We start from the raw sequence: 66,530 nt of genomic DNA, 5'->3' as shown, positions 1-66,530 counted from the left end.
TTCTATGTCTAACTGGTTCATGTCAAACACTTTGAGAATTTTGATTCCTGAGATTATCAGCAGTCTGATAAAGCTTACCACAGTTTTGGGCTTGCCATTATGCTCAAGTACTATCAAGAAATACGGCAAATAACAGCAAATTTGCCCAGCCTAAAGAATTCATGTCCTTGAAGCTGTTATTGTAGATACATGTGCAAACATGCATCTGAAAACTTACTACAACATAAGCTTATAATTATCGCCAAACATTACATCTCTTTCAAACTGCAAATTTAAATCTAATATTCTATTAATAAAGATGAAAAAAATCATCTATTTGGGCAAGTTAAATTATGTATATTCTTCTCTGTTTCACCTCAATTTATTTATGCCACAAGATTGCTGCAGGTGCATTTAACGTGACCACAGGAGTCAAAGGCAGGAAAGGCCTACCAGTTCCTTCCTTCTGCTCTTTGGTATCATGCTGTTCATCGCAGGAGTAAAGCTCAAATTAAAGCCTTTCACGAGATCCACAAAAAGACTATTCCACCCTCCATCAAGTTTCAGACAGGAAAACTCATCTGCCGTTCAGCATTTGCCTTAAATTCTTCTCTTCGTAGACCACCTTCTTCCCCCTTAGGTTTCATATTTTAACATATACACAGGATTGCCTTTGCAGATGGATGCACTCCACACCCCAATTAATTCAGTCCCTCTTCACATTCCATCCCAGGCTTCGTTGCCCAGTCGAGGCTTCCACTTCTCAGTTTCCAGGAGCCGCAACAGTGAAATGTTCTCCCTGCTTCCTCTAGCAGTCCTCTCTCTCTCCAGAATTGTCCTGGTTTCAGCCAGGATAGAGCTGGTTTTCTTCACAGAAGCTGGTGTGAGACTGTGTTTTGGATTTGGGATGAGAAACTGCTGATAATGTGCTGATGTTTTGGGTTGTTGCTGAGCAGTCAAGGACAGTCCAGCTTCTTGTGCTGGCCTGCCAGCAAGCAGGCTGGGGGTGCACGGGGAGTTGAGAGGGGACACAGCCGGGACAGCTGACCCAGACTGGCCAAAGGGATATTCCCTACCATACGACGTCATGCCCAGTACATAAACTGGAGTTGGCCGGGGGGCGGAAATCGCTGCTCGGGGACGGGCTGTTGATCACTGGGTGGTGAGCAATTTCTGTATTGGGCATCACTTGTTCTTGTACATTCCTTTGTTGGTATTATCATTGCTGTTCCCTTCTCTCTTTCTGTCCTATTAAACTGTGTTTATCTCAACCCACGAGGCTTTTTTTTCTAATTCTCTCCCCCGTCCCACTGCGGGAGGGGGAGTGAGTGAGCGGCTGCGTGGTGCTTAGTTGTCGGCTGGGGCTAAACCACGACAGTCCTTTTTGGTGCCCAACGTGGGACACGACGCTTGAGATAATAACGGTTGCAGGTCACAATATCAGTTTATTTGATTTGCATGATGCTCTCGTCTTTGTTGTACCTGTTAAGGATCGGTGTTGGTCTCTGCAGGCTGCTGTACTCTGCAATGATTAGTAATGTCTCGCCTGCGAGATTTGTTTTTAGAACACTGACCTTGAGCTCAATGTGGTATCATCTGAGCTCTGTACTAAAGCCGTTACTGTATTTTGGCTACTATCTTGTGGAGACAATTAGCAATTATATTTCTGCCTCTGAAAGGCTTTTTATGGAGGAAATGCAGAATGATACCTTTGCTACCCTCTATCATAACGTTTCCTCCGTCATCACAATAATTTTTCAGTATTTTGAACACCCTTGGGTAGTTGTAATACCTCTATTGCTACTTCTGGGGAACATTGTTTTGGTTTGTTTTGGTCTAAGGTTAGCAAGCAATTTAAGAATATCACCCAGAGATCTACCCCAAGGCTGGATAGTTTTGAATGGCAGGGCGTGTGGAACAGCATGGGCAAATGCCTGGGGCGGTGGGCACCTCCGGTGTTTTGGAACTTCACTCCTGAACAAGTGCAGAATCCTGATACACTAGCAGAATATTTGGAAGAAGTATGCTGTCAGCCTGGCAGTTCCAAGGAGGCACAAATCATTGCAATGTGCTGGGGCCTGGCCCATGCCTGTCGAGCTCTATTTAACACTATGCAAAAGGGAGAGAGGCTCTCTGGGTCTGATGGCAATGTGGCAGGCACTGTGACTACTCCAACCCCCACGGCGGGCACTGCCACTACTCCAACCCCGACGGCAGGCACTGTAGCTACTCATACTGTTGCAGCTGAACCAGAGAACTAGCCCATCCCGGAATCAGTTGCCCCTATACAAAAGAAGAAATCTTGGAAGAGGAAGTCAGCTCGTTTAGTATGGGACGAGGAAGATTCTTCTAAGAAGGAGCCAGAGGAAGAGAGTGAGGAGGCAGAGTGCTCTGAAGCAGGGCCATCACGAGGACTGAAGAGGGAAGAGAGCGAGTCATTGCTTGAAGAGGAGGAAGAGGAAGAACTCATAAAAGAGACGGTAACTACCCCATCTCTATCCCTAAGTGAATTGCGAGATATGTGAAAGGATTTCAGCCGTCGTCCAGGTGAGCACATTGTCACCTGGCTGCTCCGATGCTGGGATAATGGGGCCAGTAGCCTGGAATTAGAGGGTAGGGAAGCCAAGCAGCTGGGATCCCTTTCTAGGGAAGGGGGCATTGACAAAGCAATTGGAAAAGGTGCACGAGTCCTCAGCCTCTGGAGACAACTCCTGTCGGGTGTGAAGGAAAGGTATCCCTTCAAGGAAGATGTGCTATGTCACCCAGGCAAGCGGACCACCATGGAGAAAGGTATCCAGTACCTGAGGGAGCTAGCTGTGCTGGAAGTGATTTATGGTGACTTGGACAATGGACAATCATCCAAAGATCCAGATGAAGTCAATTGCACGTGACCTATGTGGCGGAAGTTTGTACGGAGCGCACCATCATCATATGCCAACTCATTAGCAGTAATGGCCTGGAAAGACGGAGAGAGACCAACGGTGGATGAATTGGCTGGCCAACTCCGGCAATACGAAGAAAGTCTCTCTTCCTCCCTACGGGCCTGCGTCTCTGCTGTAGAGAAACTGTCCCAGGAGTTCCGGCAATTCAAAGAGGATATGCCCTACCCTCCACCCGTACGGACCAGTGTCTCAGCCATTAGGAGTAAGCGCTCTTCTGTTCAAGAGAGAAGATACAGAGGATACACACCGCAAGCCACCCTGTGGTTTCAATTGCGTGACTACGGAGAGGACATGAGGAGGTGGGATGGAAAACCTACCTCGATCCTAGAGGCACGAGTACGCGAGCTGCAAGGAAAAACAATTACAAAGGGGGGTTCAGGTTCCTCCAGAAAAATCATCGCTCCACTTTCCAGTGGGCAGTTTCCCAGAAAGAACAGAAGAGCTGATCTCACCTCTGATCCTCTTGAAAGGACTTCTGATTCATATTTACAAGAAGTGGGTAACGAGTACTACGACCAGGACTAGAGGGGCCCTGCCTCCAGCCAGGCGGAGGAGAGGGACAACCGAGTTTATTGGACTGTGTGGATTAGATGGCCTGGCACACCAGACCCACAGGAATATAAGGCTTTAGTGGACACTGGTGCACAATGTACCTTAATGCCATCAAGCCATATAGGGGCAGAACCCATCTATATTTCTGGAGTGACAGGGGGATCCCAACAGCTGACTGTACTGGAGGCTGAAGTGAGCCTAACTGGGAATGAGTGGCAGAAGCACCCAACTGTGACTGGCCCAGAGGCTCTGTGCATCCTGGGCATAGACTACCTCAGGAGAGGGTATTTTAAGGACTCAAAAGGGTACCGGTGGGCTTTTGGTATAGCTGCCTTGGAGACGGAAGAAATTAAACAGCTGTCCACCTTGCCTGGTCTCTCAGAGGACCCTTCTGTGGTGGGGTTGCTGAGGGTTGAAGAACAACAGGTGCCGATCGCTACCACAACAGTGCACCGGCGGCAATATCGCACCAACAGAGACTCCCTGATCCCCATCCATGAGCTGATTCGTTGGCTGGAGAGCCAAGGAGTGATCAGAAAGACTCAGTCACCCTTTAACAGCCCCATATGGCCAGTGCAAAAGTCTAATGGAGAGTGGAGACTGACAGTAGACTATCGTGGCCTGAATGAAGTCACGCCGCCACTGAGTGCTGCTGTGCCGGACATGCTAGAACTTCAGTATGAACTGGAGTCAAAGGCAGCCAAGTGGTACGCCACCATTGATATTGCTAACGCGTTTTTCTCAATCCCTTTGGCGGCAGAGTGCAGGCCACAGTTTGCTTTCACTTGGAGGGGTGTCCAATACACCTGGAATCGACTGCCCCAGGGGTGGAAACACAGCCCTACCATTTGCCATGGGCTGATACAAACTGCACTGGAACAGGGTGAAGCTCCAGAGCAACTGGTAATGCAGAGGCAAGCCCATCTGGGCTGCTGAATTGTGGCAAGATATTGCTGCCCGACTAGAGAATCTAGTCATAAAAGTACGCCATGTAGATGCTCATGAGACCCAAGAGTTGGGCCACTGAAGAACATCAAAACAACCATCAGGTGGATCAGGCTGCTAAGATTGAAGTGGCTCAGGTGGACCTGGACTGGCAACATAAGGGTGAATTATTTATAGCTCAGTGGGCCCATGATACCTCAGGCCATCAGGGAAGAGATGCAACATATAGATGGGCTTGGGATCGAGGGGTGGACCTGACCATGGACACTATTGCACAGGTTATCCATGAATGTGAGACGTGTGCTGCGATCAAACAAGCCAAGCGCTTAAAGCCTCTCTGGTATGAAGGACGATGGTTGAAATATAAATACGGGGAGGCCTGGCAGATTGACTATATCACACTTCCACAAACTCGCCAAGGCAAGCGCTATGTGCTTACCACGGTGGAAGCAGCAACCACCGGATGGCTGAAAACATATCCTGTGCCCCATGCCACCGCCCAGAACACTATCCTGGGCCTTGAAAAGCAAGTCTTATGGTGACATGGCACCCCCAAAAGAAATGAGTCAGACAATGGGACTCATTTCCGAAACAACCTCATAGACACCTGGGCCAAAGAGCACGGCATTGAGTGCGTATATCACATCCCCTATCATGCACCAGCTTCCAGAAAAATTGAACGATACAACGGACTGTTAAAGACTACACTGAGAGCAATGGGTGACAGGACATTCAAACATTGGGATACACATTTAGCAAAAGCCACCTGGTTAGTCAACACTAGGGGATCTACTAATAGAGCCGGCCCTGCCCAATGAAAACTTTTACGTACTGTGGAAGGGGATAAAGTCCCTGTGGTGCATGTGAGAAATATGCTGGGGAAGACAGTCTGGGTTACTCCTGCCTTAGGCAAAGGCAAACCCATTCGTGGGATTGCCTTTGCCCAGGGACCTGGGTGCACTTGGTGAGTAATGCGGAAGGATGGGGAAGTCCGATGTGTACCTCAAGGAGACTTGATTTTGGGTGAAAACAGTCAATGATTTGAATTGTATTATGTTAATTGTTACACAATACAGTATGACATTACTACTATGGTTGCTATCTACCATATCAATGGTATTACAGTAAGGATTACCCAAACTGACGGAGAATGAGCTTCACTGAAACCAAGCACCGTGCAGCAGTGATGGAACCAGAACTGGCTTCAGCAGCTTGCGCCCAACAATTCCCTTGAGATCGACATCTTCGACCTGCAGATCAGGGACATGGACCGTGCCAGACGACAATCCAACACCACATACCATCTCCCCTGCCCGGAGAGATTGCTATGATGGATGAAGCCCAGAGTCATGGACTGAATGAACTCCACAGACATTTTAAAGTGATGGCCCAGAGACTAAGAAAGTGGTATCTGTTTGTATATATTAAAAGACAACAAGAGTAATAATGAATAATTGGAATGTATTGAAAAGTATAGGACCCAGGCATGACGTAAATGGTATGGAATAAGGGGTGGACACTGCCCTGGTTTCAGCCAAGATAGAGCTGGTTTTCTTCACAGAAGCTGGTGCGAGACTGTGCTTTGGTTTTGGGATGAGAAACTGCTGATAATGTGCTGATGTTTTGGGTTGTTGCTGAGCAGTCAAGGACTGCCAGCAAGGAGGCTGGGGGTGCACGGGGAGCTGGGAGGGGACACAGCCAGGACAGTTGACCCAGGCTGGCCAAAGGGATATTCCCTACCACACGACATCATGCCCAGTACATAAACTGGAGTTGGCTGGGTGGCGGAAATCACTGCTCGGGGACGGGCTGTCGATCGCCGGGTGGTGAGCAATCGCTGTATTGGGCATCACTTGTTCTTGTACATTCCTTTGTTGGTATTATCATTGCTGTTCCCTTCTCTCTTTCTGTCCTATTAAACTGTGTTTATCTCAACCCACGAGGCTTTTTTTTCTAATTCTCTCCCCCGTCCCACTGCGGGAGGGAGAGTGAGCGAGCGGCTGCGTGGTGCTTAGTTGCCAGCTGGGGCTAAACCACAGCAAGAACCCACACCAAGACACGCTTCCGTGAAGCCCTTTGTACCACACGTGCACAAAACACCCATGCTTTACCTTTTGGCCTCCCGGAAACCGCGGCACGGGTCAGCGCTCAGGGCCACCTGCTCCAAGCAGGACGCTCCTTTAACTTTACAGCCTCTGACGCCAAAAGACGCCTGTATTCACGTCGCTACACCAAAGTGTCTCAGGATGCGGCAGCAGCAGGGGAAAGCTCTTAAATCACCACTGGCCAGCTGGGGCACAGCCCAGGCCTTCCAGAACATTCCCATCAGGCGACAGGGTGCTGTCAGGTGCTTACACCCGCCTGGACCGCGTCACGTCGTTTATTCACGTCGAGGTAAAGGGGATGCCCTGCATGAGCAGCTCCCACAGGCCGGCGCTACCCCGAGCCCCCCAACCTGGCGACCGCTCCCTGGCCCCGCCGCCCGCTCTCCGAGGGGGTGGTGCGTGACGCCACAACCGCGCCCAGCCCAGGCTCCGCCTCTCCCCCGCCTCAAAGGACGGGCTAGCGCGGCCCCGCCTACCGGCGGAGGTGACGGCAGCCAGATCCGGGAGGAGACGGCCACGCTGAATGGCTGCCGCGCGGGAAGAGGCGGGGCTGGAGGAGCGCGAGCCGGGCGTTTGGCGGGGGCGGGGCCGGCAGCCGTTGGCGCGCGGGTTGAAAATGGCCGGGGCGGGCGGCGGCGACAGCTGGGCCTGTTTGTCCCTGCCGGCTGAGGTGGAAGCCGTGGCCGCGGGCTGGATGCTGGAGTTCGCCTGCTGCTGCCTGTGCCGGCACTTCAGGGAGGGGTGCGCGGCGGAGTTCCGGCGGTGGCGGGACGTGGCGCAGGGTGAGGGCTGGCAGCCATGGTCGGGGTCCCGCGGGTGCGCGCTCTCATGGCTCTCAAGCAGCGGCGGCCGCTCTGAAGGCAGCACGTACTGCGGTGTGAGGGGCAGCTTTCTGCATGACACTGGAGAGTGTGGTAGAGCACTAACAGTGCTTCTGCACTTCTTGTTCCATCTAAGCGTGTTTTGTACGCGTGCGTTTGTCACAGAATCATAGGACAGTTTGGGCTGGAAGGGACCTTTTAAGGTCATCTAGTCCGACCCCCCTGCAGTGAGCAGGGACATCTTCAACTCGATCAGGTTGCTCAGAGCCCCGTCCAACCTGAGCTGGAATGTTTCCAGGGATGGGGCATCTACCACCTCTCTGGGCAACCTGTGCCAGTGCTTCACCACCCTCATCGTGATGCAATGCACATTGCGTTTACCCTGCTAACGGTCGTGGGTGGAGCGTGGAACGCATTTCTGAGAAGGCAATCTTAGGGTAATTTGTTGAGGTGATTTAAGAGTATCAACAGCATTTGCACATGGTGGAAATAAAACAGTGCAGGCTGATTTTTTTTTTTGTTTCTTTGTTTAATCTGCCGGCGTTTGAGTTTAGCAGCTCTGCTGGAGTATTGTAAGATAATCACAGTTTTGAGGAATTTTAATGTTTTGGCTGAATATGACCAGGGAGGGAAGCAAAATGAACTATTCCAGTAAAACAGTGGTTACTGGAGGATCAGGAGGCTGCGGTCTTTCAGGTTAACACCAGTGCTTGTAGTCATCTAATCATCTGTCATCTTGAATGAAGCTTGAATGTATAATATGGTTGCCTGTATACCACCAGCAGTTACTGAAGCTGAGGCCTCAGATGATGAGAGTTCAAGGCTGCTGAAAACTTCAAAAGGATTTAGTGAAGAGATGCAAGGTAAAACCCAGTGTAGAATAATTTAAATACACTGAGTTCCTTGGGTTTATATTCAGGGTTATGGTAGAATACTAGAAGTATTTAAAGGAACTATAGTCTTGTAGGTGAGGGTGGAATGTAGTCTAGTGGCTGGATTTTGAATGGAAAAACATGTATTTAAAATGAGAAGTATTTAAGAGCAAGAGTAGTTAAGAGCTGGAAGCAAATGTCTAGGTCTCAGATAAATTTGATGGATTTATGGTGGTTTTTCTGTTAGAAATAATTTTCCTGAAGATACCAGTTTAGACCTCGTGGGGATTTTGTGTGTGTGCTTGACTCAAGTAAATGTGATAGTATGACTTGTATTCAGTTCTTCACAAAACTTTAAACAATGGCATGCAGAATGATTAGTAGGGAGATTGATATGAGCAATTGTAAGAGGCAAGAAATCTGAAGATAACATAATGAAGTACATCGAACGGGTGCTGATAAATTAAATTATTAATGATGTCTCTGTATTTGGCCTTGGGGCTGTGCCTCAGTGAGAGAATCGTACTGAACTTTCATGAAGACGTAGATGGGAAGCAGAGATGCTGTCAGCACAGAAGATTGGAATATTTCCTGAGAAGAACAGGAAGACTTGAGGACTGTATTAGTGGAAACAATTAATTAAATTGTACAGAATGCAAGATCACATGGAACTGAACTAATAACAAATTTGGAATGTGTTCCTGCTCTGTTCAGCAACAGAGGAAAGAGTTTTGTGTACTGAAGCTGTAAGATTACAAAGTCAGAAGTGTCTATGGAAGATGATAATTGTAGGCATAAGATTGCATTAGAAAAGTGGGTGTGTGTCTTTCATAGAAATAAAGAACTATTGTTCTTGCATATGTCAAAGTGAGACCCTACTGAAATAATGGTTGGCTGTCAACATGAAGGTCAATTCAAACTGAAGCAAGTGCAGAAATGTAGAAAGACTAGGGGAACAAGATCAGCTATTTTATTAGGAGATTGTCCTGGTTTCAGCCAGGATAGAGCTGGTTTTCCTCACAGAAGCTAGTGTGAGACTGTGTTTTGGATTTGGGATGAGGAACTGTTGATAATGTGCTGATGTTTTGGGTTGTTGCTGAGCCGTCAAGGACAGTCCAGCTTCTTGTGCTGGCCTGCCAGCGAGCAGGCTGGGGGTGCACGGGGAGCTGGGAGGGGACACAGCCGGGACAGCTGACCCAGACTGGCCAAAGAGATATTCCCTACCATACGACGTCATGCCCAGTACATAAACTGGAGTTGGCCGGGGGGGCGGAAATCGCTGCTCGGGGACGGGCTGTCGATCACGGGGTGGTGAGCAATTTCTGTATTGGGCATCACTTGTTCTTATACATTCCTTTGTTGGTATTATCATTATTGTTCCCTTCTTTCTTTCTGTCCTATTAAACCGTGTTTATCTCAACCCACGAGGTTTTTCCTAATTCTCTCCCCCGTCCCGCTGTGGGAGGGAGAGTGAGCGAGCGGCTGCGTGGTGCTTAGCTGCCGGCTGGGGCTAAACCACGACAGAGATAAATAATATTTCTGTACAGTTCAGTATACTGCCAAGTAGAAATAGCTAGGTTACCTAGGATTAGAGATTTAAAGACAGCATGGCAAGGTTACATACTTTGCCTACCCTATCCTGCCTTGATATAGTGAGTAATTGCTGCTGAGGGCCTGGTGTCCACATAATAAACATTTCAAGGTTTCTTTTTCTTTGTAATAGCTCTAAAGGAATTCAGTTGTGGACTCAAGACAGCTCCATTGTACAAACCAAGCACAGGAAGTTTTCTTTAAAATGCACCCCTGCTCTGAATTAAGGCACTAATATAGGTGCAGGTTAAGAACAGAGAAAGCTGAAAGATCTAAAGCTACTTGCCAAGATGACCCCTTTTGTTCTGTGGAATCGTTCAGCTACAGTATTCTACCTACTTCCAAAATTTCCAAGCTCTGGCTCCATCTTCAGGGCATGATGATGGTGCTTATCTCTATCATTGAATTCATCCAAGATCTGTCTGAAATTGAACTCTGTCTGCTGTGAAAGATGTATGAATTTGTGATTATGATGAGTGGCACTTTACTGCTGTTCTAAACAATGTTCTTTTTTTACTTCCTATTTTGGCTATGGGAATTAAAAGCTCTTGTATCACCTGTCCTCTCTGAAGCAATTGCAAAAGTGTTCTTCCAAGTTCCAACACCTGCTTGATGTTAGGTTAGGTAATCATTTGGGCCTATTTAATTACTTTGTAATTTCGTGTTTATCCATTGTTCCTAGGAGATGATCATACATTAGTAAGCGAGTAGGCTGAATACTTCCAAGTAAAACAATGTGTGATGTGCTCTAGTTGTGTCATTGCAAAACTTGGGGGTCCCATGCTCCAGAATCCTGGCTTTTGCTAGGCTGACAACTGAAATGTGTACATAAACGCTTCCTGAACTAGGATGTTCAGTCTGCATCTTGGACAAGTCGCTTGACACATCCTTCACTTTGCATTCTGAATGCTTCTGTGTTATGCTGTGAAGACAAATTACTATATCCACCACATTAAAATATGAAGTTCACAGTAACCAGCATGATGGAAATAATCTCACGATAGCTCCCATTCTAAAATATGTAATAGTCCTTGTGACCTTCCAACCTTGTGAGGAGGATTTGTCTTGTAGATTCACATTTCTGACTAAACTCTCCTTTACAGCTTTTGGTCTGTTGGTTGCTGTAGCAACCTGTTAGGAGCCTGCATGTGGCTCATGTTTTGTGGCCATTTCACAGAAATGTTCTCTGGACAGTTGTCTTTCATAGTAAGATACTGAGCAAAACAAAACTTAATTTATTTATGTAAGGTACTGTGGTCTACTAATTCAATGAGTATAAGCTTGTGATGCATCTTGCTGCTTCTAAGTTACTGTTGTGAACTGCAAGAGGAATAGGTTTTTCTGGTCAAATTCTAAAATACGATTTAAGTTCTTTTAACACGGAAGAATATTAACTAATAATCTACTAAATTTCTAATTCATTAAGATGATAATACAGTGTGTTTAGTATATTTCTAGCCACACTGTGGCAGTGCTGGAGCAAGACTGACTTAACTTTTCTCTTCTTTTTCAGCTCTTATTAACAGCCTCTCCAAAATACCTACACATCAGAAAAAAACAGCGTATCTCTGTCAGTTTTTGATAAGAATTGAAAGAGGAAAAAACCTTGGTAAATACTTTTTTTTCCTCCGCTTGTTGTTTAAGTAGATTTGCATGAACTTGCACAGAGGTTAGGTATGTTTTCACATAGCCTTTACTGTACACATATATATGTGTCCTGTATGCAGAACCAGTACTATGCTGTCCTGACTAATTTAGCTGCTTTGAATGACTACATCTACATGCTTCTTAAATTATAGAGTGTTCTTGTCAGAGTAGCATCAACAAAAGAAATGTGCTGGAAAATATTGACTAGCTCTTAGTGAGCATTAATTGCAAGTTTAAGGTGCAGAATGTGTGCTTCTTTCTGCACATATAACTAGAGGTTAAAGTAGGACAGACAGTAGGAATAAGAATATGGATAAAAAGGATGACTGGCCTTCTTTCTTACAGAAAGCTGTAAGACTTTCAGCTGGCAGCAGGTCCTTGGGACTCTTATTCATGACCATGTCTCCCATGTGGCTGTATTTACCATTTACTGGTTTTGCCAAGCTGACTTTGCTTCCATGCTCAAGTTTCTGGAAGATTTAACTTTTCTGCTGCAAGTTTTGACTGTTTGATAAAACTCAGTGAGATTTAAGGACTTCAAAAGCAGCTTGCCACCATGAGCGGGGAAGAAAACAGTGTCTTCTAGCTTAGCAGCGCCACAAAGGCTTGTTATTATAAAGTGAAATTTCTTATTTTGCTTTTCAGGTAGTAACACTCTTCTTGATCTAGTTCAACTTGAGAATCAAATTCTAATAGTTTATCATATACAAATTATGAAATTTCTCTGATAATGCTTTAAAACTATTATTATTGTATATAGCACTTGGGAATATTACTTCAATGTGTGTTTTTATGTATCACAGTGTGGAGAATGACCTGTGTGGGGAGGAAGATTGCATGCACTTAGTAGGTATTACATTAAATGTAGTTGCACAATGCACATGGCAAGCTAATATGTTGTATCGTAGCTTTCCTAATTCTTCTCCAGTTATCAAATATATAATCTGTACTGAGCCTTAAAAGAGTAGGTTGTTTCAGATGCTAGCTCTTTGAGTTAAACACTTTTTTACAATATTAAAATAAACTAAATATGATGTATCATATTACTTGATTGAAACAATAATTAGAAAAACCCAGAAATGTTTTTTTAATGTGCTACATATAATGCTATGTAAATTTTCAGTGTTTGTCTTTTACTGTAGCTGGTATCAAATATTTTTGGCTTTTTTCTTGGTATTGCTTAGATTGTTTGCCTTCTGTCTGAAAAATACTTATGGTAAGGAATAAGATGAGATTGATAGATTCTACTATGATGTCATATAAAATGAAGGAATAAGTGAGGCTGTAGCTCAATGAACATCTTGAGCTAAGCTGGCATTACCATGGGAAAAAGTCTTGTGTACCTGCCAGCTCCTACTGCATCTGTTACATTGGCACTCTTACTGGTGCAGGTGCAATGACCAGACTGGGAAACTGTTCTAGAGTGTTGAGGGGATGGTTATTTGGCAGGGCTAGATCTCTGCCAGAACTGGTCACTGATCCTGCTTGTTGGGAGTTTACACCAACCTTGGTGTTGGCACAGTGGTACAATGATATCAGAGGTTGCTTCTGCTTTTTCAGTGACACTCCTGTGTTAATCTGTTTGAGTTTCGATTTAACTGCTTCAAATATAACAAAATGCTAAGACATGGAAATAGAGAGAGACTCAGGAAAAAAAACTTATGATAGTAGTTATATTAAAAAATTAACAGTATCGATACTAAATGTTTTGATATCTTGTGCCAAGCTTATTGTAAGAGTATTATTAATGCCAGCCCAAATACATGATGCTAAACTTAGCACTACTGCAAGTGGCATTTTAAGTGAACAATAATTAGCAGGTGCATAATCTCACTTAAAGTCACAGTAATGTCATTAGCAAGGGTAGGAAGAACCAGTCTCTCTAAGTCAGTTACTTCATGTCTTAAACACACCTGAAGAGTGGGAGACTAAAAACTATTTGAGGAAAAAAGAATTGAAAATATGTATAGTATATATTACTTTCTTGTGAATAAATAATGTAATATATTTAAGTTTTTTAAATACCTTTTTCTTTTTTTTTTCTTTTTTTCCCTAAGAATGCCATTTTGAAAATGATCAAAGAATTTCACCTTTGGAATCTGCTCTGTCTTTCTGGAACTTGCTTGAAAGGGAAGACATTAAACTGGAAAAGCTTCATGAAGATATTCGTCGCCTGATTCAAATTCAGGTATGTGTGACTTACTCAGAAAGCTTCAGGATGTTACCTATTCATTCTGATAAAAGAGTTCCTTTTACAAAAAGCTTGGATTATTAGCAGGCTGAACTGAATTTTCTAAGTTTGGTGTATTCTCAAGTACAGGGTAAATAGGTCTGTACGGTGGACCTTTCACTATCTAAATTGGTTCCTGTTTGTCCTAGTTCAAAATTGTTTAAAAAGCTGCCAAGATGAAAAAAATGAGCTATCAATTGAGAGATCAATTTCAAAACAATAGTACCTTGAACTTTAAAATGTATTATGAACAGCTTGCTCTTTTTGCTTAAAAATAATTTTTTGTATTAGAAAACTTTTGATTTCAAAGAGAAACAAGTAAAAATAACCTGTTGCTGGTAGAGATTTTCTGTTGTTGAGAAATGGGTTGTAAGATTAAAATATCTAAAAAAATTCTTGGCATGCTCTGAACTTTTAAAATCTAAAGCTATCCCTTGATGAGACTGATAGATGTTAAAGTGTTTCTGAACAGCTCCATCTTGCTGTTCTTCCCTAAGATGCAATAAAATTGAGTCTGGACATGCTGTTGAACAGAAGTTTAGATAAGATAGGAGAGTTCATATTTAGATTTTTAAAACAAGTGTTTTATTTTGCGATGGTTACAAATTACCTGTGCTTAAATAAAGGTTGATTGCCAACTGATTTTTTTTTTTAACCATCGTTTAAATTTTACATGCTTATCACAGATGTGCCTCAGTGCATTACTGAACTGGACATGTACTCTTTTTAACAACATTTACTGTGGTTACTAAATGTTTTTATTACTGCAAAATGAGAGCATGCTATTTGGTTGCACTCAAGGGAACGTTGACAGCTACTGGGACTGTGAAAGTCTTTCAGGGAAAGATGAAAGCAATACTTAGTAGGTAAGTATGGGACATTTTGCACCAAGTGAGGGTCCTTTTAAATGCCTGATGGAGGGGTGTTAGGCCTTTGTACATGAGGTTTAATATTACTTCAGAACTAACTGTTATAACTAGATAACTGTTGGTAACCCTTATAAATATGTAATCTGCTGGGTTTTGGAAGTCTTACAAAACTGTGAAAATGTGACTTCTCTTGTTTTTTCTGAATCTTGGGTGAAATATATTTCAGCATATCTTGTAAATGTAATTGTATTTGTTGTAGATTGTAGCAGTGTTTATGGAAAAAGGATATTTCAAGGAGGCTGCTGAAGTTCTTGAAAGGCTGTTTACAGACTCGGAATCAGATAAGGTAGTAACTTGCTTAACTTGCGTTAAGCTCTCTTCAGAGAAGGGGGGAACAGGTTTCCAAAGCTAGCAGATACTGCCTGTATAGCTGTGTCCTAATTACTGCCCATGCAGTCACTTACACACCTGTGGCACTTCTAAATACAGAAGGAAATTTGTGCTAGGGAATTGATAGAAATAATGAGTGATTTGGGGGAGTAAAATGCTTCTAGCAGCAGTTGTTCTTCGCTGTGGGCAGCATCAGTCCAAACTTCATCTCCTTTCCCGCTTTATATGAGGAGTGAGGTGTCACTACAGATGCTGGGAATTTGATACTGCTGTTTTCTAAGAGTAAAGACAGTACAGACATGCTGGTAGAGACATAGTGACTCCCTAATAATCTCACTGCTGACTTTTCTGAACCATTGCTGTGTGCTCCATTTGTTGTCTCTGTTGATTAGTGATCTATAGACTAAAACATCACAGAGAAGGAAAGCTCATTAGCATCTGTAGTATAGGTGGATATTATTATGCCTCTATCTGGAAAAGATAACATATGTGGGTCAGGCCATCTCCTGGTTTGATGTTGATTGCATCATTCAGAAAGATGCAAGTTTGAGTGTGTATCTCTTCAAAATCACAGCTAGTATGCACAAACGAATTTGCTGGGGTGGAGAAAAGAGCAAAGGAACTGCAGGCAAAATGAAAAAAGGCACAAATGCTGTCCTAACGTACCAGAGGAAGATATAGGCACAGGTTCTATGCAAATAGTAGCATGTCTATAACTTATTGTTCAGATACACTCTTCATTCAGAGGATTGAGATGTTCAGGAAGTGTAGGCTGTGGTAATAGCATTCAAATTCATAAATAAGAATGTGACCTGTACACAGTTAATTCTTGCCTATGTTGAGTCTTAGAATTGTTTAGCTTGAAAAAGTCCTTTAAGAGCATCAAGTCCACCCATTAACCTAGCACTGCAAAGCCCACCACTAAACCATGTCCCTAAGCACCACATCTACATGGCTTTTAAGTACCTCCAGGGATGGTGACTCAACCACTTCTCTGGGCAGCCTGTACCAATGCTTGACAAACATCTTGGTGAAGAAATTTTTCATAATTTCCAATCTAAATGTCCTCTGGTGCAACCTGAGGCCCTTTCCCCTTGTCCTATCACTTGCTATTTGGGAGAAGAGACCAACACCCACCTCACTACAACCTCCTTCCAGGTCATTGTGGAGAGCGATAAGGTGTCCCCCTCAGCCTCCTCTTCTCCAGAATAAACAACCCCAGTTCCCTCAGCCGCTCCTCATAAGACTTGTGCTCCCGACCCTTCACCAGCTTTGCTCTTTGGACACGCTCCAACATCTCAGTGTCCTTCTTGTAGTGAGGGGCCCAAAACTGAACACAATATTCAAGGTGCGGCCTCACCAGTGCCGAGTACAGGGGCACAATCACTTCCCTACTCCTGCTGGCCACACTGTTTCTGATTCAAGCCAGGTCTGTCTGTAAGATTGAGTGGTTCGTAGACAAAACATGTAGTTGTGATTATTGGTATCGATGTGTCCTTAATGCTAGTGTACCAAGTAGTCCTTTTCCCAAACAGTAAACCCCTTTCAATGGCAATCTTTTTGAGGCAGTAAGTGAGAAAAGAGAACCTAGTAGTGAGTGGCCTTTTCTGAGTATTTTTGCTCCATTGACCACATTGCTTTCAGTGTTACTCATAAAGGGAATGAAAATGGGGATCTCTGGCAAGTTACACTTACCGATTACTGAGCACATAAAGTAAACTCCTGGTGTTATTCCTGGTTAGCTTCAGAGCCCTTTCATACTGTAGCATGAAGTTGGATAGGCATATTCATAAAACTATTTAATTGTCTTATTTAGATTTGTGTATGTCCTTTTTAGTGTGTCAAGTTTACTGCAAGATGTATCTTTATGTGGTATAAAGCTGTGCTTTTTTTTTTAGCCTTTAAGGGTGAAGCTGGCAACCGTAATTAAAAGCAAGGATCCATATGTTCCCCTTCTCCAAAGCTTCAGTTACAGTCTTTTGATAAGTAAAATCAAGTCTTACGTTGAACTTTTCATGAAAGAAAATGAAACTAACTTCTTAATACAGGTATGTCAAAATTATTTTCAAAAGTTATTTTAAAAGAGGTACCTGTTAAGATTAAGTAGATTTATACTTTTAAGGGAGTTGTTTAGACAATATTCAGTTATTGTATTAGATGAAGAGGAAGGTTTACCTTCTTCTGAATTGTCTTATATTCAACCTTTTTTAATTAATATGTTTAGGAGAAAGTAGGAGTAAGACTCCTCTAAAATATCTTTTGTGAACTTTTTTACACAACTGTTTTGATTAGAAAAATAGTTAAGGAAAAAAGCATAATTAAAACAAGGTCTGTCATCAGTGTATATTTAAGAAAAGCAGTTCTGATCTGAGACTCCCTAAAAGATAATGTAACTATATACTTAATGTTTATTTTGTTTAAGTCTATATGACTCCTTACACTAAAACTAAAAGATCAGACCTGTTAATTTGGCTAAAAGCTTTAGGAATGTCAGAGGAGTTAAGAGATGGAAAACTGTTATTGCTTTTTTCCTGTAAATAAAAAAGCTTCTTACAAACCATCTTACTCAAAAGTGATTTAAAATTGTAGAGAGCAACATTCCTCCTGCAGTTCATCTTCAGGAGGATTGTAAAGAATTTCTCTTATGTTTACTTCCTATAAAAGAATATTGAATTACTCAATTACAAAAGCACAAACATCTAAAGGTAATAAGAAGCAAAATTTAAATAAACAAACCTGAAGTTCCTCTGGGGTTTTCATTTCTTAGCAGAGGGAGGACTTACTAAATGTATTCGAAGTATAATACAAGGAATACCTTTTAACGGTCTCACTCAGCTGTCAGTTTTCAAGTTTATTTTTCAAGGCTGTTTCTTTGAGTCTAAGAGACAGAGGTTTGGAGGTGGCAGAGAAGACCTGGAACTCCATACTAGGACACCTAGGCCCTCTGTGTTGCACCCCCACTGCCTGGACATCCTTCCTACTGTCTGCACCAATGTTGCAAATCTTACTTCTGAAATCTTTTTACTTTGGACTGAGTTAGTCAGTGACATGGAGGAGACCACTTTGTGAAAAGTTTCCACTTCTGCTTTGCAATACCCATAACTGTTTCCCAACAGCATAGCCTGTGTTCTTTACAGAAACACACCCTTGCTTTAACTGTTAATGTCTCTCCTCTTTCTTCTGGTGCTGTATGTTGTATAAGGTGGTCTAGACTGTTTTGTAGGCTGCTTTTCCTAGGTTATTGTCAAATTTGGAATCTACAAGATTGCAGCTCCTACTGTTGATGAAGTTCTTGTGCTTCAAGAAACTCCTACAGGTTAGCTGCCCTAAGAACAGTCTGCAGATAATGCAATGCAAAGAAAAAGGACCTATACCAAGAAAGCATTGATCTGAATTCTCAGGGAGTCTTCTTAATTTTCCCTTAGCTTTCATTTCTCTTTCAAAAGAATTATTTTTAGGGACAAGTGCAGTTTTAACAGTAGCATTACAAATGCGATATAATGGATTTTATTTTTTTAACTAAATCCTTTCTACCCATTTATCTGTATGGAAACACGTCCTCACTTTCACCCATGTTTTGCTACGATCAACCACTGTAAGAAAGTCACTGTTTTGAAAACTTCGAGCTGAAAGATGTGGTAGGTTGGATAGTTATGAAATTTCTGACAGTGAAACTCTTCTGTGATTGAAGTATTCTGTGACGAGAATACTTTCCAGTATTTTCATGGATGAATGAGTGAAATAGAGAATGTTTTATATTATCTCTCTCTTAAATGCTGAGAGATTCTGCAAGCTACTGCAAAGAACAGCTTAAGATTTCAAGAAGACTGGAAATTGGATGGATGACAGAAAATTAGGAGGAGGCAAAAACAAGCCCTGGAAGAAGAAATAGATGAAAAGTGGAAGCAACTGGCTAAGCAGAAAAATAATTAATATTGGGCCCAGAGTGAATTTGTCAACTGAATCATTTTGATATTTGAGTCTTGCAAAACAGATCACCTTTTGGGATGTATAGACAGTGTTGGATGGAAGACGGTTGGCTCTACTTAGTAATTACGGTGCACAAGTGGAATTTTTTTATGGTTTGGGCAGTAAGTATAGCTTATAAGATGCTAGGAGGTTGATAGCAAATTGGCAAGGATGACCTCATGTGGACTAAGTGTGGGGTTTTTTGGTTGCTTAGTTTGTTTGAAGGTGTCATTTATTATAGCGAGTAGGTGGGGGGAATCTGGGGAAAAGTACAGATCTTACAATCCTCTAGACATTCTATAAAGAGTAATGAACTATTCCTTGCTCCTCTTGGGAATGAAGGAGAAATAATATTTGTGGCTAAAAGTTTAGGTAGGATGTTAAAAAATTCTTTTGCTAATACAGCAAAGGTTACATTACAGGCCTGAAGTCTCATTAGACATGTGGCTTTTGAAAGTGTTGTGGGTATGCTTGATCCTGGCATGTGCTACAGAACTAGATGAACTTCTGAGGCCTGTCAGTTTTCAGTTTCTAATCTAGTTATAAAAAACAGACTTTGGAGTACATTGATAGTATTTGCAGTCTTAGTTAATCTCTGCAATATATTTCACACATCTGTATGTTCACTTACTTTGCAAGTATTCATTGTATTTCTGTGTGTCCATATAAATATCACTTCCAGCTGTGACTAAAATTTCTCTGTTATTAGCTGATGAAGATCTTGATGGATCTTTGTGTAAACTACTATCTAGGTACTGGCTGGCTTTTGTTTTAAACTCTCAATTCCATTTCTCACAGGCGGCTACAAAACAGGTGGAGTCTAAAGGATTGGGAGCAATGGCATCGCAAAACAAAACTGTGAATGTCAATGAAAATGACAAAAGGAATTTGGAAACAAAACAAAGGTTTATATTAAGCATTATACCTGCTTAGACGGTAGCTTGAAACTTGTAGAACTAAGAGTAGGTAGAAGGAAGGATGTTAAATTCTGAACTGCTGTCCAATAGAAAATTAACTAGAAGCACATTCTCTATTTTTAAGTTTTGGCTTTTCTATGGTTGTTACTTCTGGCATTTACATCAAATAGCTTGGCTTTAAGTTTAAGTACTTGCTGAAGATGCATGTTTTTCGGTTTAAACAGCTGTCAGTCTTGTATAACAATAAAAATATAGAAATACTTCACACTTTTTTTCTTTATGCTTGATAGAGTACCTTTTAGTCTTGCCCTCCTAGTTTCAGGCTATAGGTTGTCTCGAGAAGAAAGGGGATAAGTAAAGGGAATTAGTCTATTACTTTTTCCTTACAGCTAAACACAAGATTCTCCTACTTACTGATACTAGTGTGATGGGAAATAGTTACGTTGCTTCATGATTGTGGTAATGTGAACCCTCAAAACAATTACCAGCTTCTCTAAAAAATGCTGGGGGAACTTGAAGCAAATTCCTTCCCCCCTCCTTTGACTTTATTTTGAAAAATACTAATATTCTAGGTTTATCACAACTTGTTTTTCATGGAGAGTAAATTGTAGTCTTTAATTGGGATAGAGCTTGTGTTTCTGCAGTTTTATACTTGGAATACTTGTCATTGTTTAGTTAAGGAAACTAACTCATGCAGATAGAGTATACAGGAAGACAAGTCATAAGATTTTTTTTTTTTAGGACAGCTCCTGACATAATTACATCTGAGAGGTGTGATGAAAGATTTGATCAAAAAAACCCCTATGGAAACCATTACTAGGTTGTTAAGGAGGTATGAAAAAATAGATGTGCGAAATGCATCACATCCTCAACTTAAATGAGTAATGTCTTGTGTATTTCTCCTCCAGGTATAGGGAGGCAAGGTTAAGAGGGTTAATGGATTGAAGCAGTTAGTGTCTGTATGCCACTGTTTCTGTAGAGAAATCTTAGAATTTTCTTTCATTCAAATATTGTTGAATCGCATAAATGGTAAGCTGCTGCCTAGGAAATTTTTTTTTTTTTTCTTTTTAGAAGATCAATGAAAGAGCAACAGAGTATTACAAATCAGTCACCTGGAGCCATAAACCCCACAGTAAGGTAAAAATTATTTTTTTTATTATTGTTGCTCTTGGTTGTAGACATTTCATGAAGTTCTGTGTATTTTTACTTCAGTTCTGTGTTCCTCACAGGCCTCATTCAGGACGGAAACGCAGAGTGAGCGGTGCTCTTCAGAGTACGTATTAAGCTTATTTTTACACTTTCAAAACAAAGTGTCAAACACTTTCTACAGCAACCCACCCCAACCTTCCCTGCAATAAATGGGTTGGTGGTTTGATAACTTCTATCCAATGTGATAGGATTAATATAAAAATTATTATCGTGGGAAAAAAAACATCCCAGTTGTTGTGTGAGGTTTCTGCCCAAATGCAGATGTGGTGCTTCCCACATTTAGGAAACTATGAAGTGGCTTAAGGTTCTCTGGCAACTCATTTTGCAAAATTATTCACTATTTTTTCATTCACTTGGGTTTTTCTTTGCTTGTTTGCTTTACTTGGATTTATGGTATTCTGTGTGAAAGAAAGCTGCCAGAGGAGTAGTGACACTTGTCTCTTTCTGACTTCTGACCTAGATAACTTTGGGGGGAAGGAACTAAAGAGGTTGGCTGATTGGAAAAACAAATTGCCATGTAAAATGCACAAAGTTAGGAATGTTCCCTGCATCTTCCTGGTATTACTTTTTTAAAACTTACAACATGGCTTGTATAATATTTATAAGTAAGTTCTGAAAACCATTAGCACCCCCTTACCACAAAGGGATGACATTACAGCCTCTGCATGTGGCCATGTTGTACTTGGAAGGACAAACAAGATGTCTTGGATGCTTCCCACAGTTACAGCCTGACAGGTTTTCTGTGGAAATGGTGGAACCTGTTGTAGTGGTTTAGCCCCAGCCAGCAACTACGCACCACGCAGCCGCTCGCTCACTCCCCCATGGTGGGACGGGGGAGAGAATTGGAAGAGTAAAAGTGAGGAAACTCATGGTTTGAGATAAAGACAGTTTAATAAATAAAGCAAAAGCTGCGCACGCAAGCAAAGCAAAACAAGGAATCCATTCACCACTCCCCATGGGCAGGCAGGTGTTCAGCCATCTCCAGGGAAGCAGGGCTCCGTCACGCGTAATGGTTTCTTGGGAAGACAGACGCCATAACTCCGAACGTCCCTCCACACCTTCCTTCTTCTTTGTCCCAGCTTTATATACTGAGCATGACGTTATATGGTATGGAATATCTCTTTGGCCAGCCTGGGTCAGCTGTCCCAGCTATGTCCCCTCCCAGCTTCCCATGCACCCCCAGCCTGCTCGCTGCAGGCCAGCACGAGAAGCTGGACTGTCCTTGACTACTTAGCAACAACTCAAAACATCAGCACCTTATCAACATTTTCTCATCCCAAATCCAAAACATAGCCTCACGTTAGCTTCTATGAAGAAAATTAACTCTACCCTGGCTGAAACCAGGACACCTGTATACCAGGTATCATAGCTCTGATTGCTGGTTAGTTTCCATTCTCTCGATGTAAAATGAGAGCAGTATCTATAGTAAAAATGTTTTCACCAAAATTAAATAACAATGTTTCATTACTATGTACCAATTTTTACTTAACTCTTTAAAATGGAAATCTTCTGTGAGCTCTATTGCATAGAAAATATAATGAATTTTTTGAACAGACTATTTTTTGAGTCCTTGGACTAAGGTGAGATTCATGTGTATACATATATAAAAGTTTAGTCATATATAAAGATATTGATATTTGACTGTCAAACCATATCAAAATAGTGTACATCCTTGTCTCATGTAAATGGTAGAATGCAAAACCGCTACCATAATGTTGACTTGTCATTGGTCTGGTTGTATGTTAACTTTTTTCTAGGTCTGAACAGCTTGCAAAATGTGGAAAAACATGGAGATGCTTTGGCTTGTGGCCGACGAAGACAGGTTTGTACCTATTCTCTATTCTAAATGGAGGTAAAAATTACTCTGTGCCACATAGAACTTTTTCCCATCTTCATGTGACTCTGTCTCCAAACTGCCTGGGTTTAAGATTCTCCACATTACTGAAGCTGTGCTACAGCTCCTCAAAGTGTTTTTTAAGTTCTAATTCCTGTCTTAAGAAGGACTTTTTTTTGTGCAGTCTCAAATACTGTTGCTAATGCTTATGAGCCTTTAATTTGTTGAAATACATTGTTACTAAGACTTAGTTTGAGTCTTTTTAAAATGTGAAAAAATAAAAAATACTTTCCCCTCTTTGGATTAAAGAATTCAGGATGTCATTTGCCCATGAGAGTTTTGGGCAAACATCAAATACTTATTGTTTTCCCACTTAGAAGGTCAAAGACTTAGCAATTTTATAATTCAGTACTTTGTTCATATGAGGTGAAAACATATATTTACTTTGGAAACTATTGTAGTTTTTATAAATGAAATAATAAGGTCTGTTTATAATGCTACAATTCAAATAGTCCTTTGCATTCTCTTCATGGGTAAGCCTACTTCATTGAATTACTTTAAAATAATTCTACTATGTTCACTAATGCTAGAATTCCCTATTGCTAGGAAGTACAGAAGTGTATGCCTTAATAGAAGGGAATTTGAAGTTGATTTAATGTTGGGGTGAACTGTTACAAACTGATTTTTGCACATATCATAATAACTGAAGAAAATTGGCTAAAATTATAAACACTTCTGAATGAAATTGATATTAAATAAGTGTATTTCCACTGTTGAATTCCTCTTGAGAATATTTCTTAGCGATACGGAATCTTTCTGTTTAGATAACAGTGCAAGTTATCAACATACATCCATTTTGGTATGAGCCGTTTCATCTTTCTGATGTTCATTTTGACATTTTGTTTTTCATATGACAGGGAAGGACAAACCTGCTTATGTTTTTTCAGCTTGTCCTTGAGGAGAGTTGTCCTTACTCCTGTTTCTTTAAGCATCTCTACTGAAGTTGAAGTACTGGTTAAATCTTCAGTTACATGCTGTCCTCAAATTGGTTGAGGTCCTACTGAGACCTTATCTGTCCTTGAACGTTAAGCCCCTGCTACTTATAAACAGTTTTTCCTGAGATTTGTGAGAAAGTGAATAGTTAAATCGCTGAGAGGCTCCTTAAAAGCTGCAGATACAGCCAGTGCCCTAAAAAAACAAAATACCAGTGCTTACTTGATTTGTTTGTTACTTTTATTCGAGTTTATACTTGGATAGGAACCTTGTCAGCCAGTTGCTGGTAAGGATGCACGCTTCCATCAGTCTTGTTTTGTACCCGTTGTTTTCAACATCAAGATTTAAACTATTTGGACAACAACTGACACAGAGTTAATGACAACTTTATATTCACCTATTTTAATGTTGAGGTAGTCCATTATGGGGTCAGCTACAAGCCCTGTATTCTGGTATAGGTCTTATGCACAGATCTCACTAGAAAAAAATAGATGTCGTGCTTAATTCCATTAGTATAGTTGAACCGAAATTGAAATGTAAAGACTAAGTTTATAGAAAAAACTGCATCTGATAGTAGCAAAGAACTCATTTGAAAAATTTATTAAAAACTTGAAAGACATTAAAATTCAGAATTATGTTTCTTTAAGCACTTAGAAAAGTAGGCATTTGCTGTCTGTCTGAAATTTATGCCATATTCCCTGCCATAAATATTGTATAGAAAGCAATGATATTGGCCTTTTAAACAATAAAAATTGCTCCTCTGCTTAATTATCTGGGTTTTAAAATTGTCTGCATGCATGAAAGAATGCAGTGAATGTCAGAGCTGTTGACTTCTAGAACTTCCTTTTCCATGTAGTCCCTCTTTCAATGTTGGCATTGTTTGCTCTTGTTTTGTAAATGGCATTTCATTGCAATGGTTCAGTGCCTGTTTTTGGCCTTTCATTGCTGTGTTTTCAGTTAGCTGCATACAAGTCTGCAGTGCTATTGAAAGAAAGTGTACTTTATTTTCTCATCCTAAATTAGGGGATGCAAGTGTCACAGATTTTAGGGAACTGTTTGTAGTCAACTTTATATCCTGCACGTGTCTGGCAAGTCCTGTGAGTTGTCTAAAATCTGATTGACAATTTGCTTAAATTAAAGAATGTGTCAGAAAAGCTTGGTTTTCAGAACTTAGACCTGTATGGGGAAAAAAGATTCCATGTATTTTTAAACACTGAGGAGACAAAAAAAAATTGTAGAAGAGTCACAGAATGCATAATCAAAGGAAGGCAGGTTACTAGACCAGAACTGACTAAGGAATAACAAGACCTTCAGATGTGCGAGGGTATGTCTACGCAGCCTGTCTGGCAAACTCAGGCTTGCTCTGCCAGTGTTCTGAGCTAGCCAAATGTCACATTGCTCTGGAGTAGGCGCTGAGATTATGTTCGCTCAAGCATAGCGCTTCATTATGCCCAGTCTCTCAAGCAGTCTTGCCAGCCTGTAACAGTGCAATGCGAGAATCTACCTAACTGCCGTCGCAGAGTGCACGGGCAGTTTGGGGTGGGAGGAGGCAAGTTACTGCTTTATATAGTTCCTCAGTAAAAAGAAAAAATGAGTCAGTCTCTGGTTTACCTGTAAGGCAGGCTCCTTGTTTATATGTTAAACCAAAGAAATTTATTTTTAAGAAATCTCAATTTAAGCAATTTAAAGGCAAAACAAGTGAAAAACCAACCCTTGTAACAGCAAATGTAACTAAGCATTACAACCAGTAACAAGGGTTGTGATTGAGTCTGGAAGTATTTGAATTATCTGGTGCTGTAGGTCAAGCATAACTTTGTTACTTAAAGATTTTATTTTGGAAATTTTTCTGGCTTGCTCGGAAATTAGATGAACTAGATGGTTCCAGTGGAATCGCTGGCCTTTTACTATTATTAAAAAAACCCACCATTCACTGCTACTGTTGCAAAAGATCTGTGGAACAGGAAGTATTGGAAAAAGGAATTTCTGATAAAGGGTAGACTTCTTTAGAAAAGTTTTATGTTTCTGTTTAGAAACATAAATGAACTACTACCACTCTTAATTCTTTCCCTGTTTAGTGAGCTTTATCAGTGATTGTAGTTTCTTGAAGAGGCAGTGATAGCTGCATAAAGCTTGAATAAGCTAAATTTTCAGATGTGAAGTTTGATCTTCACATACCTCAGCTTACACTTTGTATTGATGCCAAATTTGTGCTTGTTACAGAATAATCAGAATAAAATTTTGATCAGGCTGGATGTTATCTAAGCTCCTATCCCCTCAGAGACACCCTCCACCTTTCACCTCTGAGTGCTGCTGCCACTTTTAGCAGCTTAAAATGAAGAGAAGGGGGCAACCATGCAGAACGGCACTCAAAATTGTCACCTGGCTCATCCCCAGTGCCTGAATTGTTCCTGCTCTTAAGGGCAGAATCTTTAGAATGGTTCCAGCTCACTAGGAGAGGAGAAAGTTAAATTAAAATTTATCTCCATGGGTGAGGGATGTATCTGAGCATCCTTGGACACATGGACCTCTTGTCACTGACAGTCATATGGGTTGGCCCCGGGTTGTCCTGCCCAGCCACCTGTTGTGCACAAGCAGGATGGTATGTATTTGCCTAATGACAGCAGCCACAAGATTTACATTTCCACTGGGTACATTATTTGCAGAGTTGAGTGATGTTTGTTCCCCTGTAATCCACATATTTCCTCTATACTACTCAGTTCTACTAGTTGGCTTTGTCAAGTTTAAAATTCTGTAAGTTGAGGCTGTTCCTTTGCAATTGCACTTCCCTTTCTACTGAATTCTTCACGATTTTGGAAGTTCCAAATGTAAAGGTCAGCCATAGCCTGATTTTTTTTTTTTTTTCAAGTTCCCTCCTGCTTTATAACCAGCAGCGTTTATCCATTTGATAGTTGGAAGTGATCTGTTACTTACAGGAGGAGGTCTTGTACATATTCTAGTAAAACTCTCTTTTTCATGCCCCAAACTACACATTCTAGGCCTTCAGCTTCAACTGTTTACCCTTCCCAGTGCTCTTCTAATGTTCTATAAACCTTTTTCCTCCAATCTAGTTGTTCCAATTAACCTGAGGATTTATTAGCACATATCCCCTTTGGGAACCTCCCTAAGGTTCTACCGATTTGGTTACAAATTTATCATTGTTGGTGCATTAGCAAAGGATTGGTCCCCTATCATGTAAGGATTATATATATTTAATCTCAGGGTTACTCATGACTTTCCCACTTTACTCTCCTGCTGGCTACAAAACTGTTAAGGGATATTAGAAATGGCCTTCTCTTCCAGCAGCCCTAGCCCAGGACCTTCCTCCCCTGCTGCTGGAGCCCAGCCCAGCACCTGGGGATGCAGGGTCCCTGCCCAGGCTGGGGGATGTGGCTGCTGCTTTCCCCCTTGCAGGTTTGCCCAGTAGCAAAGCTGAGCACAAATCCCAGAAACACCCAGATGCAGGCGACACACACACACAGAGGACACTGACACAGCTGGTCACACAGACACTGTAGACAAGGTGCTGCCCTCAACAGCACCCACACACAGTACCCAAATAAGATGAGCAGAGGCTGCCAAGCCCCCTCCTCTTCTCTGTCTGGTAGGGGTGTAAGTTTGCTGGTGGAAGCACACACATCCCTCTCTAGGTTTACAGGCACACAAATGTTTGCAGATGCCCAAGTGTGGGCACAGCCCCCCTGCCTGCCTGATACCCCTGTCCACACCCCAGCCCTTGCATCTGCTTCATGAGTCCTTGACGTGCCATCCAGCTGGATGCACCAAGCACAAGCACTCACATACTCATCCCATGGGCACTCTGTATTCTGCTTGTACTCCTGTGTACACCTGCAAGATGTCTCCTTTTCAGGCAAAAGGTGATATTTTCATTCCTTCAAGGAGACGAAGGAAAGGGTGAGCGTGCCTGTGCCACCTGGGTGTCAGCTCAAAGTCTCTGCTGCTGGGCTGACCCTCCAGCCTGACAATAATGAGAGACTCAAAGAAAAAGTGACAAGACACACAAAGGGTCCTCTTGGTCACAGCCTCTATCCTGAGCCCAGTGCCTGTTGGGACTGTTAATATCAGGTCCTAAGAAATCTTGTTCTGGAACTAGAGACAGGGAAGGGGATAACTGGCAGTCCTGGATCAAACCTCCACCCCTTACCCTTGCAGCCACATTAATGCTGATCTGTGCTGGGGTGGCTGCATATGGCTTCAGCCCTGTCCTTGTTCCTTCCATGTTCATACCATGTTAATATCTGAAACCAACCCAGACTTTCCTGACCAACTTCTAAATTTTACCAGATACTAGAAATAAAATTACTTTTACTAGACCAGAATTACCTTTACCAGACTTAACCTTGACCAGACCAGAATTGCAATTACCTTTCCCTCTTTTAGCTATCAGTGAGGCTTTGGACTGACCTGTATGGGATTCAGCAGCCCCTGCGTGTTGCAGGAGCCTAGGGAGAACCCTTGGCTGAAGGCCCAGTAGGGATTTCAAAAGGTCCTGTACCTTTCCAAACAGTGGGAGGGAGTAGCCCATGGTCCTCACAAATCCCAGATGCTGTCGTGGAAATAACCTGCATTGCAATTTAGATCAGGTCAGCAGAAGTGTTTTTTTGTTATGCCTATAGGAGAGGACAGGGAGCAGTAGAGTGACAGCCTCTGCCGATATGAGTTCTGCCCAGCTGGGGCAGCTACAGAGTTCCTGTAACTTTCACAACTTGTTTTTCACCAAAACTGTCAGATAAGCAGCATATGGTACATAACAGCAAATGAAATTCATCAGGCAGTGAGGCTCTAGAAATTAAAGATCCTTTAAGTAATAGTTCACTCCTTTGTCAATTAAACTGTTCTGACTAGCAAGACCATTAGAATCATAGAGTGGTTTGAATTGGAAGGGACCTTAAAGATCATCTAGTCCAACCCCCCTGCCATGGGCAGGGACACCTTCCACTAGACCAGGTGGCTCAAAGGCCCATCCAACATGGCCTTGAACACTTCCAGGGATGGGGCATCCAAAACTTTTCTGGGTAACCTATTCCAGTGCCTCACCACTCTTGTAGTGCAGAATTTCTTCCTTATATCTAATCTAAATCTACCCTCTTTCAGTTTTAAAACCATTACCCCTTGTCCTCTTGCAACAGGACCTGCTAAAAAGTCTGTCCCAATCTTTGTTATAGGCCCCCTTTAAGTACTGGAAGGCTGCAATAAGGTGTCCCTGGAGCCTTGTCTTCTCCAGACTGAACAACCCCAAGTCTCTCAGCCTGTCCTCATAGGAGAGGTGCTCCATCCCTCTGATCATCTGGACCCGCTACAACAGATCCATGTTCTTCTTATGTTGCGGGCCCCAGAGCTGAATGCAGTACTCCAGGTGGGGTCTCATGAGAAGAGAAAATCACCTCCATCAACTTGCTGGCCATGCTTCTTTTGATGCAGCCCAGAATACGGTTGGCCTTCTGGGTTGCAAGCGCACATTGCTGGGTGATGTTGAGCTTCTCATCAACCAACACCCCCAAGTCCTCCTTGGCAGTGCTCCCAATCCGTTTTCCACCCAGCCTGTATTTGTGCTTGGGGTTGCCCCAACAGATATGTAGGACCTTGCACTTGATCTTGTTGACCTTCATGAGGTTTGTATGGGCCCACCTCTAAGGCTGTGCAAGTGCCTCTGGATGGCATCCCTTCCCTCCAGCTTGTCAACTGCACGACTCAGCTTAGTGTTGTCAGGAAACTTGCCAAGGGTGCACTCGATCCCACTATGTCATCGATGAAGATACTGAAGAGTACTGGTCCCAATACAGACCCCTGAGGGACACCTGTCGTCACTGATCTCCAACTGGACATTGAGATGTTGACTACCCTGTGGATGCGACCATCCAAACGGTTCTTCATCCACCTGTCAAATCCGTATCTCTCCAATTTAGAGAGAAGGATGTTGTGGAGGACTGTGTCAAAGGTCTTAGAAAAAAGTCCAGATAGATGACAATAGTAGCTCTTCCCTTGTCCACTGATGTGGTCACTCCATCATAGAAGGACACCAAATTTGTCAGGCACAGTTTGCACTTAATGAAGCCACGTTGTCTGTCATCAATCACCTCCTTATTTTCCATGTGTCTATATCATAGTTTCCAGGAGGATCTGCTCCATGATCTTGCCAGGCACAGAGGTGAGACTGACTGGCCTGTAGTTCCCAGGGTCTTCCTTTTTTCCCTTTTTAAAAATGGGGGTTATGTTTCCCCTTTTCCACTCAGTGGGAACTTCACTGGACTGCCACAACTTCTTAGATATGATGGACAGTGGCTTAGGAACTTCACCTGCCAGTTCCCTCAGGACCCACCATTGCATCTCGTCAGGTCCCATGGACTTGTGCACCTTCAGGTTCTTTAGATGGTCCTCACACCCGATCTTCTCCTACAGTGGGTGGTTCTTCATTCTCCCAGTCCCTGCCTTTGCCTTCTATGACTTGGGTGGTGTGGTTTGAGCACTGCAAATGGCCTCCAAATGTTAACTACTGAGGCCTGCTAAGGCCTATGAGACATTAACTATTTTGCTTTCACACACCAAACATGAGTAAGTAATTGCAGTGCTTTTGATCACTTGCCTATGTACATTTTATAGTGCTCTTATGGACAAAAACACTGACTTTTTTGCTGTTTCAGAGCAACTCCAAAACAAGTAAAGCACAGGCAATGGTTAAATGCAGAAATAAGAGAGCTGCTTGGTTGGATTTTCAGCAGTCATTCACTCATGATATGCACATGAACACATGCAGATTTTGTAGAAGTCTGGTATCTAATGATTTTTACTGCTGGTGCTCACAGAAATGCCAGCATGAGATCAGTGAAAACTGGCCATTTGTCTCCTTTTATAACTTACTATGATCCATGAGACCATCAGGAGCAACAGGACATCTCCAGTGCAAGATACAGAAGTGACACAGGTAAATTAAATGGAACAGCTACACAATACACCTCTTTGTACATCTCAATCTCAATAACATTTTTAAGTTTACATTTTTTCTGTAAGTTAAGTCTTTACATTTGAGATTTTGGGGAATAGATTTAGAAAGAACATGTTATCAAACTGCAGTTTGGAATAGAAATTGATACTTACTTTTTAGAAACAGTTTTCCTAGACATTTGTTTCAACTGGGGATCCTGTCCTGTATTTGCATAGGTGATATGCAATTCAGTTTGCCTAAGGAGTTGTACCCATTGTATATCAGTATGATTAGTTGTGTATTAAGCAAGCAAGGAATTGAAGAAATCTGCAGAGGATCAGATTCTAACAGAATTAAGTTGGTTAAAATAATTTCATATTAAAGAGTAATTGCTATTCCAGAGTGAAAAAATGACCGTATGTAATACATCTATATTAAAAATGCAGTGGTAAAAAATAGGCATGATAGGATACATAGGATCTGTAAACCTTTGTTATATATATATGCATATTTCTATAAAGCTACAATAAAGAAAGTTGGTAATCAGTTCTTCCTCACACTTTACTGTAAAGGCAGGGTTTTAAAAATCAAGTATTTGATTTTTTAAAACATTGAGTTTTCTTTAACTCTGTGCAATCTTAAAATTGTTTGTCTTGAGGAGCAACTAAGGAGGGACTGGTACGCTGGAGAGCCTCATTGGAAGGGGTTGCTTACAGATGTGTAACTGCAAGTAATTTTCTCCTCTTTTGTTGTCCTGAAAAGTGAGATCTTTACCCAGGATGTAAGGCCAATATTCATACAAGTCAAGATATTCCTTTTATTGCAGATTTGTGCAAACCTGGAAGCTAGGTGGTATCCCAGAAAGCTAGCTTAGCTCGGTACAAAAGCTACAGAATATTTATATTGTTACAATTTAACAATAAAACAATAAACAACCCACCCAAGTTCACATTCATTGATTAGTGATTACTATATCACTTGCTATTAGTTACAGGTATTAAAATTAGCACGCATGCTCCTAGAAAGTGGGGTGAGGGGAGTGTAATTTGCGTAGCTCCTCAATTGAGTCGGTGGTCCTGATCTCCCCCTGCCGTCTTTGCCTTTACCCTAGTTATTGCAAAATGTTATTCACTGACTTCATGCTGGTAGCATTCTCCTATTCTTGTTATCTTCCTTGTGGCAAAACATTTCTTTTATCAGTCCCTGAAGTCCCCTTTTTGGTTCCTCCTCCGGAGACTGATGATTAGTAAGGCATGCAAGTTTACACAATCTTGCTAAATTCACACAATACAGCTAAATCCACTTAATGGTTAACATTTATCTTTGCCTTATCACTTTTAGAGAGAAATGTTATCCTCTAAAGATTAAAAAGCTTGTAGGTCATGACAGTGAGACTTAAGTAGTGGGCTCAACAAATGGCCAAAAACAAATGCATGTCTGTTATCTGAGCATATGGCTGATCTCAATTTTAAATACAATATGTATCATTCTGCTTCTACCAGCATTTTAAATATTGGGATTTGTTTTTTCTAAGCACACTGAACTTGCTTTGTTTTTGGTAAATGGCATCTTGAGTCTCAGTCCCTAGATTAATGTGTCACAAATACTTTCTCTGTTGTGATGCATACTAGGAATCACTAGGATCAATCAAGGTTTATCTTGGCTCGATTGTCTAAGAAAGTACAATTTTGTAAAGCATGTATTGAATGAAGCCAAACTTTGCCCAGTGTCTTTTTTTTTTTCTTTTTTTTTTTTTTTTTTCCTCCTGTAACTCGTGAAATTTGAAGCATGTGCTTTTGGTTCCTGGTGATGTCTGCCACTGTGTTGTAACACTTGACATGGTAACCTTTGTTGTTGTATTTAGTGTCAAGTTATGGTGCTGAAAAGAAATCAAAATGACCCTACTGACCCTCAGACATCTGTAGTCTGTACAGATATATAGATTAATAGTTTTATTAATTAATTAATTTTAATTAATTTAATTATTAATTAATATTTATACAGCTTTATACTGGAGAGCTGTATAAAAACGTGCTTTTATATTTGCTATAAGCTTAGCTCTTATATGAATACATTTCTCTGTTCATATATCTGGTATTTTTCTCTGTTCTTTCCCTAGCGATGGACTTACAAAGAAGACTTGGAACTGAAATCAGGAATAAGGGAATTTGGAGTGGGTAACTGGGCTAAAATTTTGATCCATGGTGACTTCAACAACCGAACTAGTGTCATGTTAAAAGACCGGTGGAGAACACTGTGCAGGATTGAACAAGGCTAACTTGGACTACAGGAATCAACTCTTCTTGACCTTTCCATACATAAGGATCTAGGCTAGTTTTTCAGAATAGTAACTTATTTTAGTCTCGGAGTGTTCAGCAGTGTTGCTGTCCTAAAACATGAAACAGAATAGTAATAGGTGTAAAACATTCATGTAAGCTCACTTGCTTGGGTAATGATGACTGAAATGTAAAGCCTGGCCTTTTATCTACATGCGATAGAAGACCTAATTTCTGAAATGTGAAAATGCTTACAGTGATTTAAGAAAGGTCAATTATTGACATAGGGGTATTAAATGATTTGCAACATGTTTAGCTTGATAGAGGCTAATACAGAAGCTGTACTTTTAAAGGGTTGTACCTCTAGTCAGATTGAGCTTTTTATCATTTTACTTCCTGCCATATAACCTATTCTTATCTGATTTACTTCACTTTGAAATTTTGGTCAGACTTGTCATGTCTGTCAGTAAGTTATATCAAAAATATTTATGTAAAGTTTTTGCTAATTTTACAAATCAATTCCTTTTTTTGCAGTTAAAAATGTGTGATACTCCACGTAATTTTATATTTCTAAGTAGTAAAGGTGCTGCTTTTTTTTTTTTTTAATTAAGAATTAAGCTTAAGTTCTACATGGAAGATTATTTTGAACTTCCGTATATTGGCATTGGTACTTTTTATCTTGCAGAAGAGACAGAAAACATGGAAAGTAACAGTATGATATTAGCTCTTAACATCTCTTGATTATCTTGTGCCCACCTACCTTGTCTTGAGAAGTGGCTTCTTCTAGACCAGCTGAAAAGGGAAAGCTTAAACGCAAATGGCCGAAGTGGGGCTCAGTAATGACTCTATACTGAGACTGATAGCACAGCTCGTGAGACATGTTTCGTCTATGCTCTCCACTGTCTCTGCAGTGATAGCAAGCAAAGATACGTTCTGATGGGGATAACTAACTATCAAGGTGTCATTTGGTCACTGTAAATGTCCTGCTCATGAGATACTGTAACAGATGGATGGTGGTACTACACGGTCTCTCTTGATTCAGACTGTGTGGAAAAGAGTTCCACAACTGCAGAAAACCCATACTTTTCCACTGTCATATGTTAGGTTAAGTTAATCTAGTAACTTAACCTAACATATCACAGTATTCTTTTAAAAGTAAAATCTCTTCAATTAAGATGTTTTCTGTACCTTTGTCCTTGGATAAGGTTTTTATTTTGGAAGAACTTACAAGGAAAAGCACCTGTCCAAACTGGTCATAATAAAATAAACCTCTCTGAGAGATTTTTCCTGGCTATGAAGGAAGAGATATATTCTTGTAGGCTGAAATGTTCAGCAGGTATTAAGATAACCTCTCTGCTTTCTGTTTTGGAGGCCTGCTTCCATTAAGATAAAAAGGTAAAGTATGGTTACCATGGTTTGTTTCATACTCTTATTGTGGACAGGACCTCAGCCAGATCACCTTCCTCATTCTTGCTACCAGATGCTACGGTTTCTTCTTGCAGCTGCTAGAAACAGTGGCAAGCAGTAGTCTTTAGGTTCCACAGAGATGCTGCATGTCTTAACAGTAAATTTTGTCAGCCTTAAGGCATAATTTCTTTTTAGCAAACTTTGTGAATTTCAGGATCATGATAAAATACAGGCTTTATCCTTCAGCAAGGAATGCTAGAGCAGCTGTAAGCCAACAATTCAAAAAGTCATAGCAGGTATGTGACGAGTGAAAAAGTGCAGTATGCATCCCCTTTAATGCTGTAACAATAATTCAAGATAAGTGATAGGTAACAAAACAAGGATTTGAACTACCAGCTTTGTCAGTGCTCTAATATTGCAGGTTTCTATGTTAATCATTGTACATGAGCAATTAATTTTAACTAGTAACAAGTAATTTTTTTTAATGTTAGCCAAGGCTTTAGTCACAAAGTGTTGTTTAGGTTCATCTGCCATAAAGTTCACACTGTGTATTAGTGACATGAAGATCTGAGCAAGACTACTTCCTTAACAACACTGCCTAGTATGTCTTTATGAAGGTGGCTGAGCATGAAAACTGCAATGTAGAGGAAGAATACTTATCCACTTGTAGTATAAACAACTGTCTAGATGATATTGGGAAAGAACAAAGGATCTAAACTGAAATCCTGGTTTAGCTGTCAAACTTTCATTTTTATTCACCCTTGCTATTTAATGATGACAGTAACTGTTCTCAGACTTGAGAATATTTGGCTGGCTCACTACTGAGTGGGAGCAGTGCCTGGAGACAGGACTGTGGCCAGTAAAGAACGAGAACTTCAGGAAAAGCAGCTACTATGGTTAAAAACATTAGCTCTTTAATTACAAAAGAGAGAAACATGGACACATGCTTCTAGTGTTCTAAGATGAGTCTTAGAGTTGTGTATTAAGGTAGGGAGAGTTTCCTGAAATGCTTCTTCCAAAGTTCTCTTTAAAGTTTGTTTAGGCTCCAGAAAATGCAGCAGAAAGATGTAGGTTTCTTGGCACTGGTGTTAATTTTCTTAAATCTTTTTGTTGTTGCTATTTTAAAGGTCTTTTAAACTTTTATGTAAAAATAAAACTATGTACAAGGGGACATGAACAGTGCTCCAGTTGCCGAATCTTCTTCCAAGTTCCTTGGCACTGAGAGTTGCCAACTGCTTCCCAGTGTAAGATTTTACCTCTGAAATGTGACAATAAATGAGGAATTAAAACACTGAAAACTGTATATTTCACGTTACTAGACTGTGTTCTATAACATGCCAGAAGATTAGATTTGCTTAATAATGTAAGACTTTAATTAGCTCATCTAGCTCTTAAAATGCTTTTTGGAACAGGCACTATATTCCTAAGAATAGTATACAGGATGGTGGATTGAGTAGCTGGTTGTACAGGTATTAAGTGTTATGCGTAGTAATAAATGTACAGATCAAATAAAAATTGTTCTGAATATTAAATGTCTACTTTCAAAATTACTGTTCTAGAAACCAGGTGTATATAGGTTTGAAAGGAGTACTGATCCACCACTGTTAAACCTGAAATCAGATTAGGATTATGGTGGGAAATACTGTTTTTAAGTGCCCATAGCTGTAAAAAGACTTCTCGTACTACAGAAGTTGCATCATCCCTTCACAATAGTAAATAAAGCTTTCAAAGCACTGAACTCTTACACTGAAACTACTCCCCAATTTTATCTAGGTTTTAAAAGCAGTTTCTGTGAGAACTGAAAGGGTAAGTCTTCTGAGCTCTACAAGTTATATGAGCTATTTAATTTTTTAGGTATAATAAACGCAGCTTTTAATGAGACCTTGAGAAGTCTTAACTGCTGTACTGGGTTTTGCTACAGAAGAGACAGCAGAAAAATGACTTTCTTTACCCATCTGCATTATGGCCATCTCCAGAACAACGATGCGTGTCAGTATTCATAGCTGGAGGCTGGCAAGCTACACACACAGTATGACCTTCTCGTAGGTACTGCATCCATCGAGCGTACGGGCGATTCTCCAAAGCACAGTGGTGTGAAAGAGATTCTGTTTTAAATTCCACACAATATCTGCTCGGAAGAAAAAGTACTAAATCAGTTATGATCGATAAAGCATAAGCTAGGTATACACTTTAAATGTACTTACATGTCATACAGGTGGTATTTGTGAAGTGCAAGTCAGGTATCATCATTGCTAACAACTCTGTGTCTGACCCAAGCCTAATCAATGGATTCCTAAAAACGTTACACAAACTATTTCTTATTCCACACCCCAGTCCAGTGCTTTATGCATAATCTCACTTTCTGGTTGTGTTCTGTATTCTTAAATTATGTTGAAACACAGATCTCAGTAACCCATATTTTTTCTTCTATGCTGCTAAAAGAGAAAATGGAAAAGAGGCTTTAAAAATACTGATAGGCTTTATTTTTCTGGGGAAAGTAGCATAGGGCAAAGCATTATGAGCATTACACGCTCACTAATAACCTAATTTAAACTTCATAACCATCTTTACTGGTAACCAAACAAAATTTTTTGCTGCTTGTGTCAATTTTTAAAAAAGCTCTCTTGAGACCAATCACATTCAGCCCATTTTGTTTGTTCAGAGACCTACGTGTAATTTCTCAGACTTGTGCTTTAAGGATACATTTGGCTTTGGTTTAGCATTATTTACTCTTTGCTTTCAAAAGCAGCTATCCTCAGATTTGCCATGTCCCCAGTGTCTAATTCAGGACAATTAGCAAGGAATAAAAAACAACATCTAAAACATGCAAATGAACTACAGCAGAGAAAAACAGTACAATCTATAGCTTATTGTTTAATTATTGCAAATTTAATTTCATTTTTCTCTGTAGCCAGCTATTTTCTATTGAACAAGATGACCCACGTGCATATGATAAATAGATTACCCAGCTGCTTCTTTGTCTGAAGGCCAGAGAGAAGATGCTGCTCGTCGTTTCCTTTCTTTGCTGTATTCAGAGGTAGTTATGAAAGCAGGGACTGAGGAGGAAAACAGTTACGGTAAGGCAGCAAGACACAGTTGAGTCATATTTCAATTACTGTAACAGTGGGTGAATGAATCAGGAGCTTGTGGATGGTGATGCTGACTGACTTTATTGAAAAAGTGATAAAATGTTGGCAACGTCAGAGCACAACTCCATTCCCTACAGCTAAGCTCTCTCCTTATTCAGAGGAAATATCTAGAAATGCATGCCATCTAGTCTGTGAGGAAATAGGGTGTGCTGGAATCCTCCAAGGAGCTCTGTTTCCTGTTTCGTACTGAATTTGTGTTCTAACTTTGCATAAAGATAATTTGATACTTACTGAGGGGCTTAAATCAAGAAACTGAAGGAATGCATACAGTTTAGTTGTTTACTTAATAGAAATTAAGAAAAGCCTAAGTAGGAAAAAATAGAAGACTAAAATAAAGAGCAATATGACAGTAGAAAGTAAGGTTTTAAATTGTATTTTTAACCAGCTAGCTGCAGATAGATGCTTTTTTTTCTGTTCATTGACATCAGTAAAGTTTATGAAGGCCCTGATGGGCACAATGTACAGATAAATCAAAGAGAGAATACCATGTTCGTAGCCGCAGTCCTCTCCTTGGTAAGTCAGGTATTCCAGGCAGCCAGCCTTCTCCTCTAGAGCAGGACAAGGTTCCCCACCATTTTTAGGCTCCTGTTGTACATAGCGCCTACGTATCCGCAGATCGGGTTGACATTGTTCTGCACAGCCACTCCAATGACTCCACTCCCCCACAACGCATGGAAGAGCTGCAAAGCAGTATTAAAACATTACAATAGTCAAGACTTCTGTTTTATCCTAATTGCTCTCAAAAGCTTGAGTAATAAGACTGTCTCTGTTTTTTTCTTTCTTACATGATTTATTTATAGGGTTTTAAAGGCTCTTCTAGGAGTTTGCATCTTTAACATTCAAACCTGCCTGCAGCTCTTGGCTCCCTATTCCACCCCATGTCCAGAAAGAAACAGCTCCTCACGGAAACCTTCCACTACGGCTGTGGGCTTCTTCTATACCCTCTTCTCAAGCATACAGCATTAGCCCTGAAGGAGACCAGCTCACGGATTATCTAGACCAGTGAGTGGCCTGACTTACCTTAGCATTTCCTACATCACCAGATTTTGTTTAAATGCTGGAACATAAAGTAGCAGAATTCAGGAAGCCTTTCAGCCCTCTTGATTCCCCTCAGATTGATTTCTAACTCCTTTTCCTCAACACTGAAATAAGTTCCACTGCCACAGCTTTGTTGCCCTGTTTTAACACAAGGTGTCCTGCTCCACGGTCCTTGCTGCAAAGACAATTTTTGATGGTTATTTTGGTTTTGTTTAGTCTCAGAACAATGCAGGGACATGTGTAGAGTTGTGTTTCTGTGTCTATAAAGCTACTGATATAGACAGAGCCTTACAACAATGCAGATATTCAAACATCTAAATAAATTGTGTAAAAATGTGATTTTAAGGCCCTGTTTTGCTCATTCACAACTATAGAATAGTCCACTGGATATTTGAATTTTATTTCTCATGGATCACAAACTGCCTCTGAACTTGACCAAAACGTTATGGGGAAAGTGCCATTAATTTGAAAGTAAACTGAATCATAAGAAACTGCTTTTCCCTCAGGGAGATCATCAATAGTACAGGTAACATACTGAGCACTGACCCCTGAGGAGCTGGATAAGGATGATCTCCAGGTGCTTACTGATGGTACAAACACAACCGCTCCGATGAGGAACTTCAAGTCTACACAGCCTCAGCATGCAGAGCAGTGAAAGAACAAGTAAGAAAAATGTCTCACACATGGGCATCCATCAAGAGGAAGAATCCTCTGAGGATAAGCAGTCATTTCCCTACACGAGTAGTCCTCAACCTGTGACCTACAAGGACATTTAGTCTGACCAGTGGTCCATTCCCAGTTAGCCTCTTTTCCTGGAGGCCACCTGGTAGGTTCTCCAGGTTGGCTAGGCGCATTCCTCTGGGCCGCTTCCCCTCTTGTCAGTGTGTGTGTCCAGAGGGAATGTCTTCTGCCTGGTCACCAGCAGAAGTACCCGCCTTCCTGCACGTGTGCGGTATGCTGCTGGGTGTGCAGGCAATGGCTGTGTCTGCAGCTTTCTTTAACCATGAAATACCATGCTGCTTTCCCTAACATCTTTAGCTGCTTTTTGTCCTCTGATGGGCTTGCTTTTTCAATAAAATTATAATTAATGTTACATAATTGAAATAATAGCACATAGTGTCTTATAAAAACCTAAAGATGCCTATGTTGATATTAGAGGTTCTTATTGATATGGAAATTCACCAATTCTTCAGACTTGTTTTCACTGCACATTGCAAATAGCCTTAAATTATTTTCCATGTAGTGTGAATCATGTTTTACTTTGCTTTTCCACTCCTTTCTGAAGGCAGGTCTTCCACATGATATTTAGAGAATGGTACAAGATATGTATCACAGAATCACAGTGTCCAACCATCAACCTTGATATCTTAAAGGTCTTTTCCAACCTTAATGATTCCGTGATTCTGTGATTCTGTGAAGTCCAACCATCAACCCAACACCACCATGCCCACTGAACCATGTCCCAGAGTGCCACGTCCACACGTTTTTTGAACACTTCCAGGGATGCTGACTCTACCACTTCCCTGGGCAGCCGGTTCCAGTGCTTGACCACTCTCTCAGTAAAGAAATTTTTCCTAATATCCAATCTAAACCTCCCCTGGCGCAACTTGAGGCCATTTCCTCTCGTTCTATCACTAGTTACTTGGGAGAAGAGACCAACACCCACCTCACCACAACACCCTTTCAGGTAGTTGTAGATAGTGATGAGGTCTCCCTTCAGCCCTCTCTTCTCCAGACTGAACAACCCCAGTTCCCTCAGCCACTCCTCATAAGACTTGTGCTCCAGACCCTTCACCAGCTTCGCTGCCCTTCTCTGGACATGCTCCAGCACCTCAATGTCCTTCTTGTAGGGAGGGGCCCAAAACTGAACACAGGATTCGAGGTGCGGCCTCACCAGTGCCGAGTACAGGGGCACAATCACTTCCCTACTCCTGCTGGCCACACTATTTCTGATACAGGCCAGCATGCTGTTGGCCTTCTTGGCCACCTGGGCACACTGCTGGCTCATATTCAGCCGGCTGTCAACCAGCACCCCCAGGTCCTTTTCTTCCGGGCAGCTCTCCAGCCACTCCTCCCCAAGCCTGTAGCGTTGCATGGGGTTGTTGTGACCCAAGTGCAAGACTCGGCACTTGGCCTTCTTAAACCTCATACAGTTGACCTCGGCCCATCGATCCAGCCTGTCCAGATCCCTCTGCAGAGCCTGCCTTCTCTTGAGCAGATCAACATTCCTGCCCAACTTGGTGTCATCTGCAAACCTACTGAGGGGGTTCTCAATGCCCTCCTCCAGATTATTGATAAAGATATTAAACAAGACCAGCCCCAAAATTGAGCCCTGGGGAACACCACTTGTGACCGGCCACCAACTGGATTTAGTTCTGTTCACCACAACTCTGAGCTTGGCCGTCCAGCCAGTTCTTTACCCAGCGAAGAGTAAACCTGTCTAAGCCATGAGCCACCACTTTCTCCAGTAGAATGCTGTGGGAGACGGTGTCAAATGTCTTAGACTGCACCATGGGATACCCAGGACAAGTCCTATATGTAGTATGGACATCACAGTCTTTGCCACCTTGCCACACAGCCACTATTATTTAATAGTACAAGCATGGACTTTGATGCTTCATCACACATCATAATTCTACCTAGAATACCCAAAGGACAGTAAGTGTCATCTAGCCTGGTTTCCTTATCTGTTGACTCCCTTTCAAGTTGGCTGTATGAATGACCTGCAGAAGTAAGAATTTCCAAATAACTTTAATCCCATATTAGCAACTTGATATGCAGATAACATCAGGTCTATCACATTTTCCATGCAGAAAACTCCCAAAGGGACTGAATAGCTGCACAACAAATAAAGCAATGACTTCACATCTTACTGGAATTAAACCAAGATGACAGTGAAATATTGGTTGTCTGCAGCAATACATGGCAATTTTATGGTCATCAAGATTCAGAACAAGGAGTATGAATTGCCTTAGTTATGTGGAATAATAAGAATATTGGGTTGTTAGAATGGAATTTAGCCAGTGGGATAATAATATCACTCTTGCAGTCAGTACTCAGCAACTATTAAGGGACAGTAGATCAGTTTTGTGTCTCGTTGGAAAGATGTCACATTCTGCAGCATGACAGAGAAGGAGTGCCAGAGCTGACATAAAGGAATGGTGCCATCTCTTGAAATACAAAAAGAAGTATCAGGGACCTCTATGTTACTATTCGTCCAGCTTAGTTAACAGAATGACGGTAGATAATGATTCATTGAAACAATGAGAAGGATGCAAGCCAAAGGAACCTGAAGGACAGGATTTGTGCTCAGGTACCTACCAAAATGTGGAAGATAATGAGACACTTGGAAGTTCAAAAATACACATAAAAATTACATTGCTATCCTATGAAACACAGCTTGAGTGGTCTTTTTTTTTTTTTTCTCATTTACAGCACTGTGAATCATAGATTTTTTTCTGAGTCACACTCTATTTAATTTTTTCCCGTCTCTGGAAAAAAGAGGATTACAGTATCTTCACTGAATCACTGCACAACATTTGTTGTAATGTAGAAGGATCTGTGGATTTTCTCAGAGTAACCACTTTCATTCAAATTCCTTTTTCAGGCTTTCTCATTGTACAGTAGTTTCTATTTTAAATGTTCTCTATGTACAAAAGTACTCTTTCTTCATTGTTAGAACTATAAGGCAATTTACTTTAAAAGACCTGTAAGGAAATGTATATAAAAACCCTTGGACCTAGGTTCAGCAGCCCACGGGCTTCTGCTGAGCCATCTATTTATGAAGTACTAGACCTACTATGACATTTAGGAATGACAGAATTTAACAATGGTGTTGGCAGCTTTAGGACACCCCTCCTTTGATTGCTTTCTATTATTTTGGAGTATTGCTTTTGTATTATTCCTAAGACATTTCTTGATTACATATACTTGAGGATGTAGGCACTTTACACTTTCCCCAAACACTTCGCCCTGTTCAATAATCGCAGTAGGATCAAATGTCATTTCAGCAAGTGCCGAAATCATGAGTGGCAAACAGGCTGACAAACAAGCTGTAACACAAGAACCACTGGTCACCTTTCTTCACATTTCTGTTTTAAATGTTTGAACACTACATTCAAAACAGTATTTCAGAGTGAATTATGCCAATAAACACCCTTGGTGTCATTAAACACACAGACAGAATTTAGAAACACTCAATGGTGAGACTTCAACATCCAACGGAAACAAAAATTACTTTAAAATTTCCAGCCATACTTGTCTAAGTTGGTAGAAACTCCCACTAGAACTATTTGGAATTTCTGTTTATGAAAAACATAACTTACTGGCTGCTTGCAATAGGAAGCATATATGATCATTTGCCTTCAAAATAATGACTGGCTGTGATCAGTTTTATAGATTTTGGATGTATGAGCTCTAGGACTACCTCACCAGGCTGCCAAAATCCTGTCCTCCCATGCTACATCCATGCAAAATGTCCTGCTCCCTTTGCTTGCTCTATCGTTGATGCTTGCACCACTGGGCAGCGTGGCACACTGCACGGAGTCAAACCAGCCCGAAATGAGCAATTGAGGAAACAGAAATAGTTTCCTCTGGGTTTAGCTCCCTGAACTGGGCCACCAGAGGCTGTCAAATTCCAGCTCTGGTGCTGGAGAGAGAGAGACAGAGACTTCACTGACACTCCATCTTACTGACTGGATCTAGAGCACCCACTGTCCCCACAGGGTACAAGAGAGAGGCAGCAGAAACACATCACACCTTTTGAGGCAAACACCACTGAGCTTGAGACAAAGATACCATCTCGATAACAATAAGGCATCATTGGGAGACAGAAGTCATGGTAAGGAAAGTGTCTAAACTAGAACTTTTCAAGCACAAGTTTGAGCTTCTTTTTGAAGAGTATAGAGATTTTTATTGGATTACAGCTCTGCTTTAATGCTAACACTATGCATCTTTATTAGCTCTCTCCTGTTATACTTGAATATTAAAAATAATTTGATTTACTGAAAAGATGCAATATACAGTGACTATGACAAGTAAGCATCTTGTCAGTTCTTCTACTGATTTTCCTGAACAAAAGATCAATATATAAAAAAATGCTAATTTTAAAGATGCTACATTCCGTCAGACCTTGTGGTGCATGTTTTTTTTCCCTTCTGTTATTCTGGAGAGATTATTTAGCAGTCAGAGAACTGATCATGTTTCCTCTGGAGTCCTGGGGTCAGAGTTCTGCTCTGCTGAGTCTTTCTCTGCAGCTTTACATCACCTAGGCAGGTCTAACAGTCGTAGGCAGTCGTAGTCCCCTTGCCCAAACCAGACAGACTCAAGCCAACTTGGGTCCCAAAGCTATGTGGCTATGTCAGCACGGCGCTGAGCCTGCTAAATACACCCTAATTAGCAGGACTATGCAGCAGATACTCATGATTTTTTGGCTGTAGGCTGGCGTGCGTCCCGCCGGCTGGGAAGAGACGTTAGGCTGTCTGAGTACTCGTGCTGCACCTGTAAAGCGAGGGCTGTGTCCCGCATCGCAGACGGAAGGAGGGAGGACAAATTGTGAGGACTGCGAAGGGTAGAAATACCATGGAAAGAGGGGGTGTAAATACCTACAAGGCTTGCTGGGACCAGTTTGGTAGAACTGGGCCACTTTCCCCTCCTTGCCACTGCTCCCCTGGGAGCCAGGCCTTCCCCACAGCCTAGCTGAGGACCCTCACCACTCACTCCCCTACGCTCATTTTGAAGTCCTTGCCTTGACGGTGGGTCCTTGCTGATTCCTGCCCCTAGAAATGAGGACAGATCTCACCCTAGGGATTTCCCCAATTAGCTCATTGATATTTGTTTAGCAAAACAGAAAGAATCAGCTCAGAGACACAGACTGCGCTAAAAGAATCTCCCTGTTGCTCTGTAATCCTCCATCCCCTCTGTAACTGATGTGCATTTGGGAGGAGTGTGAGTGAAAACTAACTAACACAACATTTTAGAGGGAAAATAACTTCAGATCGGCAAACCTCAGACTCTGTACTACAGCTCATCCAGAAATCCTGCAAATGTCTAGTGTGGGAAAAATCTCTCTTCCCATTCCTGTGCCTGCTGCTAATACCCTCACACAGCCCCCGTCTGGTCTCTGCTCATGCCCTCGCCCCGAGGCTGGTGCTACCGGGGAGGAATTTGGCCTTGCAGAGCCCCCTCCCAGCTGAGACCCATCTCCAAACCCCAGGAAAACCTCCAGCCCGCAAAGCACCGGCAAGCAACCCTGGAGATAAGGACGGGGGTGCCCGGGGGATCCCCGCTCAGCCTGCCCCACACCCACGCCCCTCTCGGACGGCTCCCTCCGGGCTGCGGACCAGTCCGACCCCCCCCACCCAGGATCGGGGGGCACACGGGCTGGGGGCGGGGGGCGGACGCACCTACCCGGGCACGCCTGGCCGTGGTCGTGGCAGCAGTCCCCGTTGCGCCGGCACCCTCCGTCGCAGTAGCAGGTCCCGTAGCCCCCTCCTTCCCTCCATCCTTCGCCGACACAGGCGGCGTTCCGGCCCTCGCAGCATTTCCCCGAGCAGCTCCCGCCGACCCCGCTCCCGGCCCATAGCAGCCCCAGCCACAGAGCTCCCGACAGAGCCCGACCGCCCATCACCGTGCCGCCCCGACGTAAAGATCCCGCCACCGCTACGCGTTCCGGCCGCCACCGGCACCCGGCGGAGCGGGGCGGGCTCGGCGGGCAGAGAGCGGGGCGGGGGGGCGGCCGGCGCGGTCCTGCCCGGCCCTCCGTTCGGGCAGGGAGGGCCGGGCAGGGCCGGGCAGGACCGCGCCGGCCGCCCCCGCTCTCTGCCCCCAGCGGACCCGGGCAGCGGCAAAGTTTCGGGGTTTGTGTGGGTGTGCGGGAGATGGGAAAGGTGTGCGTGCCCCCAGGGGTGTCCCGCAAGGCGGTGTCCCCCACGGAGATGTTCCCCACAGGATCCGCACGGCAGTGACCCACATCACTGGATGTGCTGTACAGGGACGTCCTGCACAGAAGTGACCCACACAGGCAGCCATGTCCTGCGCAACTGGTGTCCTGCACAGTCATGACCCTGGCAGCAATGTCTTGTACAGGGATGTCCTGCACTGCCATGTCCCACACAGCCATGTAACCATGCAGTGAAGTCCTGCACAGAAGTGACCCACACAACCATGTCCCACACAGCCATAGCCCACACAGTCGTGTCACACATTGCAGCGATCCACACAGTGGTGACCCATGATGGCCTCCACAGCAGTGTCTCCCACAGTGATGTCCCTCACAGCAACGTCCCACATAGCAGTGCCCCCCCCAGCAATGTCCCACACAGTGATGTCCCTCCCACGCAACGATGTCCTGCCCAGCAGTGTCACACAGCAATGTCCTGCCCAGCAGTGGCCCTCACAGGACTGATCTGCATGCATGGCGATGTCCAACCACCGGTGCCCTGCACAACAGTGACCCACACAGCTGTGAACTGCACAGCCGTACCCTGTACAGCAGTGACTCACTTAGCAGTGACCCACAGGGCTGTCCCAGAGCATCCCCATCCACCTCCACACAGCCCAGCGGGTGGGGACAGCCCGGGGCCACCGGACATGTTTTATTGGTACAGCCGCTTTCTCATTTCAGGGCACATCCCACACAGCCACAAGCATTTGCTTGTGTTATGTTTTTCATTTACTTCCTCTCTTTTTTTTTTTTTTTTAAAGCTCTGTTTCCAGAACAAACAAAAGAAGCTGTACTTGCAGGTGCACAAGGAAGGCAGGACGGATCTCCAAGTAACTTCCTAAAATACGAAGATTTGTATTCTGGTATTCAGTTATCTCCAGTCCTAAGAGGTTTTCAGGATTAATGGGACCTGATCATTTTAGCCAAAAATCAAATCCCAAAAGTAAGTAGTGAGGTGACTGCAAAAATATGTTAGCTTCACACACTTCAACTTGCAGATAGTTAGCTACTCGGGCAAGAGACATCCGCTCTCCCAAAGCTGCCTACTGATAGGAGGTAACAATAATCTGCTACTTGTGGGTACTTGGACCCCCTGGGACAGCTTGGGCCAGCCAGAGTTTCATTTCTTCTAGCCATCACAACGTTGCTGTTAAAATGCTGTTTAAATCCCAGAGGACCGGGTCTGCGCCGTTATCCAGTGTGCCACTAATGAACTCGCTGGCATGTTGCCAGCCTACAAGTTGAACCCGTGAATAGCGAGTGTCACGTGGGTTCCTGCAGTAGGTGAGAGGAGAACAAGGCTTGCAGCCTGCCTCGGTAAAAGGCAGTGTGAGAGTAGGAATGACTCTTTATGTTTTCCTTTCCTTTGTTGGATTCCTGCCGTTCACTTAAAAGGCAAAATATTAGCAAATTGATGTAGAAACTACCTTTATAAGTAGATAAATCGTGTGCAGATGACTTATGATAAAGGGTAAGTCAGTAAAACTTGGATGAGTCCAAGTCAGTAAAACGTGGACAAGTTTGGAACAGATTAAAGAGTGGCTTTCACTTAGTGGATACGTTTACAAAAAATCAAGAAACTATGTCTGCAAAGGTCTAGTAAAAGAAAATATAACACAAACGAAAAATGTTAAAATTTCTAGTAGATGCAGTAAAGCAGATTCTTCAGAGCAACCAGAAAAAAAGAATCTTAATTAAAAGAGAGAACAAGCCCACCCAGTTTGTTCCAGAAAATACTTTGTTTTTCCCCTTTTTAGTTTAGTTCCTCGTTATTAGGAGTAGCACTAGGTAACTCGTGAGTAAGAAGGTCAAAGAAACACAGTGATGTGTTCTCAGGTAATGAAGCAGCATTGAAACCCTTAGAGGCAATTCCAGCAAAAAAGGCAGAGACTTCTTTCTGGTTCAACATGAGATGGCCCACAGAAAGTAAGTGTTGCTCATGCCCCGTTATTGTTTATTTTTTTGTCATGCAGATAACTTTATAAGGAAAAGCAGTTTTGGGCAAGGCTGATATAAAAGGTATATAGGTCAGCTTAGGGAATGGGCAGAGCCCTTGCTCTGTCTTCCTCATAAGCCACAGAGGAGCATTGCATGGAACAGAGGTCATCAGTCACTTGTTCCACACGTACCCTCAGTGCCGAAATACTTCTTAATCCCAGAGGTGAGGAAAAATCTTAGGACTGTATTGTAGTCCTTCTCAAAAGCAGGTGTTGCTTCTGGTTCTGAGATTTTGAAAACCATGGTCTAGCTCAAGTTGCCAGCCATTTTTGTACTTTTCTGCCGTTTCTGCCCTGTTTCACCTGCCTTGGGTACTCAAAACTCAAATTCCTAAACTCTTAACTGCAGTATTATATGGTAAGAGGGGAAAAGAAACCAAGGCTGTGAAACATGTTTTTCAACTAATTTCTCCAACATGTAAATGGTTCCAATGAGTCTCGTTCCATTGTTTTCTTAATTCCAACCAAAGTGGCCCCATCGCCTTACATGGAGTTCTCCTTGGTTTATAATACCACAAAGACAAAACTGAACCAAATGAGCTCCAACAGTAAATTAGAAAGAGAACTAGTCTCTATTATTTACCATGCTTACCAACTCTATTATTTACCATGGTTATTTATGCTCTCCCTATATAAAGCATGTAAAGCAGGGCCAAACTCTTACTCTCTGCCCATTCCTACAGTGCGTGTCTACCCATAACATTAGGCAGAAGACTGAAAACACCTGCAACTGGGAAAAGCTTCAGTCTGGGAACAAAATATGTGTTTGATAGTAAAATATCTCTCTTTTATTTTTCAAGTTTAACTTACAGCCGCAGTGACTTTGAGGACCTGATGTAAGGAGTATTCAGCTCAACTTCAAAGTCTTTCAAATACATTATCTGTCAGTCCGCAGCATTCCACATGCCCACACCTCCTCATGAGCAAACTCTCTGGAAGGTCCTAACTTGCACAAATAGAGCTCATTTTTCTTTGCTGCTAGGAGGTTAATCCAATGGCAACAAAATTAGAAGATTTCAAAGAACCTGCAGGGCATTTCTTTTTCTTTTAGACCTGTGTTTGCACACAGCTCAATTTATTTTACAGAAATACCCCTTCCATAAGCAACCTGCTTACATTTTATATTGAGACAACACGGTGACTGATGTGACTACAAAGGCTACAGGCTGCCTCCATCCTGCTATGCAGGATCACTCTTCCTGGGAGCACCACGGTCAGCTAGAACTTGAGTTTGTCGTAAGAAGCCCCGTGTTCTGAAAAAGTAGACTTTCTCCTGATAAGAAATAACCCCTGCTAAGGTAAATAACCAAATTACGGTGTTCACTAGTGTAGCTGACATCTTAAAGCAATGGCAACGCTTTGTATGTAAGAAAAATGAGGCGTAATGTGTCTTCACTAATAATCAGCCTGTATAAGAACGCAGTAGATGATGCGTAAAAGAAGGCTTCTATAGTTTCATAGGCCACACTGTTCTACAGAAAGCACAATGCTGTTTCAATGACTAGCTTGATCTGTTCTACATCTAATCGGTCATATGAGAGCATGCTCAGTACCTGGCTATATTTGAGAGAGATCATTTTCTGTGCAAACTGCCTTCCCCTTCCTCCCGCTTTGCCCTGGCAGCCCTGCCGGGTGCAGCCCTGCCGTGGGGGACACGTTGGCATGCCGCGTCTCAATTACAACCATTGATTTTGGTTGGGGTTGGTAGTGATGCATAAAATTGCTTGAATTCTAGAGGTTAGTGGGAATATAGTAGAGCTATCTATTAGGATATTTTTAGCTGATATTTAAAGGCCTTCACCCTCCCTGTAAGTTACTGAAGAAATGGCCAAGTACTGAGATGAACACAGAGTTGCTGTCAAGCTTCCATGAAGAAAAAGTCAGGCAAATCTGTATGCCCAGCCTAAGTGGATCAGGGCTGAAAAACATCCTTTTCCTGTTTTTTCCTGAGTTTCTTTTTTTGCAGGTTCAGGGAGCTGAATGGAAATGAAGCACCTGAGCCGGCATGAGGAAGGGGAGGTACCCCAGGGTGGGCAGAAGGCAGCAGGACTCCCTCCACCAGCAACAATTAATGCTGAGACTGTCTCAGCTACTGCACATGGTAGAACATTCTCCTTACTCTATCAGGCTACATCTTCTGTCTGAATAAACAGCCTATGGCCTATGGAATAATATTATTGCAGTTGTAAGTATGTTTCATCATGTTAGTTCTTATTTTATCTTAATTCTAAATGCTATCATAATCTAGAAGTGTCACCATGATGTCGTTCCACTTTTCATTTGACATTGAGAACAATATTCCCTAGGGATCACTCACGAGGGAGCATGCTGAGTACCTGGCTATGTTTGAAGAAGAGCACTTGCAGCTCCAGTGATGCATGAAGTAATGAGTTTTCTAACTCGTGGTCCTGAAAAGTCAACCTGTTACTCAGACAACCTGTCCTGGTTCTTCAGGCCAAATAGGACACTCATGCTTTCAAAGCCAGAGTAAGAGAAGGTAGTTTAGAAGTAGCAGAAGGCAGTTTAACACAAGCACTTTCCAAAACAGAACTGCCTCTTATAAAATAAGGGTCCCAGGATATTATTCCACATGCTTCCCTGTTTCTCCCACTTTTGGGTTATTTTGTTTGGTAGTTACAGACCCCCCTCTTTTCTGGAATCATTACTGAATCAGTCACTTCCCTTCCTGATGGAGGAATCATTATGACTGTTTTAAAGATAGGAGGAAACGACACTGAGAGATTAGGGCCCCCATCCAGCAAAACACTTAGGCACTTGCATAACCCAAGGCACATAATAACCCCACTGTAGGACTGTTCACTTGTTCCAAGTTATGCAATTTTGGAGGATTTACTGAACCGGGGCCTCCTGGTGTGCCCGAGGGCTCCCTGAGAACCGGTTCCCTCACTCCCAGCTGCACGTTGCAGCCACCAGCCTCTCCTTGCATAGCCTTAGAGCATCCACACTATTCTGCCAGATCTAGAGCAAATATTAACCCTGATTTAAGCCCAGTCAGCTCCTTTTTCATCAGGATATAAAGCCAAAGAGATGAATAGCTTATCCTCAAATTCGCTATTTAAATTCATGCAAAAAGTGGCTAAGACTGTTTATTTCTCATTAATTCCAGATCAGATTTGCCCTGCTGTTTTAAACTATAACCAGTATTAGCATAGTCCGAAACTTATCTGTTTATTTCTTTCTCAGGTATCACATCCAGTAGCAAAGATTCAGCAACTTGGATTTACTGGATGATTTTGATGATGGTGCATTTTACAGAGAAGAATGCAGCTCCCCCTCCTGCTGCTGCTGAGCACGCTCTGCTAGCAGGAATAAACACACTTTTTTTGTCAATGAAGAAAGCAGGAATAACAATGAGTTTATGAAATTAGGGCACTGAACTGTTGAGAAAGGGAGTAATTTTTCTGATCATAATCCCACTTTTAAAAACCTCTGCCAATCTTTCCACTGGTCGGATGAAAAGGTGGATTTTGCTGACTTGAATAATTTGAAAGTAAATGATGATTCCGGTGTACACTGGCTGGCAGAGGAAACTGTTTATATAATTCTGGGCTTGCTAATAACCCTCTTCATAGCTAGAAATGGTGCCAGGGAAGCTGCTGGCCATGTAAAAATGCTTTCCCATTTCCTTGCCTTTATTGTTTTCTGTCACAGCTTGTTTTTTTTTAATTAGTACATGAACTATTTTTAGTATCTGTAGACAAAAACGTATTGTTCAGGCTAAAATGAGGCCAGGTACCATGAAAATGTATTGAGGGAAAAACATTTGGAGCCAGAGTTTGTCTTTGGCTATGTGCAGTGAAAGTCTGCATGCTTAGTCCAATTAGTTACAGCCATGTCACTTCACGTAAGTGAGTGTAATTGTGTCAGTGTACGGGGCAGATTTTGGCTTTCAGGCTGCATAGAAATATTCTGAACAGCACACAGCTAGCATCTGCAGCATCTAGAATATTCTGAATTGTTTTATCCATCCAAATTCCATGCATATCCTATTGTTTAAGAGCAGAACACCGAACAAAGCTTTTCAGTCAGATGATGCACTTAGGCAAATGCGATTTTTGATAAGGCACCTCTTTGTAACTCATCAAATCAACTCTAAGAGATATTAGAGACCCTGCATTGTAGGCAGACAGTACACTACCCTGAGTTCTACCCACGTGTGTGCACATATGTGCATGCACCACGCAGGTAAAGGTGCACAGAGGTTTTGGGACCTCTAATTCAGTCTGAAAGAAATAGAGCGTTTCCATACATAACAGCATCGGCTGAGAGGCAAGACGTGGATATCAGCCCTGTCATATCAGTTCCCTGCAGAATTTAAAATCAAGCTCAGGGTCTTGACCCTTTTCTTCATGGTTCCCCAAAGCCCAGTCCCACACTATGCCTCTACTCTAGTCAACCATTAAATTCCTCTAATGCAATGAGGGCTCCATTGCCAGGGGAGAGCTTATCTGTGTGGAAGTAGTATCCATAATGGGAAGCAGTGGAGGAATCCACCAGAAATTAAGAGCTCTCCCAGAGAACCAAGCGCCTTCTGTATGCCCAGTACTACCACATTCTTTGATCTTTCCTAAATAAAAAGCATATATTTTACCAAAAAAGACCCCCAAAATCTAACAAAATAAGCCACTACAACGTTCACACTTTCCCTGTTAAAAAAAAAGACAAATATTACTCATGTTGTTAAAGACACCTGTGGAAGTTTATCCAATACTGTAGCAATCAGAAAGGCAAGACATGTCAAATTTAGCATCAGTCCTAGCTGCATATATGAAATGGGTCCTGATACTATTTTCAGTAAAAGAAACCAAGTGTTTCATAAAGAGAGAAAAAATATCATCTCCAGTCATCTGTCATCTGTGCAATGAAGGCTTTTAACACTTCACCAGATAATTCCCATGCAGAGCCAGATGACTTACAGTTAAAGTAGCTCTACTTTACAGTAGCAGGCATTTTCAACCTTTTTTAGGTTATGGATCCCTAAAGTATTCCATTAGATGCACAGACCTCTGCAGAAAACTCACAATATCTAGGATACAAAAGTTTACTTTTCTTAATCATCTTAGAAGCAGCCCATAGAAGAGTCACACAGGTCAAAGCTGTCAACCACCGAAGCATAGCTTTCAGGAAGAAATTGGGCATTGGTTTAGAGACTGGAAATAATGGAGAAGTCACCAGATGGTATAATAATCCAAATAGCTGTGTTTTCATATGTGTTCAGCCATGTTTTCAGCCTACCAAACCTGCTATAATTCACTAGTGACCCTCAGCCAGAGTGGGACAGGGCTGGATGACAAAGAGGAGAGAGAGTGAGGGGACGAGCCCTGGTGCTTGGCTTGGTTGGAGGATTTGCTTTAGGCCCACCATAACCCACTTTGGTCTTTCAACACCATGGGATTTGAGTATGTTCTTCTATCTGCAAGTACTAGGATCAGGACCTGAAGGTCCTCAGGGGATGTGTAGGTACCTCTGCAGGGGAGGCAAGCTCAGAAGTGTGCAGTTAGTCCAGTTTTTATCACTTTCTTCTTGTGTTCAGATCTGTCTTGATAGCAAAATCCTTTGACTAAGCTACCACAGAACCACAATATGTGCATGTGGTAGAAAATGAGCCTCATCATATAAAGCCAAGAAACCAATTAACCTTGCAGACTTACATCAAGTGGAGGATCTAGTCTAGGAAGATCCTTCCATTGCCACCATGACCTTCAAGGCTTCTCTCAGGAGATTCTCTTCAGGTGTCCTCAAGACTGCATCACCCACCAAACATGACTTGCTTCTCCCTCCTACCACCTTCTCTGCTTTCCTGCTTCTGCCTGTGGCATGGCCAGGTGCTGCCCAAGGGCCCTTTGCAGCATGTGACGGGTTTGTGACATGTGGTCGGAGGCAGACAGCTAAATTGGGAGAAATTTTCCGCAGAGACCCTGAGTGACTTATCACCTGGTATACCCCCATCTCTAGCTTTGAAGTGGCTTCTCCCAGACTCGCAGAGGAGTGCATGTGAAGGGCCTGGGTGTACGTCGATATTTTCTTAGTACTTACCCCGCTGGGAGGACTATTATGCGCTTCCTTTTTTGGGCTACCAGTAATGGATACTTGCTTATTTATAGAAAAACTAACTAGAAGTGCAGGCAGGAGCGGTGATCACAGAACCAAAAGGCCCTACTGCTGCAATGTAAATGTTCTTGAGCGCTTTGCAGTTCCACTTACAAAACCTGTGTGTTGTTTTAAAGATAAATAATATAAGCTTTAAAGAAGAGGTCAATCCCCAGTCTCAGCTGGCATCACTCCATGTGACTTCCATGGAAATATGCTATTTTACACAGAGATCTGCCCTTCCATGTTTAGCCTAGTTCATGTACTCGGAAATTTGCGGAGCGGTCTGCACTTCATAAAATGGCCCTGAATTAATTTGGGGTTCTTCCTGGTGTCCTTCCTGATGTGTAATACCTGTGTTCCCTCTCCCTTTTTCCAAAAGCATTGTCAAATACTGTTAAAGAGGTTTGGAGGAGCCTTATTCCCAGATGGCAGCTGCAAGCACTGAAGGAGTGAGAGCGACGACTGGGGACGAGCAGTGAGAAATAATCTTTTTTGTTGGGGTGTGGAGTCTGCCTCCAGTTCAGACTCTGGGCACGGGCTGGATGCACCTCTTTGTACTGCTACTTCAGTAGTAACGGCACCAAGCCCGGCATGGTGTACATGCAGCCTGGGCACATATTTGTCACCTAAAATGGAGATTACCCAGAGTATACAGAAGGTTCATAAACTATTGAAGAGTGCTAAAGAGCCCAGTTTATGCAACCTGAGGCAAATTCTCGCAGGAGAAATTTACTGTTGTGCCATTTTTAAAATTTTTGTTAATATCACACAACAGCAGATTGTAATTTGGATGCGAAGGTGTGATACTTCATTTAGTTCAAGAGTAGTTCACATGGGTTCTAAGATGGTAGTAACTAACTCCTGGACTCTCCCAGTACATTTATTTTCCATTTTCACCCAGGTTTCTATGAGGCTTTGGGTAGGCCAGATAACCTCCCTGAATAACTACAAAGTATTTAGGGGCCGTTTTAATGAGCTAAATTTTAGATTACCCTTAAGAATTCATTAACAATTTACTACCACTGCGTGGCTGGAAGAAGTAAGAGGCAACAAATGTGGCTATGCTTTACATTCTGTTGGGGTGGATGGATGGCAAAGGCAGATATAGCCCTGAACTCAGCAGGAGCCAGCCCAGCTTTGCCTGTAGCAGATGAAGCAGAACAGCCATCTCATCAGCCAGTGCCAGCATGAACAAGGGCTTTTCCCACCCAGGAAACCCACTTATCCATGGGCCTGAATTTATCTTCTATCTCTGTATTTAAATGTATGTATTATCACAGAATCACAGAATCATTACAGTTGGAAAAGACATTTCAGATCATCAAGTCCAACCATCAACCCACCACCACCACGCCCACTAAACCATGTCCCGAAGTGCCACATCTACACATTTTTTGAACACTTCCAGTGGTGGTGACTCCACCATTTCCATATGCAGCCTGTTCCAATGCTTGACCACTCTCTCAGTAAAGAAATTTTTCCTAATATCCAGTCTAAACCTCCCCTGGTGCAACTTGAGGCCTTTTCCTCTCATCCTATCGCTAGTTACTTGGGAGAAGAGACCAACACCCACCTCACCACAGCCCCCTTTCAGGTAGTGGTAGAGAGCGATAAGATCTCCCCTCAGCCTCCTGTTCTCCAGACTGAACAACCCCAGTTCCCTCAGCCACTCCTCATAAGACTTGTGCTCCAGATCCCTCACCAGCTTCGTTGCCCTTCTCTGGACACGCTCCAGCACCTCAGTGTCCTTCTTGTAGGGAGGGGCCCAAAACTGAACACAGGATTCGAGGTGCGGCCTCACCAGTGCCGAGTACAGGGGCACGATCACTTCCCTAATCCTGCTGGTCACACCATTTCTGATACAGGTCAGGACGCTGTTGGCTTTCTTGGCCACCTGGGCACACTGCCAGCTCATATTCAGCTGGCTATTACTCAGCACCTCCAGGTCCCTTTCCACCAGGCAGCTCTCCAGCCACTCCTCCCCAAGCCTGTAGCGTTACATGGGGTTGTTGTGACCCAAGTGCAGGACCCGGCATTGTCCTTATTAAACCTCACACAGTTGGCCTTGGCCCATCGATCCAGCCTGTCCAGATCCCTCTGCAGAGCCCTCCTGCCCTCCAGCAGATCAACATTCCTGCCCAACTTGGTGTGTCATCTGCAAACTTACTGAGGGAGCACTCAATGCCCTTATCCAGATCATCGATAAAGACATTATATGCATAACTGCATATTATTAAATAATTAATTTTAAGGCTAACTTGTGTCTTGATTTGTTTCTATCTTTCTCTTAAATTCCTTCTTTTGCAATCTAGGTTGAAGATGTGAGTACTCCATCTGTATTTCTGTCTCTTCCTGGATTCCTATATTGGCTTAGTTACAAGGCAGACATCTCCAGGGCAGAGGATACCCGCAGCTAGGCCTCTCTGTCCGATACGTGTTTATCAATTTCTCATGCAATTATCTTCACATTAATTTGATTGTAGATCAGCACAGCATGTCTACAGGTTTGATGTTGAAGTCTTTTACATCAGTTTTGTGTTCAGCTAGACATAAAACATTTTCATGGAGAGTAAAACTAGATATACTACACTTAGTGCATGGAGAAGCTTATATTTCATAAAGCAGAGCAATTATTTTTCTCATGTGATCACATTCTGGTTTTATCCATAACTCATGAAACTCATGGAACCGTTGTTCTGCTGCACTGAATGTATATCAATGCAAAATGGGCCACCAGCATTCTGACAGTGGATTTAAATTGAAGAACTAAAATTTGTAAATTTTTATATATTTTAACTACATTAGCTCCAGCAAGAATATACTGTAGAGATTCTTTGGTGTGACTTTCAAAGATCCTAAACATCTACACTAACCAGGCCACCCATTCATAACTATGCTTTCTGGCAGACAACATCAGTCTTGGAGAGAACTTTTTGTTCACCCAAAGCAGTCAAAAATACTGCAATCACTCATATGGGGGGGGGGGGGGAAAAAAGCGCCCTATACCCATTTTGAATGCCTTCAGATTTACAGCATTAGGAAAAGGTTTGACAGCACCAAGAGTTTAATCTGCAAAGGGATTATAGTTATCTTCACAGCATGCACACATCATTAATGTTAATGGGAACTGCACCTCCAAGACTCGCCCTAGAATGCTGGCTGTAAATAGCATCCCAGTAGGATAATTAAAAGTCTGGTAGAAATACAGCAAGTTCCAGCAAACATTTTCTCCCAGGGTAAGTGATCAGGGAACTTGGAATTGAAAAAATAATCAGCAGTTTGCCTGAAACAGGTAGTGCATCAGCTTTGCAAACAAACTCATACACAAAGGCTTTTTCCACCTTAGGTATGATTCTAGCTGGTATATTTTTTTCTATGTTTCTTACCCTTCTTGTTTTTTCTTCCATTTTTGTAATTCTACTTGACCTGAAGTTCAGCGCTGGGCTATGTTTGCAACCAATATTGTATCAGGATTGCCCATTCCCATTTCTATTTCTCCCACGCTCCAAACTACTGGGAAAAAATATCAAAACTCTTAGTAGAATTATATGTTTTTTCTCTCTTACTTATTTCTGCTCAGGCTTAACAGAAATCCATGTTTCATCACTGGAGTACAATTGCTGGAAAAGAGCATGTCTTCTGCCAAAATTAACTCCATCTTCTAGAGTTATGGGGGCACCAAGAGATAAATACAACAAAACTGATCCATCTCATTTTCTTATTTTGCAAAGGCTGATGATGAAGGTGAAGCTAGGAATGAAATCAAAATAATAATCTAATACCCCATGAGCACCAAACTGCATTGTCAGAATGAAATAGCCTATAAGTTATCCCATTTTGAACTTACAATGTTTGCCCAAGGGGCAAAGTAAGCCGTGGGAATGGTTTTCCTAATCCACAGAGGTTTTAAAGTTTCTAGGTAACATTATAGACCTTGACACATTCTCAGTTGATCTAAGATGTTCACACAGAGGCTCAGGCTTATCCAATAAGCTTTGAATCTCCATCACTGACAGCAAGAGACTTCACACTTGGCCTCCACCTGTCTTGGCCTCGGAAAAAAAATATCTCCCAGCATATTCCTGTATGTGCATGTTTATATGTGTGCATGAGACGAATGCCTTAGCACAGGATGTAAAATACTTCAAACAAAATAGACTTGATTATTTTTTGGGAAAGGAAACCAGTTTGGAAGTGATGCCACAGGCAGCAGCTGATTGTGCTGCAAAACATCAAGCCCTAAGCAGATTTTTCTACAGTTTTTCTAGAGGAAAAAAACAGTTTCTTAAAATGGAAATTTTCAGCCTGGCATGCCTGAAAGAGCCTCTACCCTCTTTTCTGCAAACATTTAAGGGAAAAAAAAAATTCTTTATTGTGTTACTTGGTTTCTTGACCTCTTTACAAATCAACTCCCATCCCCTGTGGAAGTGTCTTGGTAAAGTGGTGAACACTGCCCTTTAGTGGGTTTTCATTTGTCTATAGAACAGGACTTACTGTACACAAAAAGAAGACTAATCACTTGTACTATTACACTGAAGTCGAAGGGCTCTCAGTTAGGAACGGGATCAAAACAAATTGACAAAAATGGGGTTCTTCTTTAGACATCACCAGATTTAAAAGTATAAAATCAGTACTGCCCTGCACAGCTCAGTTGAAGCAGCAGGACTAAAACCCATCTCCTGAAGGAGTAGCATATGGATTTGTGATGCACACAAAGTAGCACAAGGCAATCCCAACTTCTGGTTGTGGCCTAAGGTGACAATGTAGTACACAGCATCCTCCTGCCCTGCACAGCGTTAGTGCTTCCACTGCTACCACCCAGCACGTGACCTAAAAGACTGCACAGCTCTGGAAGATCTTCTCCATGCCTCTGGTACCTAGCACACATACTGCCCCTCTTCTTCAGCTCTAATGCTTGGTGTAATCTCCTCTTTTCCTGAAATGAATCTCTGGAAAGAACAGTCACGTTCTTCACAGTAAGAGTGGTCAAGCACTGGAAACAGTTGCCCAAAGAGGCTGTGGTATCACCACCATCTTTGGAGATACTCAAGATTACACTGGTCAAGACCTCAGGCAACCTGATGTAACTTTAAAGTTGTCCCTGCTTTACGCTAGATGACTTCTGGAGGTCCTGTTAGACTAGTATTACTTTATAATTTTACATACACCTCTCCTCTTATTCAAACTAATGTGATGTGTCTGCAGCAATAGGCATCGAGGAATAGCCTTTTCACAGCTTGTGAAACACCTCGTGACCTTGACTGTATCCTCTGTTTCAGAGCCACCAGAACTCAGTCAAAGTAATAGTGTTTATCTGTTGCTTGGCCTTACACACTACACACTGAGTATTTAAAGAGAGTAAAGGGAGTTATTTGGACCTCGCCTACATTGTTGCTTTGGACTGCACACTGTGTGAAGGGAAACAGGCAAACCAAAGAGTCAGGATCCTGCTATACCATGAAAAAGGACAGAAGCTACAGATGCCTAGTGAACATGGAAAGGAAATATGGTCTAGTATTAGTTTAGTAAAGATTTGTCTTAGAAGGGATTTTAATTGCTCAATTAGTTACCAAGTATATAATTGCTTTCTGATGAGAAAAAAAAAGCGCTGTTTTCCCAACAACAGCAAATTTAAGAATTCTGAACTGCTGTGTGTTTGATTGCTCACATCAAACAGCCAGTTGTGTACCTGGGCTTGACATGCAACTTACACACAGTAAACATCGCTAATTTTGACTTCACTGCCCCCACTCGGTTCCTTTACTGTTCCAAAAAGATACAGCACTACTCATTAGCTGTTTGCCTACTCTAATAGATAAATGCCCTTTCTGTTACACAAAAGATTTTCGTGTTATATTGTAGAAAGCCTTAATTTTCGAGCACTGATTTTTGCTTACTGGCAAGGAAAGTAGTGAGGAACTTGCTTTGTGACATAGAAACTCTTAAAGCAATGGCTTAGATTTTCAGTGAAGTATATACAAGTCTCTGCTGCAGTAAGTAACAAAACCTTGTGTTGATAGCTATTTCAGCCTGTTAATTTGAGTCCTAATGGAAATCTTGCCTTTAATATAAAATTAATTTGATATTAGGCAGGTGGAAGTAATATAAAGCAAAGACTAAATGAACACATTAAACATCTCTAGATATAAACGAAAATTTAAAGTTCGTCATTCTGGTAGCATCAAGAAGATAATGTTGAGCTAGATACTGGCATGACTTGCAAACAATTATTTGCTATGATCACATTCATTTTTACTCTGGAAGTACAAAGCAGTCTTAAGGAAGACAAAGGAACCAGCCCTTGGGCTTTCTGCTTTGGACCTGGTGCAGTGACCTTTCTGTCCTCCAGGAAGCAGACAGAAAGCACTGCCAGAGGAGACCTGTCAGTTCATCTGCTGTTTTTTAAGCCCAGTTTGCACAAGTTGGAAGTGTTTCGTCAAGTGCAAGGTGGTGGAAAGGCAGCACAGTTAGAACCAGCCAGACCTTGTTACCCCAGGCAAACTTGTAACATCAAGGTCCGGTTTAATGAATAGCTTAAGCTTTCTTTAAGACCATGCTTCTGCAGGAAGCGTAGCCCAACCTTTCCACTGTCACTGCGTGCATATTTCTGCTACCACCTGTGTCTGATATTTGGGATGAACAGAGAGCCAGGTCAGCTTACCGATTCAGCTAAATTTTAACGTTTTTTCTTTTTTTTTCCCCTCTCTCTTTTTTTTTTTTTTTTTTTTTTTGCATTGGCTGATTTTCAGGCAGCTGTGCAAGAAGATCTAATGGCTCTGGGGTTGCATAATTGCCAGTGCTAATGAGAAAGACGTGGTGGGCACACACAACAGGAGTGCAGATGATTGCACAGGCATTTTTGATGGCAACATGATTAAGACACCACCTGTAGAAAACATATTGTGATGCTGAATATGACTTGGTACTAGCATTGCCATCATATTTTAAAGATAATTAGTATACAGCTTTATATGCTATTCATCACGGTGACATATTTATCCTTAAAACTACACTATTTTAATTTAGCTCATTGTATTGGGGCTGTACCCCTTACCCAATAAACTCCCTTTCTTGAATAAACTGCAAAAATTTAATTTAGCTTGCTAACTTCAACTTCTATTAAACATTTAATTTAGCTTGAAAAATTCAGCTTCTCTTAAACATAAGCAGAAACACAGTACTCAGTATCACTTTTGAATATTTCGCAGCAAAGCCAGTAGCAGAAGTTCATCTTGGTAAGGAGGCAATAAGAAAAATATTTGTCTGCGTTAACCTCCTTCTAAAGAGCTACAGGCTTATCAAGTCAAATAATATCCAAATTTCAAGTTGGTAGCAGTGTACCCCCTCTTCCTTTGAACAACCCCTTAAGTGAGCACACTATTTTAATGCTGGAGTCAGTGAGAGCCCATTTTGCAGTTTGACTTCACTGGAACTCTGAGCAGACCTTTTACAAGATGCTTGTCTTTCATTTCAGGGAAAAAGCTGACTAGGCAAGGCTGTTTCCTGCTGGTTTATCACTTTTTGCACCAGAAGTATGGTTTTGGTATTTTTCCTTTCAATTTTAATGGAAGTGGAGAACAAGCTTGATTGAGGTGTTGCCAGCTCTCACAATTTCATCACAAGTCTCACTGCTTATGTTTTTTCTTAAAGCCCCAAGATTTTGTCTGAGACAAAGATAAAACTTTTCTATTTCATAAGAATCTCCCCTTGCATTAACACCAAAGCTTCTGTCTTTTTTACTTGCAGACAAAGTATGAAGAATGTGAGACAATTCTAGTTCCAGGGCTTAAAACTCCCAAGTCAGATGTGAATAACCCACCTTTCTTTTTCTCCTTCAAGACTTTTATGCCATTTCAAGACTATAGGGATTATGTTCCTGGGTTTTTTTGAGTTTGCGGTTGGCAGCACTGCAAATGTAGCAGGAAAAAACATAAGCATCTTTTATCAGTTTTCAATGTGACCTATCAAATTGAAAAAAGTAGGACTGGGATTTGCAGAGCTGCCTTCAAGATTTGGACAGCTAATGAAAACAAAAGGAAATGGTGCAGATGAATGAAATTGCTTTTGTGTCAAGGGAAGCATGATGTTTAAGTAATACCCAAGTTGTTGATATATTTAGTTTATTTCATCTTAACATGATTTTAACCCTAAGTCATCGAGGTTGGCAATCTGTAAGTACTACAAAAAAGTTTTTTGAAACTACCAGCTTTCCAAAAGTTCAATGTTGCTGTTTGCTCTGTCGAAGTTACTTCATCTGATAGTAAATTTTCCATATTCAGTGAACCTTGTGGGAATACAAAATGTAACAATGTAGATAAATAAAGGAAAATCCGACCTTACCTGTGGAAAATATAGCCATTGAAATGTTAATATTGAAAAAAAATCCTCAGAAATTATTTTATCATATTATGATGTTAGCAGAGACAATGTACAGTTCACATTCTCTTTAGCATTCAAGTTTTAAGAACTGGATAATGCACAAAACAGGCCTGAGCACAAGCCAGAAGTGAAAAACTGGTAGTTTGAACATTCTCCACTGTTATATTCCCCATCAATTTGACCTGTCTACAGATAGACATACAGCCCGGCAAAGAATAAAAGTTTATTTATTTCCTGTCTTTAGGTATTCCCCATAAATTACGCAGCACAAAAATCCAAGAAGCAATTTGCTTATCCAGTAAATGGAGAAACTGTTGTTAGAGTATTTTTCGTGGCTGTCATGAGACATACTTTTTCTCTGACATTTAATTTATACTAAATGAACACAAAGAAAAGATAATGACACAGTTATGCAACCAAGGTAAAACTTATTAATCAAATGCAGATATTTATTTTTATATTTCTACAAAGTAAAAATTGCTACAAAAGTAAAACCCATTCATGGTTCTCTATTATTTCTTTAATTCAGGGTCTGTAACTCAGTCATAAATATGAGACCTGACACACATACCATCAGCCCAAAAGCAAGCTACTTTATGAAACTGAAGATGTTCGTTTAAATTAAAACCTGATAAACGTGATTCCATTGGGATTTCAGATTTTTTAAAATCTGAAGAAAATGAAAGCTTTTAAAAATCGAGAATTGACAATGTGGGTCACTCAGGTTTGATTCTACCTGCTTTGTTGTGCCATGGTTTGAAGCTATAAAAAAAAGATTTTGAGGTGAACCAAATGGCCTAGTTCCCTCAGAAAATAGCATAAGCTGGCCCTGAGGGAGGTCGTGGGAAGCATGACCTCTCCATGGACCCAGCATCTGCTTCTCTCTCTGCATTGTCTCCACCTCTACGCCACCTTAAAATATCTTGAAATTACAGTATCAAAGCCTGATCCCAAGGCCATGATCCCAACGTCCAAGCCCATCAATAACAAGCTACAACATGCATTGGTGATCCACCATTTTGAAAGGATCATTTCCTTTCAACAAAATTCAGGGGCTATGGATACTTTGGTCCAGAACCTAAAAGCAATTTGTTAATTTGTAAACAAAACAGTGGGACTTCCAGTCAATCGTAAATGAAGTCTGGAGCAGTAGAGGTGGAGAGAACCAGTGATAGGAAAGCTGACTTCAGCCAGCTTTTGTGTTCATCCCATTGGGGTCTTCTCCAGGCCCCAAGCTAAAGTCCTGGAGGGACACTGAAGCACTGGCCTGGCTGTGGCTCCCTGCTTGCAGAGGCACTGCCTCCCCAACCCCGAGTCAGGCCACTCAAGACTGGAAACAAGCCTACTCCTCTGCTTCTCTGTCCTCCAGCTGGTTTTGCCCTCTGTAGGCATCCACCAGCACAGGGAGAGCAGCGAGGGCATCCCCCTGGGGGTCTCCTGCCGGCTTTCTAGCCCAGCTGTGTTTCTGTCCCTGCCTTGATGAGGTTTAATGATCCTCACCCCTGACCTTTTCTTTCCTCCCTCCTCTTCCTTTGGCCACACATGCCACACAAGTGGGGAGGTGCAGGAGACTGGGTGGGCATTTTGTGTGAAGGAGAAAGTCCTTGGGAAGATTGGAGATGAAGAAAGAAACCTTGTTCCTGTAGTTTCTCAAAAAACATTTTCCCATTTGCAGCACCTGAAACATCTTCTTGTCCCTATCCCCACCTAAAGCTTCATTAGGTCCACCGGCCCCGGAAACATCATGGACCTGCTTCAGTGTCCCAACTCCACCTTCCGCTCATCTCATTAAACCTCCTCTGCTCTTGCTTCCAAGCCAGGCTGTGCTTAACCCAAGGCAAGCACTGGGTCTGCAAAGCAGAGAGCAGTGTCCTTCTGAGCTAGGATCAGGAGAACTCTCCTCAGTGACCAGGAGGTATTTTTTGGCCTTGTGTGTGGAGAGAGCATTTCAGAAGAAGTTCCTCTCCCTTTGGTTTTTTACAGCTTACATAAAGGGAAGAAACTGAATTGGATTCCCTCCTACAGGATGATCAATTGAAACTGCAATTTTAAGCAGTTGCAGAACTGGAGCATGCATAGAACAAAATTTTTCTTGCTTTCCTAGGAGGACATTATCTCCTGTTTCGACAGGCTGGTCATACCTCTGAGATGAATGGGATTTGTGCCCTGTCCTGCTGGGTGTGCAATACCATCCTGTCCAACACAGCCTGTACTTTATTTTTATTCAAGATCAAAATGGGATTCATGTAAATAAACTATATCTCATTTAGCCTTCTTGGAACAGATTCTCATGAAAGGAGTAGAGGTTTTCATAACATTTACTTAGAATATTTATTTAAACTTTGGAGGCCTTCAGCACATACAGTTTTACTGTTAACATTTCCCAGACATTATCTGCAGATCACCTACGCTAATTTTATCAGTTCACACCATATGTGGTATGATATTGGGGCTTTTACAGGCTGTTGCCCATTTTTATGTATTTTCCTCACTGGTAAAGTAAAGCCATTTTAGTTGTATGGTTGCCTCCACTCTAAGGTTTGTTTTTTTATTAATTGTTTTGTCCGTACAAGGAAATGTTGAAGGCTTTAACACTGACACCAAAAATAGAGGGAAGGAAAAAGGGTTGCCAAAGTTGTGACCCACTTTTTCCTTCACTTTATTTATATTGCAGTCCTCTTAAACACATGAGAAGAGCTACACAGCTCTTCTGATTAAGCTTTATAAACAAGATTCAGAAGGCTGTGGAGTTAACTGTAGACTTCCATTAGTATAAAGGAATTTGGAGCTGAGAGTTCATGTTGTATTTAACATATGCCCTTCATATGAAGAAAAAATCCAACATGATCCCTGCTCACGAAGAAAGAAATGGCATTCAAACAGGCTGCGAATGAGATGCCAGACCACCTCTTGAAATATTCTTTCTTGTGCCAATAATGTTGCTTTTTCTCTGCTGGATAGCAATTAACATCTTTTCTTCAACCTTATTCTGGCATATTTTTTGTGCCAAAGTGTCCTGGACACAGTTGATATGCATGAATGCTCTTAGCCCACAGGCAAATACCTTCCAGCAACAGTGAATGGCTCCTACAAGGATTAGAAATGGGCAAAACATTCCCACTGTGTTTCATTCGAGTGGTACAGCAGACCTCTGGAAAGAAGAGCTCAATCCAACTAAAAATGCACTTAGCAGTAGCCCACTTTCTTCTCAGTAGGTTCCTGTCAGGCTTTCCATAGCCCTACTTCTTCCCAGAGCAGCATAGGGGACCGATGTCTTCTTTCTCCTCAAAGTATGTCCATTTCTGTATGGCTCTGCCAGCAACAGAAGGCTCCTCCTAATATGTGGAAAATCAGTTTGGAAAGTTTACTAGAAAACTGGCAGAACAAACTTCTTAATTTAATGTTTGAAAATGACAAGGAATCACTGAGGATTTTCCAGCTGCAGTTCTGGACTAACTTTTATGGGGAAGTCCTGCAGGACTTTGTCCAGACTGAAGCCGACATAATCACAGGACTATGGCCAAAGATGTTAGCAAAGAATTTTGTTGTTCTTGAACATCTTGCATTGACACTGCATTTAATTTTAATTACCTTTTTTAAATTGAACAGTAGGAATATATTTGTGCCAGTCTTGTTTTGGAAATAAAAATTGGGCAGAAGTCTGCCAAATGATTCAGACAGAGGTATTAAATATTAAAATGCATTTGTCCAGAATTACACAGTAACACAAATAAATGAGGAGAAGATTTCTGAAAACTCCAAGGTATATTTTGGTAAGACAGTTTAAACACGTAGCAGGAGAACTTAGGAGAAATACTCATGCAGTCTCCTGTAAAACTGGGTATTTTTTGCCAGACTTTGCAAGGAAGCAAGACTTACAAATCCTGCTTCTCTGTCCCTCATGGTTTTTTCATTGGTTTCACAAAGGGGTGGAGATTTTATGTATATTTTAAAAAAAGGATAGAGACCTCGGGTATATTTGACAGAGAGAGAGAAACTTTCAATACATTTAGTCCCCATAAGCTTTAGGAAAATCAGAAGGTGTATAGAAAGACCAAAGTAGTTCCCCTACCAAAGAAAGGCATTTTTAAGTAGCTGTGTTTCTACTCTGTGGTGCAGCATCCATTTGACCAATGCATGCCACTACTTCTTGTTCAGTCAAAGAGAAAGCAGATAGCAAAAGAGCAGATTACACTGCAGTGAGGAGAGGGGACTGAGTGAATGAAGGCATGTAACACACAAATCCATAGGAAACTTGACTTCATTTGTTCAGCTATTCATGAAATAATTTTTGTTTGCAATACCTTAGGGTAATTAATTGCACAGATATGTTTAATGATTTCTTTCTCATTTACTTGTTGAAGTGTGTTGAGGGATTCATTCAGTGCTAATAAAAACACTGCAATCCAGCATTAACTGCCGA

At 41.9% G+C, this 66,530-nt stretch overlaps 2 protein-coding genes across 2 annotated transcripts; one reads left to right on the top strand and one right to left on the bottom strand.

The window, feature by feature from the left end:
• Positions 1 to 7,021: 7,021 nt before the first annotated feature.
• Positions 7,022 to 34,072, top strand: TERF1 (telomeric repeat binding factor 1). Its single transcript, XM_081996677.1, has 10 exons — positions 7,022 to 7,305; positions 11,320 to 11,415; positions 13,511 to 13,641; positions 14,812 to 14,898; positions 16,841 to 16,990; positions 19,710 to 19,816; positions 20,903 to 20,965; positions 21,058 to 21,101; positions 22,795 to 22,859; positions 32,924 to 34,072. The coding sequence occupies exons 1-10, from the start codon at positions 7,047 to 7,049 to the stop codon at positions 33,080 to 33,082; spliced, it is 1,161 nt and encodes a 386-aa protein (XP_081852803.1). The 5' UTR covers positions 7,022 to 7,046; the 3' UTR covers positions 33,083 to 34,072.
• A 1,555-nt stretch (positions 34,073 to 35,627) lies between these two features.
• Positions 35,628 to 45,299, bottom strand: SBSPON (somatomedin B and thrombospondin type 1 domain containing; the record flags this gene model as incomplete). Its single annotated transcript, XM_081996324.1, has 5 exons — positions 35,628 to 35,745; positions 36,439 to 36,615; positions 37,453 to 37,543; positions 38,122 to 38,316; positions 45,083 to 45,299. 5 exons carry the CDS (start codon positions 45,297 to 45,299, stop codon positions 35,628 to 35,630), a joined length of 798 nt encoding a protein of 265 aa, XP_081852450.1.
• Between the last annotated feature and the right edge of the window lie 21,231 nt (positions 45,300 to 66,530).

This window comes from Phaethon aethereus (genome assembly GCF_964289735.1).
Source record: "Phaethon aethereus genome assembly, chromosome: 2".
In the NCBI taxonomy this organism is placed as follows: Eukaryota; Metazoa; Chordata; class Aves; order Phaethontiformes; family Phaethontidae; genus Phaethon; species Phaethon aethereus.
Note: the sequence above shows the minus strand (reverse complement) of the source record. Positions and strands in the feature narration are given on the sequence as shown.

Excerpts from the sequence above, each read along its gene's own strand:
- TERF1 (XM_081996677.1), top strand. The coding sequence starts at position 7,047 with ATGGCTGCCGCGCGGGAAGAGGCGGGGCTGGAGGAGCGCGAGCCGGGC. Across the intron at positions 14,899-16,840 it reads CAGACTCGGAATCAGATAAG|CCTTTAAGGGTGAAGCTGGC; the intron begins GTAGTAACTTGC and ends TTTTTTTTTTAG. Across the intron at positions 22,860-32,923 it reads CTTGTGGCCGACGAAGACAG|CGATGGACTTACAAAGAAGA; the intron begins GTTTGTACCTAT and ends TTCTTTCCCTAG.